This window comes from Ranitomeya variabilis, chromosome 4, assembly GCF_051348905.1.
Source record: "Ranitomeya variabilis isolate aRanVar5 chromosome 4, aRanVar5.hap1, whole genome shotgun sequence".
In the NCBI taxonomy this organism is placed as follows: Eukaryota; Metazoa; Chordata; class Amphibia; order Anura; family Dendrobatidae; genus Ranitomeya; species Ranitomeya variabilis.
This window is the reverse complement of record NC_135235.1, coordinates 733,982,891-734,054,979: the sequence shown is the minus strand read 5'-3', so window position 1 is coordinate 734,054,979 and position 72,089 is coordinate 733,982,891. Positions and strand designations below refer to the sequence as shown.

Sequence of the window (72,089 nt, the reverse complement as noted above, 5' to 3'; positions counted from 1 at the left end):
ACGCCCCTGGTGTATGAGCTGTAGAAAGAAAGAAAGGACGGCCCGCTCCAATATTTACTGAGAGTTTGTGCACTTTCAGGGGTCCTATGAGTCTCCTGGAGACAATTTACAGCTGTTCCAAAGCCCTTAAGTATCTTAAAAATGGCTGATCTTTTGGTGGGCTCACCCATCCTTCGCACATTCCACGAAATCAAATTAACCTGACCCACCATGAGTGCAATTAATTGTATGACATGACCAGATTTTCCCGTATTGTTTCCTACTGCATATAGTTTTGTCCTGAGGCCCGGAGACTACAACAAATAACACAACCCCTACCACCCCTCCCCAACCCCCAACATACAACCAGAGCATATAAAATACCTGAAGATAGGAAATGCAACAGGCGCCACATTCTGTATATTTCAGTGTAACAACACCCACAAAGTGGCGTGAGGCAGTTCCTCTCTTATAACCTTACATACCAGGAGGAACTAAAGCTCCTAAGACATGTATTCCTCACAAGTCGCGTCCCATAGAGCTGGCATGTCCTTTACCTACAATGTGTACAATAATGTCATTACATACCGTATTCCAATTTATAATGTTTACACGCATAAATATAATTGAAAATAAAAATAAATAAATATATCTATAGATATATATGTGGATATAGATAGCAGCACAGTATGTGAGCGCGTGCAACAGGCCACAAGAAAGACAACCATGATATGCCATAGACTGCCTTAGCCCCCACCCTGTACCCCAACCATGGTTCCTACAGTCCCCACCCATTATACCTGCAGTCCCTACTCCCTATTGTACACATGCTTTAGCAAAACTAATGTTTACTTTGTCCTGCCAATAAAGCTTCATTGAATTGAACATATACAGTATATATATATATATATATATATATATATATATATACCCGCCCACGATTCCAGGAGTAAGCAACACTGAACATGGGCTCCTGAACTTTCATCACTTTATACCTTGCAATGAGGAAACTTTAGGACACCACCTGGAAAAATTCATCCCTGTGGATTACAGAAGTGACCTGTACTGAGCTGGACTAAAGATTTTTATGAAAAAGGATGAAAAATAAGTCTTAAAGGACAAAACAAGAATCTACTAGAGGACAGACAGCAGGCAGCACCAGGTCTGACATCCAGAGGATAGCACCCACCGGTAGGACCATCCTCAGCCTCACCACACTCATAGCCTAGATAGAACTTAAAACTATCAGAAATAAGGATTAGAATTATAAAAATGAAAAATGTAAATTTGGAACAAAAGAAATAGAACAAAGTAAATGCCGATAGCCAGAGACACAAAGCAGCAGGAGGTCAGAGATCCTGGAGATCACATACCCCAAAGGGCAGAAGAGCACTCCTGCAAAGAAAGCCATAAAAACTGCCACAATTAAAGAAAACCCAGAGACCCTCTGTGCTGATTTTACACCTAGTGAGGAAGATAAAAGAAAAACCAATGTGTTATTCTTAATAGAACATCTCCTGGGCTGGCACACTGCCCTGTGCAAGCAATATAAATGTACAACCAAGTCTGATATCAATAATGGCTGGCAGATCAGAGTCAGAAACCATGAAGATGAGTGCAGCTCACTTACCATCACCCTGTACAACAATGGCACTGCCCTGGGACAAGGGACTGAGGACAATCTGCAGCAATTTCAAGACAGATTCCCTGATATTAAACTCCAGGCCTAAACTCACAAAGAACAACAAACCCCAGACACCTCTGGTGTCCGCACCCCTACAGCCACCTCTGATAGCCGCACCCCTTCACTCACCTCTGATGTCCTCACCCCTACTGTCACCTCTGATGTTCTCACCCCTACAGCCACCTCTGATATCCGCACCCCTACAGCCACCTCTGATATCCGCACCCCTACAGTCATCTCTGATGTTCTCACCCCTAGAGCCACCTCTGATGTCCACACCCCTACAGTCACCTCTGATGCCCGCACCCCTACAGCCACCTCTGATGTTTTCACCCCTACAGTCTCCTCTGGTATCCGCACCCCTACAGCCAGCGCTGATGTCTTCACCCCTACAGCCACCTCTGATGTTCTCACCCCTTCATTCACCTCTGATATCTGCACCCCTACAGCCACCTCTGATGTCCGCACCCCTACAGCCACCTCTGATGTCCGCACCCCTACAGCCACCTCTGATGTCCGCACCCCTACAGCCACCTCTGATGTCCGCACCCCTACAGCCACCTCTGATGTCCGCACCCCTACAGCCACCTCTGATGTCTTCACCCCTACAGCCACCTCTGATGTTCTCACCCCTACATTCACCTCTGATGTCCGCACCCCTACAGCCACCTCTGATGTCCGCACCCCTACAGAGACACCACTGCCCCAATGCTTCACACCACTCACCCCAGACCCTCAGAGACTGTCTATCTCAACTAGAAAGTGACTTTGTACAATTTAAGGAAGAACATCTGAGAAACATTGGTGAAAGAAATGCTAGTGACCCAGCAATTAATGAGATAAATAAACTGAAATGTGAATACAGGTCAGCTCTGCAGGAAATAAGAGCAGCAATGTGTCAACTGCAGCAAGAAAATGCCAGGCTAAGACAGGAGATAGAAAAGCTGAAACCACAGACCCCTGGACCTCTGAGCCAGGAGGGGGCCTCGGGAAGCGAGGAGAGCAGAGGACATGACCTCCACTGGCCATGAGGCTGAGAGGCCTAATAACCCCAATATGAAGGAACCTGAGTCTAATAAAAGGGAACCAGAAATAAGATTCATAGAAGACAGAAGAAAACCTGCCACCAGCATAATCTCCAACACAGACCCCCATCAACAGCCACATCCCCCACCAACAATGTCACAAAGCCCTGATACCGTCCTCATAATGGACTCAAATGGGAAATACCTGAATACATGGCGGATAGTCCCAGGAAAAAGTGTCAATAAAATCTGCTGTGCAACTATTGAACAGGTGACAGCAGTCATCAATAATCCATGGTTTATCAACCCAAACCCATATCATTATACACACAGCACCTGCAGATCTCAGGACAACTGTCCCAACTAGCAAGGACGGCACAACTAATATTCCCTGACAGCAAAATCATTCTGTCATCTCTGCTCCCAAGAAAAGATATATCCTACCACACCATCCAGAACATCAACACAGACCTAACCGTAAGAATGAAATCTGCCAGGAGTGATTCTGACACAACACACCTCCATAAATCACCATCACGTCTATGACAGCAAGCACCTGAACAAACTAGGGGTCAGCCTTCTGGCCGTAGAGCTGAAGGACATTGTACTAAGCAGGGACCCTAGGCCTGGATCCAACACCAACCAGAATCCCATGGAAAGACCCCCGACAATGAGAAGGCAAGAAACGTCAATTATATCAAAGGAAGATGGAAACAAACACCCTCACCCAAAATCAGACCACCAGAGGAGACCACCATGGAGGAGACCACCGACCTCACATAGAGACATACAAAACAGAGGCATCCAGAGCAGAGACATGGAGGAGATAAAGACCTAACACATTGTGCAGGAAAGTAATGTGACTGGACGGAACCAATATCATTTATAAACCAGTCAGAGATCCGGTGTGTCCTACACAGCCACACTCATTACAAGGTATACACAGACAAGTGATTAGAAAAATTACTTCACTTAAAATTAACTGCTGGAACATCCAAGACCTGAAAACTTCGACCTTTGGATGTAAAACAAATGACCCAGATTTTATACAAAGACTGAAAAACATAGACATTCAGATTCTCCTAGACACATTGACCAGGGCCAAAAAGGACGGGGGGAGCCACACATAGCAGGACAGGGATGAAGGGACAATGCATACTCGGCTTATACTCGAGTCAATAAGCTTACTCAGTTTTCCGTGGCAAAATTTGGTGCCTCGGCTTATACTTGATTCGGCTTATACTCAATTATATACGGTAACCAACTTCAAGATTCCCTCTGAGACACCTCCTTCTGGAAACTATGGAACCACATGGGCACAAAAAGCAAGAAAAACAATATTCATATCCAAAATGGCAATATCTGGCTTCAGTACTTGAGAGACCTCTACAAAGACATCTACTGTATATCCATATATACAGTGGCTGGTATAGTGTAGTGGTTAAGTGCACAGCCTATGACATGGGAGACTAAGGTTGAAATCCTGGCTCTGCCCTGTGGAAAAATAAATAAATTATACCAAGGCTCCTAACACTATAATACGCTATAATACCTACCCTAGGTTGCTGTTATACTGTAGTGGTTAAAGTGCACAACCATCAATATGGGAGACTGGGGTTCATATCCTGGCTCTCCCCGTTGGAAATAATATACCAGTAGTGGTCTTTGGGCAAGACTACTAACACTATAGTGCCTACCTCAATAAACATGAGTGTCACGAACAAAGAGAGTCATGCCAGCTCGGACGTCGCCCGGATTAACAAGGTCCGCATCAGATGTCAATCTGATGATAAATGGGCTACTGGAACAAACCATACATGGACAAGGCAAGAGAACCTGGATCTGATGAAATTGTATTATAACAGCAGACCAAATGAGAGAGGATACATGAAGCGTATGAGGAAACTGGATGGATACAAGACCTGCATGTCCACTGACTGAGAAACAACTAGTCACCCAATGTTTCAATATCATAAAGAGAAAGCTATTATCGCACTGCAGATCCTCCCCAAGTGAAGACCTGGAAGAACAACAAGTGCAACCCCTTGAAGATCCTGACCCAACCCTGCAACTAGAGAGCACTGCAGCTGATCTGAATCAGAAGATCTTAGATAAACTAAATACCATCAATACTAGAGATCGAATGTTAAGGCTCCGCAAAGAAACACCACCAGACAGTATGCTAGAAGATGCCAATAGAGCACTTTCATCACACACCACAACATAAACTAATAACCTGATCTACTGCCTCAGCAATCATGGAAACAAGTATGTGCCCCCCTTGGAAAAGAAGACTGTAACTAAAGATCAAGGTGACATGAAGGGAAGTCAGTCAACTAACAGAAATACAGAAGGGTGTAAAGATCAAGAATAAGACCAAGATGGACAAGTACAAAGGCCTGACCCCAACTGAAGAGACTCTCACTGCAAAACTAGGGAGATACATTAGAGAAGCTGAGGCCAAGAAGATAAATGCCCTGTTCTCCAAAGAGCCATCCAAGGTGCACTCCCAACTACAGAGGAACAGCACAAAGGCAGCAACTCCACCAATAGCAGAGACTAAGCAATACTGGAGGAACATATGGGAGAAGGAAAAAACACAACACCAGTGCAATGTGGCTGCAAGAGCAAGAAGCAGTCACCATTACAGAAGCAGACATCCATCAGCGTGTCAAGAACATGAAGAGCTGGACAGCACCTGGCCCAGAAATGATCCACAGCCACTGGCTAAAGAAATTAACAGCTGTACATGAATGCATGGCAAAGCAGATGAACCAACTGCTAGAAGCTGGCCACCACCCATCTTGGCTAACACAAGGTAGAACAGTGCTGATCTTGAAGGATCCTCACAAAGGAACAGTTCCATCCAACTACCACACAATAACCTGCCTTACAACAACATGGAAACTCCTGTCAGGCATCATAGCCACTAAGCTAGAGAACCATATGAACCAGTACATGAATGCAGCTCAGAAAAGCATTGGGACTGACACCAGAAGCTCTAAGCACCAGCTACTAGTACATAGAGCAGTCGCTTAATACTCAAGATCCAGACAGACCAATCTTATCACAGCCTGGATTGACTACAGGAAAGCCTATGACTCAATGCCGCACACATGGATCTGTGACTGCTTGGCTCTCTACAATGTCGACAGGAAATTAAGAACCTTCCTCAGAAACTCAATGGGGCTACGGAGAACAACATTGGAAGTCAACTCAAGACAACTAGCACAAGTGACCATCAAATGTATCATATGCCAAGGTGATGCACTGTCCCCATTGCTGTTCTGCATAGGCTTGAACCCCCTCAGATAATTATAGAGACTGGCTATGGATACAAGTTCAAGAGTGGAAGCACCATCAGCCAATTCCTCTACATGGTTGACATCAAGCTGTATGCAAAAAACGAACAAGACATCGATTCACTGATCCACCTGACAAGGATCTACAGGGAAGACATCGGGCTGTCCTTCGGACTGGAAAAGTGTGGCCGTTTGGTAAGAAAGAGAGGCAAGGTAGTCAAGACTGATGGAGTGGAATTACCAGCAGGGCCCATAGCAGAAGTACAGACATGCTACAAGTACCTCGGCATCCCACAGGGATACAGTAACCATGATGAGGAAGCAAGGAAAGCAGCAACATCCAAATACCATCAAAGGGTAAGACAGGTCCTGAAGAGCCAGCCCAATGGGAAGAATAAAATACTGGCCATCAATACATATGCCCTGCCAGTTATGAGATACCCTGCTGGCATACTGTTCTGGTCAAAGGAAGAGATGGAAGCTGCAGATGGGAAGACATGAAAGCTCCTCACAATGCATGGAGGTCTCCACCCTAAGTCTGGCACCCAAGATTGTATACCAACAGAAAGGAGGGTGGTCGAGGCCTGATAAGTATCCAAGCTACCATCACGGATGAAACAAGGAGTATCCAAGAATGCATCAGAAAAATGGCACAAAAAGATGAGATGCTAAGAGAAAGCCTAAGGCAGCAACATCAGATCTGGAAGGAAGAACAGGAACATGAAGCGCCATGGCAAGACAACCTCTGCATGGGATGTACCATCGACATATAATGGAAGCGGCTGACATGGAGAAATCCTAGCAATGGCTGGAGAAAGCTGGACTCTGAGACAGCACAGAGGCACTAATCATAGCAGCACAAGAGCAAGCACTAAGTACCAGATCCATAGAAGCAGGAATCTACCAGACAAGACCCGAGGTGCAGGCTATGCAAAGAAACCTCAGAAACCGTCCAACACATAGTGGCAGGAAGCAAAATGCAAGCAGGAACAGCGTATACAGAATGCCACAACCAAGTAGCTGGAATTGTATACAGTAACCTCTGCACAGCATATGGGCTAAGTCCCCTTTAGTCCAGGTGGGAGACCCCAGAAAAAGTGGTGGAGAATGAAAGTGCTAAGATCCTGTGGGACAAGATCCAAAGGGATAAGCAGGTGTTGGCTATCCAACCAGACATTGTAATAGTAGACAAGGATCAGAAGACAGCAATGATAACACTGGTCAACAGCATTTTTGGTGCCAAAGATATTTCATCGAATTTAGGGTATTTTTGGGGTGCTGATTCTGAATATGTCATCAGTTTTGCCAGATTGGCTCAAGTTTTTGAGATTTTTGGTATCTTATTTATAGCACTTGTTGGTAAATGCGACGCATCATCTCATTAATTTCTTTGGATTAGTACTTGAACTGAGCAGTTCTCAATATAGTTTTGTGTTAATTAGTGTTCTAAAAGCTTGTTCATAGCTTGATTTTTGCACTAACTTTATGTTGTTGTCTGTTTTCCAGTGAAAAGCATGAACTCATCAAGAAGAAGTTGTCTTAACGATCCAGACTCATTCTGTTACATTTGTGGTGAATACACACTGCCAAAACATAGAAGAAACATAACAGACTTCGTAAAAAAAGTGTATTTTGCCTATTTTGGGGTTATGCTTGGGGACCAAGACAAGTTTTGGGCACCACACATAGTGTGCAAAGCATGTATCGAATTATTACGAAAATGGAGCAAAGGACAAAGAAAAAGCTTCAAATTTGGTGTTCCAATGGTGTGGAGAGAGCCAAAAAATCATCATGATGACTGTTATTTATGGTAAACACAGGTACAGGCACATCTTCACAATGAGGGACAGGCCTTCTTGCAGATTCCATGTTACTCCCATTTTCGTTTCTTATGCTTATTGAATCCTTGCCCTTGCACTGCACAGAAATTACAGTCATCATGATGATTTTTTGGCTCTCTCCACACCATTGGAACACCAAATTTGAAGCTTTTTCTTTGTCCTTTGCTCCATTTTCGTAATAATTCGATACATGCTTTGCACACTATGTGTGGTGCCCAAAACTTGTCTTGGTCCCCAAGCATAACCCCAAAATAGGCAAAATACACTTTTTTTACGAAGTCTGTTATGTTTCTTCTATGTTTTGGCAGTGTGTATTCACCACAAATGTAACAGAATGAGTCTGGATCGTTAAGACAACTTCTTCTTGATGAGTTCATGCTTTTCACTGGAAAACAGACAACAACATAAAGTTAGTGCAAAAATCAAGCTATGAACAAACTTTTAGAACACTAATTAACACAAAACTATATTGAGAACTGCTCAGTTCAAGTACTAATCCAAAGAAATTAATGAGATGATGCGTCGCATTTACCAACAAGTGCTATAAATAAGATACCAAAAATCTCAAAAACTTGAGCCAATCTGGCAAAACTGATGACATATTCAGAATCAGCACCCCAAAAATACCCCAAATTCATTAAAATATTCTGGACACCAGAAAAAAATTTTTTTTTTGTTGACCTGTGTAATATATGTGGCAGTGTCAAGTTACAGCAACATCAGAAAGAAGGAATATGAGAAGCTGGAGAAATATCAGGGCCTCAAAGGAGAACTGGAGATGTGGAAGATGAAGACAACAGTGATTCCTGTGGTTGTAGGAGCACTTGGAGGAATGGCTACAACAGATACCAGGAGCAACATCTGAGCTCTCTGTCCAGAAAAGCGCAATATTGGGAACAACTAAGATCCTGCGCGGAACCCTCAAACTCCCAGGCCTCTGGTAGAGGACCCAAGAATGAGAAAAGACAACAAAGACCACCCCCAGTGGGGGTGAGAAGGAAGTTTAATTTTTTTTAATATATTTAGAGAGAGAGGGAAACATATATAGGAATACAGATGACCTACACTGGCCAGGAGGTTGAGAGGCCAAATAACCCCAATATGAAGGAACCTGAGTCTAACAAAAAGGGAGCCGGAAATAAGATCCATAGAAAAGAGAAGAGAATCTGCTACCATCATAATCTCCAGCACAGACCCCTATCAGCAGACACATCCCCCAGCAATAATGTCCCAAAGTCCTGATACCATCCTCCTATTGGACTCAGATGGGAAATACCTCAATACACGGCGGCTATTCCGAGGAAAAAGGGTCAATAAAATCCACTGTGCAACTATAGAACAGGTGACAGCAGTCATCAATACTCCATGGTTTACCAACCCAAGCCATATCATTATACACACAGGCACAAACAATCTGCCAGACCAGAACCAGCAGATCATAGGACAACTGTCCCAACTATCAAAGATGGCACAACTAAAATTCCCTGACAGCAAAATCATTCTGTTATCTCTGCTCCCAAGAAAGGATATATCCAGCCACACCATCCAGAACATCAACATGGACCTAACCGCAAGAATGAAATCTGTGCCAGGAGTGATTCTGACACAACACCCCTCCATAAATCACCATCACCCCTATGACAGCAAGCATCTGAACAAACTAGGGGTCAGCCTTCTGTCCAAAGAGCTGAAAGACATTGTACTAAACAGGGACTCTAGGCTTGGATCCAACACCAGCTATAATCCAATGGAAAGACCCACGCTAATGAGAAGGAAAGAAACGACAATTATATTAAAGAAAGCTGGAAAATACACCCTCACCCAAATTCGGACCACCATGGAGGAGACTACCGACCTCACACAGAGATATACAAAACAGAGGCATCCAGAGCAGAGATATGCAGAGCAGAGATATGGAGGAGATAAAGACTCTGCTCAACACATTGTGCAGGAAACTAATGTGACTGGATGGAACCAAAATAATTAATAAACCAGTCAGAGATCCAGTGTGTCCTACACAGCTATACTCGTTACAAGGTATACACACAGAAGTGATATAGAAAAATTACTTCACTTAAAATTAGCAGCTGGAACACCTGAACACCTCGACCTTTGGATGTAAAACAAATGACCCAGATTTTATACAAAGCCTGAAAAACATTGACATTTAGATTCTCCTAGAAAAATGGACCAGTGTAGAAAACGAATCCCTGGTAACCATTGGATACAGGGAAATCTGTGTCCCTGCCCTGAAAAATAAAAACATTAAACTGGGCTGCTGCTCAGGAGGAATATCGATCTGGCATAAAGAAGAGCTCCAACAGTACATCAAACCAATGAAGAAAGGAGACAGCCACATATGGTTTAGAATCAGCAGCTACATCCTCACCGCACAGTCTGATATATATGTCTGTGCCACCTATATACCACCACCAGTGTCGCCCTACTTCAATCCAGAGCGCTTTAAGATCTTACAAGTGGAAGCCACCCATTATCAGGCCCTGAGAAAAGTTCTCATCTTTGGAGACCTCAATGCAAGAACTGGGAGAGAAAAAGACTTTCTGACCATGGGTGGAAAGATCTATATATTTGGAGCAGAGACTGACGGCCATGACTCAGTACACATGGAGAGAAACCACAACGACAGTACAGTCAACAAAAGTGGCATAAAGATCCTGAACCTATGTAGAAGTTTAGGACTTCATATTCTCAATGGCCGTACAAAGTGAGACTCCCTAGGAAGATATACATTAAACTCCCATGAAGGAAGGAGTGTAGTTGACTGTGCCACTACAGGTATGGACATGGTAAATATCGGCGGCTTCATAGTCACCCCACAAATGCACCTGTCAGATCGCAGTCATCTCCTATACATGAAATCTACAAAGAAACCACCTGCACAAAAGCCTCAGCAGAGCGGCCTCTTCAACCTGCCTCCATCCTATAAATGGTCCAATACATCAGTAATAAAATATCAAGAGGCTCCCAGCAGACCCAGAATACAGGAGATGCTCCGCCACTTCTACAACTATGAGTACAAGCCTAACTCAAAAGGAATGAACCAAGCTACAAAAGACCTCAATGATATATTCTACACCAAGGCCGAATCGTCCGACGTTAAAAAACTCAACTATAAAAGGCCAAAAGAAAAACATACTAATGTTTGATTTAACAGAGAATGTAAAGCCATAAGGAAGACCCTAAGAACAGCCTCAAACAAGAAACAGAGACCCCAATCATTCGGGTCTGAGGGATGCCTACGACACCATTCAAAGGCAATGCAAAACCATTCTCAAGAGGAAGAAGCAGAGTTACATCTCCACCAAACTTAACCAACTCCAAGATTCCCTCCAAGACAACTTCTGGGAACTATGGAACCACATTGCCACAAAAACCAAGAACAACAACATATCCAAAATTTCAATATCTGGCTTCAGTACTTTAGAGACCTCTACAAAGACATTCCAAAGGAAGAACTAAATCAAGATCAAAAAAACATAATGGAGAAACTAAAAGATATGGAGGAAAAAGTCAAACCTTTCCAAAACCCACTGGATACACCAATCACACTACAGGAAGTTACAGAGAGAATCTCTTCCATAAAGTATAGAAAAGCCAGTGGCCCGGATGGAATCCCACCAGAAATGCTGAAATACAACCCACCGGAAATACAGACAGCAATGGTTAAACTGTTCAATATTGTGCTGAGTGCTGGCTACTTCCCTCCTACCTGGAATCAAGGCCTCATCTCACCCATTCACAAGAGTGGGGACAGATACGACCCTGCCAACTACAGAGGCATATGTGTCAGCAGCAACCTGGGAAAACTGTTCAACAGCATCCCGAGCAAAAGGATCCTCAGTTTCCTCACCGAGTGCAATGTCATTAGAAAAGTCAAGCTGGGTTCATGCCAAACCACCGCACTACAGACCACATCTACACCCTGCACAGCCTCATTTAGAGCCACGGCTACAACACAAAACATGGTAAGATGTACGCTTGTTTTGCGGCTTTTAGAAAGGCTTTTGACTCAGTGTAGCACCCGAGCCTGTTACTGAAACTACTGGAGAGCGGAATAGGAGGAAAGACCTATGATGTCATAAAAATCTCCTATGTTGTGGTTCTCAATGGCAAGAGAACATAGCCCAGCAAACATAAGAACTAGCTCTTGGAAGGATGGAAACTAAACTGACCATGAACTAAACCTGCCGCACAACTAACAGTAGCCGGGTAGCGTTGCCTGCGTTTTATCCCTAGACGCCCAGCGCCGGCCGGAGGACTAACTAATCCTGGCAGAGGAAAATATAGTCCTGGCTCACCTCTAGAGAAATTTCCCCGAAAGGCAGACAGAGGCCCCCACATATATTGGCGGTGATTTTAGATGAAAATGACAAACGTAGTATGAAAATAGGTTTAGCAAAATTGAGGTCCGCTTACTAGATAGCAGGAAGACAGAAAGGGCACTTTCATGGTCAGCTGAAAACCCTATCAAAACACCATCCTGAAATTACTTTAAGACTCTAGTATTAACTCATAACATCAGAGTGGCAATTTCAGATCACAAGAGCTTTCCAGACACAGAAACGAAACTACAGCTGTGAACTGGAACAAAATGCAAAAACAAACGAGGACTAAAGTCCAACTTAGCTGGCAGTTGTCTAGCAGCAGGAACATGCACAGAAAGGCTTCTGATTACAATGTTGACCGGCATGGAAGTGACAGAGGAGCAAGGCTAAATAGCGACTCCCACATCCTGATGGAAACAGGTGAACAGAGGGGATGATGCACACCAGTTCAATTCCACCAGTGGCCACCGGGGGAGCCCAAAATCCAATTTCACAACAGTACCCCCCCCTCAAGGAGGGGGCACCGAACCCTCACCAGAACCACCAGGGCGATCAGGATGAGCCCTATGAAAGGCACGGACCAGATCGGAGGCATGAACATCAGAGGCAGTCACCCAAGAATTATCCTCCTGACCGTATCCCTTCCATTTGACCAGATACTGGAGCCTCCGTCTGGAAACACGGGAGTCCAAGATTTTTTCCACAACGTACTCCAACTCGCCCTCAACCAACACCGGAGCAGGAGGCTCAACGGAAGGCACAACCGGTACCTCATACCTGCGCAATAATGACCGATGAAAAACATTATGAATAGAAAAAGATGCAGGGAGGTCCAAACGGAAGGACAATGGGTTAAGAATCTCCAATATCTTGTACGGGCCGATGAACCGAGGCTTAAACTTAGGAGAAGAAACCCTCATAGGGACAAAACGAGAAGACAACCACACCAAGTCCCCAACACAAAGCCGAGGACCAACCCGACGCCGGCGGTTGGCAAAAAGCTGAGTCTTCTCCTGGGACAACTTCAAATTGTCCACTACCTGCCCCCAAATCTGATGCAACCTCTCCACCACAGCATCCACTCCAGGACAATCCGAAGATTCCACCTGACCAGAAGAAAATCGAGGATGAAACCCCGAATTACAGAAAAAAGGAGACACCAAGGTGGCAGAGCTGGCCCGATTATTGAGGGCAAACTCCGCTAAAGGCAAAAAAGCAACCCAATCATCCTGATCTGCAGACACAAAACACCTCAAATATGTCTCCAAGGTCTGATTCGTCCGCTCGGTCTGGCCATTAGTCTGAGGATGGAAAGCAGACGAGAAAGACAAATCTATGCCCATCCTCGCACAGAATGCTCGCCAAAATCTAGACACGAATTGGGTTCCTCTGTCAGAAACGATATTCTCCGGAATACCATGCAAACGGACCACATTTTGAAAAAACAGAGGAACCAACTCGGAAGAAGAAGGCAACTTAGGCAGGGGAACCAAATGGACCATCTTAGAGAAACGGTCACACACCACCCAGATGACAGACATCTTCTGAGAAACAGGAAGATCTGAAATAAAATCCATCGAGATGTGCGTCCAGGGCCTCTTCGGGATAGGCAAGGGCAACAACAATCCACTAGCCCGAGAACAACAAGGCTTGGCCCGAGCACAAACGTCACAAGACTGCACGAAGCCTCGCACATCTCGAGACAGGGAAGGCCACCAGAAGGACCTTGCCACCAAATCCCTGGTACCAAAGATTCCAGGATGACCTGCCAACGCAGAAGAATGAACCTCAGAAATGACTTTACTGGTCCAATCATCAGGAACAAACAGTCTACCAGGTGGGCAACGATCAGGTCTATCCGCCTGAAACTCCTGCAAGGCCCGCCGCAGGTCTGGAGAAACGGCAGACAATATCACTCCATCCTTAAGGATACCTGTAGGTTCAGAATTACCAGGGGAGTCAGGCTCAAAACTCCTAGAAAGGGCATCCGCCTTAACATTCTTAGAACCCGGCAGGTAGGACACCACAAAATTAAACCGAGAGAAAAACAACGACCAGCGCGCCTGTCTAGGATTCAGGCGTCTGGCGGACTCAAGATAAATTAGATTTTTGTGGTCAGTCAATACCACCACCTGATGTCTAGCCCCCTCAAGCCAATGACGCCACTCCTCAAAAGCCCACTTCATGGCCAAAAGCTCCCGATTCCCAACATCATAATTCCGCTCGGCGGGCGAAAATTTACGCGAGAAAAAAGCACAAGGTCTCATCACGGAGCAATCGGAACTTCTCTGCGACAAAACCGCCCCAGCTCCGATTTCAGAAGCGTCGACCTCAACCTGAAAAGGAAGAGCAACATCAGGCTGACGCAACACAGGGGCGGAAGAAAAGCGGCGCTTAAGCTCCCGAAAGGCCTCCACAGCAGCAGGGGACCAATCAGCAACATCAGCACCCTTCTTAGTCAAATCAGTCAATGGTTTAACAACATCAGAAAAACCAGCAATAAATCGACGATAAAAGTTAGCAAAGCCCAAGAACTTCTGAAGACTCTTAAGAGAAGAGGGTTGCGTCCAATCACAAATAGCCTGAACCTTGACAGGATCCATCTCGATGGAAGAGGGGGAAAAAATATATCCCAAAAAGGAAATCTTTTGAACCCCAAAAACGCACTTAGAACCCTTCACACACAAGGAATTAGACCGCAAAACCTGAAAACCCTCCTGACCTGCTGGACATGAGAGTCCCAGTCATCCGAAAAAATCAAAATATCATCCAGATACACAATCATAAATTTATCCAAATAATCACGGAAAATGTCATGCATAAAGGACTGAAAGACTGAAGGGGCATTTGAAAGACCAAAAGGCATCACCAAATACTCAAAGTGGCCCTCGGGCGTATTAAATGCGGTTTTCCACTCATCCCCCTGCTTAATTCGCACCAAATTATACGCCCCACGGAGATCTATCTTAGAGAACCACTTGGCCCCCTTTATGCGAGCAAACAAATCAGTCAGCAGTGGCAACGGATATTGATATTTAACTGTGATTTTATTCAAAAGCCGATAATCAATACACGGCCTCAAAGAGCCATCTTTCTTAGCCACAAAGAAAAAACCGGCTCCTAAGGGAGATGACGAAGGACGAATATGTCCCTTTTCCAAGGACTCCTTTATATATTCTCGCATAGCAGCATGTTCAGGCACAGACAGATTAAATAAACGACCCTTAGGGTATTTACTACCCGGAATCAAATCTATGGCACAATCGCACTCCCGGTGCGGAGGTAATGAACCAAGCTTAGGTTCTTCAAAAACGTCACGATATTCAGTCAAGAATTCAGGAATCTCAGAGGGAATAGATGATGAAATGGAAACCACAGGTACGTCCCCATGCGTCCCCTTACATCCCCAGCTTAACACAGACATAGCTTTCCAGTCAAGGACTGGGTTATGAGATTGCAGCCATGGCAATCCAAGCACCAACACATCATGTAGGTTATACAGCACAAGAAAGCGAATAATCTCCTGGTGATCCGGATTAATCCGCATAGTTACTTGTGTCCAGTATTGTGGTTTATTGCTAGCCAATGGGGTGGAGTCAATCCCCTTCAGGGGTATAGGAGTTTCAAGAGGCTCCAAATCATACCCACAGCGTTTGGCAAAGGACCAATCCATAAGACTCAAAGCGGCGCCAGAGTCGACATAGGCATCCGCGGTACTAGATGATAAAGAACAAATCAGGGTCACAGATAGAATAAACTTAGACTGTAAAGTGCCAATTGAAACAGACTTATCAAGCTTCTTAGTACGCTTAGAGCATGCTGATATAACATGAGTTGAATCACCGCAATAGAAGCACAACCCATTTTTTCGTCTAAAATTCTGCCGTTCACTTCTGGACAGAATTCTATCACATTGCATATTCTCTGGCGTCTTCTCAGTAGACACCGCCAAATGGTGCACAGGTTTGCGCTCCCGCAGACGCCTATCGATCTGGATAGCCATTGTCATGGACTCATTCAGACCCGCAGACACAGGGAACCCCACCATAACATCCTTAATGGCATCAGAGAGACCCTCTCTGAAATTCGCCGCCAGGGCGCACTCATTCCACTGAGTAAGCACAGCCCATTTACGGAATTTCTGGCAGTATATTTCAGCTTCGTCTTGCCCCTGAGATAGGGACATCAAGGCCTTTTCCGCCTGAAGCTCTAACTGAGGTTCCTCATAAAGCAACCCCAAGGCCAGAAAAAACGCATCCACATTGAGCAACGCAGGATCCCCTGGAGCCAATGCAAAAGCCCAATCCTGAGGGTCGCCCCGGAGCAAGGAAATCACAATCCTGACCTGCTGAGCAGGATCTCCAGCAGAGCGAGATTTCAGGGACAAAAACAACTTGCAATTATTTTTGAAATTTTGAAAGCAAGATCTATTCCCCGAGAAAAATTCAGGCAAAGGAATTCTAGGTTCAGATATAGGAACATGAACAACAAAATCTTGTAAATTTTGAACTTTCGTGGTGAGATTATTCAAACCTGCAGCTAAACTCTGAATATCCATTTTAAACAGGTGAACACAGAGCCATTCCAGGATTAGAAGGAGAGAGAGAGAGAAAGGCTGCAATATAGGCAGACTTGCAAGAGATTCAATTACAAGCACACTCAGAACTGAAGGGAAAAAAAAAAATAAAAAATCTTCAGCAGACTTCTCTTTTCTCTCCTTTCTCTGTCAATTAATTTAACCCTTTTTGGCCGGTCAAACTGTTGTGGTTCTCAATGGCAAGAGAACATAGCCCAGCAAACATAAGAACTAGCTCTTGGAAGGATGGAAACTAAACTGACCATGAACTAAACCTGCCGCACAACTAACAGTAGCCGGGTAGCGTTGCCTGCGTTTTATCCCTAGACGCCCAGCGCCGGCCGGGGGACTAACTAATCCTGGCAGAGGAAAATATAGTCCTGGCTCACCTCTAGAGAAATTTCCCCGAAAGGCAGACAGAGGCCCCCACATATATTGGCGGTGATTTTAGATGAAAATGACAAACGTAGTATGAAAATAGGTTTAGCAAAATTGAGGTCCGCTTACTAGATAGCAGGAAGACAGAAAGGGCACTTTCATGGTCAGCTGAAAACCCTATCAAAACACCATCCTGAAATTACTTTAAGACTCTAGTATTAACTCATAACATCAGAGTGGCAATTTCAGATCACAAGAGCTTTCCAGACACAGAAACGAAACTACAGCTGTGAACTGGAACAAAATGCAAAAACAAACGAGGACTAAAGTCCAACTTAGCTGGGAGTTGTCTAGCAGCAGGAACATGCACAGAAAGGCTTCTGATTACAATGTTGACCGGCATGGAAGTGACAGAGGAGCAAGGCTAAATAGCGACTCCCACATCCTGATGGAAACAGGTGAACAGAGGGGATGATGCACACCAGTTCAATTCCACCAGTGGCCACCGGGGGAGCCCAAAATCCAATTTCACAACACTCCTACTCCGAGAACCGCTGCAGCGTGAATGTGAACGGTAGAAGAAGATTTCCAGCAGGGCCGCGGAATCAGACAGGGCTGCACTCTAAATCCAACGCTCTTCAATATGTACATCAATGAGCTGGCCACCGCTCTGGAATCTTCCACAGCACCAGGTCTCACACTCCATGACGTCAAGGTGAAATTTTTGCTGTATGCAGATGACCTACTGCTGCTGTCACCAACTGAGAAAGGTCTCCAAGAAAACCTGAAAATCTTTGGGAAATTCAGCTCCACATGGGCACTACCGATCAATGTAAAGAAAACCAACATCATGGTGGTCCAGAGGAGAAAGCCAAGATCGAGCCAGCACCTTCCAATTGTGCTAAACAACTGTGTTCTTACAGAAACGGACAACTACACCTAGCTGGGCCTGGAAATTAACCAGTCAGGGAGCTTCAAACAAGCCATAGAGACCCTAAAGGGCAAGGCCTGCAAAACTTATGCCATCCAAAGGAAATTCTACCATCTGAAGCCACCAGTGAGGGTCTGGCTAAAAATCTTCGATGCCATAATCACCCCAATCCTCCTGTACGGCAGTGAAGTCTGGGGCCCTCACACATACCCAGATTGGTCAAAGTGGGATTCCAGTCCAACAGAAATATTCCACCTGGAATCTGTAAACACCTCCAGGTCCATGGGAGCACCACCAACAGTGCCTGCCAGGCTGAGCTGGGCAGATTCCCACTGCACCTAGCAGTCCTGAAGAGGGCGCAGTCCTTCCAGGGTCTCCTACAGAGTAGCACCCCAATCTCCCATCACCATAAAGCCATGCTACATATAGGTGGTCCCCACAAACCAGGACCCTTGGAACAGCTCACCCAAACCCAACCTGACCGAGCAGTCAACCAAAGCAACCTGACAAAAGAAAGGATCAGGAAGATAGTAGATGAGGGGCAGGAGAGGTATGTCAGTGACTGGGAGAAGGAGATCAGCAGCTCTCAGAACCTGACCATGTACCAGAATCTACAGAGAGGCTACAGACTGGCTTCATATCTGGAGAAACGGACCCCAGAGACCACCAGATCTTGAGCCGGTATAGACTCAGTGCCCACAATCTGGCCATCGAGATCGGCCGGCACAGACAGAGCTTACAATCTCAGGGAAGACAGATTGTGCCTACACTGTGACCTGGAGGCCCTGGTAGATGAGACCCACTTCCTGCTACACTGCACCAAATACTCAACAGTGACACTCACCTCTTGAGGCTATCCGATATCTTCCCGGATTTCAGCTCTATGAAGGAGGAAGAGAAAACATATATCCTGCTGGGGGAAGAAGAAAGCGCGGTGGAGATAGCAGCACAGTATGTGAGCGTGTGCCATAGGCTGCGAGAAAGACAACCATGATATGCTGTGGACTTCCTTAGCCCCCACCCTGTGCCCAACCATCATTCCTACAGTTCTCACCCATTATCCCCACAGTCCCTACTACCTATTCCCTACTGTACACGTGCTTCTTTGAATTTAATATATATGTATATATATATATATATATATATATATATATATATATATAATGCCAATCACGAGGTTTAATAATGTTCAGTTGTCAGCCAGATACCCTCATCAATAAAACTGTACCTAAAAAGTCAAAGAAACACACACTCACCAGCCTATGTATGAGCATTTTCATAATTAACCTACATTTGCTGTAAACAAAACAGCAACTGTCACAAAGCTGCGTGAAACGCAATATCTGTTTATTTAAAAAAAAATAAATTAAAAATTGCATGGGCTCCTGGATAATTTTCATATCCAGCAGAGGGAAAGTCGATAGCTTTTTTCTTATTCTGGGAAAGACAATATATATGGCCCCTTCCCAGGCTATTAATATCAACTCACAGCTGTTTTCCTTAGCCTTTACTGGTTATTTTACAGGGAAACCCCAGAATTTTTTTTACATGGGGTACCCCTATAAAATTGAACCAGCAAAGGCTAGGCAGACAGCTGCGGGCTGATGTTAATAGCCTGGGAAGGGGCCATGGATATTGGTACCCTCCAGGCTAAAAACATCAGCTCTCAGCCTCCCCAGAAATGGTGCATCTTATTAGATGCTCAAATTCTGTCACTTAGCCTCGATTTTCCTACTTTCCCTGTAGCGGTGGCAAGTGGGTAATATTTGTGAGGTTGATGTCACCTTTGTATTGTCTGGTGACATCAAACCCACGGCTTAGTAATGGAGAGGCGTCTATAAGACACCTATTAATTACTAATCCTATAGTTATATGGTAAATAAAGACACAACCAGAATAAAGTCCTTTAAATGAAATAATTACACAGACTACTTTATTGAATCTTAATTTACCATACTTACTGCATGCCTAATCCCCGACTCCTTCGTCTTCTGCAACAAAAATAAAATAATAAACCAACATATAGTACTCTCTGTTTGAAGTAGTCTATTTACCGAGTGTCCCACGACGATCTCACGTATAGAGCAGTCACATCGGGAGTTGTGACTGCTCTTCCTGGCCTCTGGCGATACACTGACAGGAGCTAATCACTCCTGTGTGTATCACTGCGCCGCTGCAAGAGTTCACTGGAGTTCAGGAGCTCCAGAGCTCTCACTTTATGACACCGCTGTGTGTGAAAGTCCTCACACAGCGGTGGTGCAGTAAGTGAGAGTATCGGAGCTGGGAACTCTCATGGTGGCTCAGTGATACACTGACAGGAGTGGTTAGCTCCTCTCAGTGTATCACCGGCGGCCGGTTGACATCGACGTGGGACACTTGTTATTGGACTATGGCGGACAGGGAGTATATTGTTTATTATTTTTGATTTTTTGCAGGAGAAAGAGGGCATTGGGGATTAGGTGTTCGGTGAGTATGTGAATATGTATGTAATTATGTGTTGTTGTTTTCTTACAGTTGCACACAGGCGCCGGATGATGGGACTACTTTCCCCTCATTGGCTCATGCTGTATGTGTTATATGTGACAGCACACATAGCCGGATGGGAGTAGTAGTCCCACCAAAAGATGCCTAAGTGTAATCACTATGTCACTATCATTGCATGGGAACACACAGACAGACACACAATTTACCATCTCAATTAGACAGGCAACATCCCCATGCAACGATAGGACTCCATTTTTTATACGCTTCTTCCACGATGGTCACTATTCAATATTCTCCGCCCACACACACATTCTCTGCCAACACACTCTTCCTCCTTCTGACATCATTTCCCTTTGACAATTTCACAGCGTTTTTGCCAGCCAAATCTGCAGCAGATTCGCTGCAAATCCGCAAACCTTTTTACACCTGCGGTTTTGCAGCGGATTTCACTGAGTCAATGGAAGCCAATGGGCGCAGAAACGCTGCAGATCCGCAAAAAGAATTGACATGCGAAAAATAAAATGCTGCAAATCAGTGCAGAATTTTCCGCAGCATGTGCACACCAATTCTGGATTCCCATTGATTAACATTGCTTGAGGTATATTTTGCGGATTTGGTGCAGTTCCGAATGGAAAAAATGCTGCAGATCTGCAAAAAATCCGCAACGTGTGCACATACTGTAGCCTTAACGTAGACCCTTGGTTAGATACATTTAGAACTAAAGTTAGCACATGGTCCAAACTCACGCTATCAGTTATAGGTAGAGGAAATCTTGTCAAGATGATTCTGATGCCACAATTGTTATATTTGCTACATAACGCTCCTTGCTGGATTTCTCCCCCCTCCCATGTTTTGTAAAGTACAAACCAAGTTCAGTGAATTAATATTGCATAAAACAGAATGCTCGAATAAGATTACAAACTCTCCAACGTAATAAGGATGAGGGTGGATCGGCCCTTCCTAATCCATGGCTGTATATTGCATCCCAATTACAACAACTCCACGAATGGGGAAGTAGAGATGACATCAGCAGACTATGAAATGGGCCTCACCCTTGTGTCTTCTAGAGTCTAGAACTTCTCCCGGAGGGAATCCTCTTACCCCAACATTGGCGTTGGTGTATAAATTGTGGAACAGAGGACAGAAACTTATGGGCATTAAGGGATTCAACAAAGATTTTCTGATTGGGAGCAAAATGGGATCTGGTCGATAGATCAATTATTTACAAACTCTGTCCTTAAAAGTTTTCAACAGCTCCAAGGGGAATTCAGTTTATCGTGTAACACTTTTTACCAATACCTACAAATCCGACATGCTCTTTTAGCTCAATCGGGTTTAACAACCACTCCCATCATCCGACAACTATAGCCACTAATTACAGTGACAGCAGGAGCAGCGGATGGAAATACTCATCTGCTGCTCCTGAGCTGTAAATAAACGAAGTAATTAAAAAAAAAAAAAAACCTGGTTCCCACCTATTTTTGATAACCAGCCAGACAAAACTCACAGCTGGCGGTGGCAACCCTCAGCTGGCAGCTTTAGCAAGGCTAGTTATCAAGAATAGAGGGGTCCCCACGTTGTTTTCTTATTTAAATAATAAAAAAAAGCGTGGGTCCCCTCATTGTTGACAACCAACCTTGCTAAAGAAGACAGCTGGAGGCTGATTTTCTCAGGCTGGTAAGAGAGCATGGATATATGTCTCCCCCCAGCCTAAAAATAGCAGCCCGCAGCTGCCCAGAAAAGGCACATCTATTAGATGCGCCAATTCTGGCGCTTTGCCCGGATCTTCCCACTTGCCCTGTAGCGGTGGCAAGTGGGGTTCATATTTGTGGAGTTGATGTCATATTTGTATTTTCAGGTGACATCAAGCCCATGGCTTAGTAATGGAGAGGCGTCTATAAGACATCTCTCCATTACTAATCCTATAGTTGTATGGTATATAAAGACACAGCCATAATAAAGTCCTTTATTAGAAATAAAGCAAAACACAGTTTTCCATTTTTATTTAAACTTCTAATTCCACCAAAGCCCTCGATCTCCTGTAATAATGTGCGTTGTTCTGTCCCACACCGTAATCCATGTCTGGGGGATAAACGGTTTTCAACCTGACAGTGCCAAGATGTGTCCGTTCAGGCTGAGAACCACTGGTGAATGAGCTGCTGTGAGCGCGGCCTCAGTGACCGGTGGTGACGTCATTGAGGTTACGTCCGGTCACTGAGGCTCCGTTCCCAGCCGGGCTGAACTGCCATGAGAAAAACTCACGGTGCTAGCAGGGATGTCACAGAGGTCACGGACGTTCAGGACGGCTGGGAATTCAGCCTCAGTGACGTTACCGCTAGTCACAGGCTGCGCTGGCAGCAGCTCATTCACCAGTGGTTCTCAGCCTGAACAGACACAACTTGGCACCGTCCAGGTTGAAAACTGTTTATCCCCCAGACATGGATTCCGGCGTGGGACTGAATGACAGACAGGTATGGTATATTCATGATTTTTTTATTTTTGGTTTATACAGGAGATCGAGGGCTTCGGTGGAATTAGGTGAGGTCATAAGTATGGTTTAATTAAGAATAATAAAAGGAGTCTGTGTCATTCTTTCAATAAAAGGACTTTTTTCTGGGTGTCTGTTTTCTTACAATGTGACTAAAGGGTTAGTAATGGATTGGTTCTTATAGACGCCTCTCCATTACTAAGCCATGGGCTTGATGTCACCAGACAATACAAAGGTGACATCAACCCCCACAACTGTCACCCCACTTGTCACCGCTACAGGGCAAGTGGTAAGAAGTGGTCAAAGAGCCAGAATTCAGGAGACATCTCCCATCCCAGAGCCAGGTCAGGGCTCTAACTACAGGCAAGATCCATGTATAGCCGATTCAGAAGGGAATAAGGCTGATGTATCAAGTACTTCCTGCCTGTCTCAATTTGCTAGTAATACAGACCAGGAATTCTCTTCAGACTCAGTTCACAGCACCTGATGATGCTCATGATAAATAGAGCTCATATATGAAACAACTTCCCACCAAAGCAGATTTTAAATTGCTTATAGCTGAAGTGCGTGATGCATGCAGAGTGGAGATTGCGACTGTAAGGAGGGATATTCAACTTATTTCACACAGAGTTGAGACCCTAGAAGATGACCATGATCTAACCCGTACATATATTTCTCAGCTCCGTTCCACGGTTATGGCGCAGCATGAAGCAATTTTTGACTATCAAAGACACCTGAAGGATTTGGACAATAGGGGTCGCAGACATAATATTAGGGTTCGTGGCTTGCCAGAACCTCACAGTGAGGAAAATCTTCCCAAGATTTTACAGAATATTTTTAACAAAATAATGGACGCTCCTCCTGCACAACAGATCAAACTTGATAGGGCACATAGAGCACTACGTCCTAAAGGATCATCTCCACTGCCCCGTGATATCATATGCTGTGTCACAGATTATGGACTAAAGGAAGAAATGTTCCATGCCAGGAGAAAACGGAGCATTGAGTTTGAGGGAAATCAACTCCAGATTCTGCCAGACCTCTCCTGGGTCACTTTGCAAAGGAGGCATCTGCTACGTCTTCTTTTAACAACATTGAAAGATAACCAAATCATGTACAGATGGGGGTTCCCATTCAGCCTTACAGCCAGAAGAAATGGCCGCTCATCCACCCTTAGAGTTGCAGCTGACCTGCACCAGTTTTGCTCAGCCTTAGAAATTCCGGTCCCAAAACTACCAAACTGGGAACTGACCCCCCCTGCTCCACCGCCATGCCCAGCTTGGCAGCAAGTTTCAGCTAAAAAACGGCGTGCCTCCCCCCGGTCCTATCTCAGGAGAAAAACCACCACCCTTCTAGGCGCTGATGGAAAATGAAGAGGTGAGGAGGACCAGGATTTGGAGAGATATCACCAGCAGAGAGAAGGAGCAGAGAAAGCGTTAGCAGGTGGGAGCAGGAGAGGGCATGAGGTGGCTGTCTGTGCTTTGAGACAGAGGATTGTATGTTGAGGAACAGTTCAGAGGAGGAGGTGAGATGGATGGGGAGGATTGAAGAAGAGATGAACAGTTCCTTACTAGGTGTAGGGATTAGGGAAGTCAGCAGAAAGTGAAGGATTATAGGGGTGAGAGTGAAAACAAAAAGAAACATTGTTTACAGTGACTGTCCAGTTACCTTCAGTTCCCTTCTGGTTCAATTCTGGGTTTATTTCTACATTAGTCTTCACACTTCTATGACATACTTACAGGATACACACTGCAGACTAAAGTCTTTGCAGATTTGTGCTGTGCAATATATGTGCTACAAAGTGCATTCAGGTGTGAAGGAGAGACGAATGGTCTCTGTTCATCTTGGTCAGGGAATTAAGAGTGGGCCAGACGCATATAATCAAGCCAAAGTAAACAAGGTCATAAATAACACTGGGGTATGTGAAAGGAAAAATCTGCTTGCATGTCTTATTACCGCGTAGCATTTGACTATTTTTAGTGGGCATACTGGGCCATCTGATGAGTTAACCAGGACCCATGTGCCCCTACTGGTGGGATCGCACTTGGATTTTCGCACGTAAATGCGCAGAGCGTCGCTGCATATGACTAAGTCCTTGTTAATTAAACCGCCTTCCGTCGCTATTTTTGACCGCAGCAACAACTCGCTAGCAGCGCGCTGAAAAAAAGCAATAGCGAAAGTTGCTGCTGTGAGGGTCACCTCTTATTGTGACTTGCATATTGATGGGGATATTGAAATAATGTCATGCAATAATCTCAATGAGACATTCCTGACTCGGTTGAAGCCGTTTCCAGCCTTTAATGGCTTATTTGATACAAAAAGAACTTTGTAACGTCCACCCACCCCACTAGTGGCGGTTTCTGATAAATGCAGATGTACCCAACACCCCTCTTTCTTTGAGCCCAATCAGAAATTCCATTGTCACTTTTCATTTCGCTTGAACGCACTTATCGACGGGCCTACACTGGATTAGAGAGCACCACTCCTCCCAAGCCTTACCATAGACCTGTCAGGTAGCCAGTGTAACGGAGGCACGGATTAAGGGCATTGTGTCCCATATGGATGGAGGAAACTGGATACCCAATGGTTGTGCATTGGGAAGAAGGACTTTGAAAGCCTGCTAACTGGAAGATAAGAGTGAGTTAATGAGACTATCGTTTACATGTGCCACTAATGTGGCTCGACACCAGATGTTGTGTTTCAAGCATAGTAGTGCTAGCCGGCGTAAAAGAGCGGGTAAGGGCAAGGATGCAGATGACATATGGTTTAAGCTCCTTGCGGTTTTTTAGGTTTTTCATTTGAAATTGAATGTTAGCATTTTTTAAATGAGTACTCCATAGTTCCACTGACGATATTATTGCGAAAATTTATAACAGAACTGGATCGCACACCCAACTTGCTTTGGTCCATAGCTCCGGCCAGCTGCCTTTGTACCATTGGTTTATGTAGATTGCTACAAAACCCTCTTTGTTACTCCCTCCTACCACGAGCCCTAGGTCCTTGCTTGACGTTTCTTTAGCCATGATACAGGTATGGCCATTGTAGGATAGTAGGAATGGTTTCCAGACTATTAAGTCCGCTTTCAATGTGTGAGTAAGCCTAAATCTATGGCCATTCTGGGAAATGCCCTTGGTTGCTACCGATAATCGGCGAGAGAAGGCTCTGCTGACCGGCATCACGCGGCTGGCGAATGTCAGTAGACCCAGCAAGGACTGCATCTGTTGGAGGGTGACTATTTTAACTTTGCAGAAACCAGCTGGTAAGCGGAAAAATCATCAAATCGGTGTTTATTTTGATGCCAAGGAAAAGAAAAATATTACATGGGCCTACTGTTTTTTTGGGTGATAGTGGTACATCAAAATGCAGTGATATAAATTTAAATTTTTTGAGATGGAAGGAGCAGATTTTAGATTTTTTGGGCCGACAAACAAAAAATCATCAAGGTAGTGAATCAGAATTGCTGTCTGTTTCGTAACGGACTACCCAGTCTGGGAAAGTACTGAATAGCTCGAAATAGTGACACAAAATGGAACATCCCATCTGCAGGCACATATCAAAATAATAGTGCTGGTCCACCTTGTACCCTAACAGGTGGCAGCAATCAGGATGCAGGAGTAATAGGCGGACTGCCGACTCTGTCTGAATTTGCTAACAGTGCGCCAGGCCCGGCTGCGTGTACTAATTGTACGGCTTTGTTAAAAGATGCGTATATCATGGAAGCTTCCTCTAGGGGGATAGTGTTGTTAACCGATTCGCCTTTTGGGTGTGACAAATGATGGATCAGACTATATTTACCGGGTTCTTTTTCTATATATATAATTGTCTAAGGGGTACTTCCGTCTTTCTGTCGGCAACTTCCGTCACGGATATTCATTCGCTGAATGATCTCGCCAGCTGCCTGTCATGGCTGCCGCAACCAATCAGCGATGGAACAGTCTGATTAGTCCCTCCCTACTCGCCTGCAGTCAGTGCCCGGCGCCCGCTCCATACTCCCCGTAGTCACGGCTCACACTTAATGCCAGCGGTAACGGACCGCGTTATGCCGCGGGTAACTCACTCCGTTACCGCCGCTATTAACCCTGTGTGACCAAGTTTTTACTATTGAAGCTGCCTATGCAGCCTCAATAGTAAAAACATCTAATGTTAAAAATAATTTAAAAAAAATAACAAATCATTATATACTCACCTTCCGCCGCCTTTCCAACGCTCCGGTGACCGGTCCATGCAAGCGGCAGGTTCCGGTGCTAATGTTGGTGTGCGACAAGGACCTGCCATGACGTCACAGTCATGTGACCGCGATGTCATCGCAGTCCCTGCGCGCCTGTGCGAAAAGGACCTGCCGTGACGTCACGGTCATCACACCCTTGGACCGGAAGCTGCTGCCTGAACCGAACACAGGCGACAGAACTACAAAGGGGCCCCTCGGAAGGTGAGTATATGTTTATTTTTTATTTTTTAACCTGTGACATACGTGGCTGGGCAATATACTACGTGGCTCTGTGCTGTATACTACATCGCTGTGCAATATACTACGTGGCTCTGTGCTGTATACTACCTCACTGAGCAATATACTTCATGGGTCTGTGCAATATACTACGTCACTGGGCAATATACTACGTCACTGAGCAATATACTACGTAACTTGGCAATATACTACGTGGCTGGGCAATATACTACGTCACTGGGCAACATACTACGTCACTGGGCAATATACTACGTCACTGGGCAATATACTACGTCACTGGGCAATATACTACATGGCTCTGTGCTGTATACTACGTCGCTGTGCAATATACTACGTGGCTCTGTGCTGTATACTACGTCACTGGGCAATATACTACATGGCTCTGTGCTGTATACTACGTAACTGGGCAATATACTACGTAACTGGGCAATATACTACGTGGCTGTGCAATATACTACGTAACTGGGCAATATACTATGTGGCTGTGCAATATACTACGTCACTGGGCAACATACTACGTCACTGGGCAATATACTATAACTGGGCAATATACTACGTCACTGGGCAATATACTACGTCACTGGGCAATATACTACGTGGACATGCATATTCTAGAATACCCGATGCTTTAGAATCGGGCTGCCATCTAGTTAGGAATAATGCCTAACGGCGAGATTCTGATATTTTGAAAAGGCAGTAATTGAAAGGGGACCGCCATTCTACTTAGTTCAACCTCTTTCGATTTTTTGGTGTAAGATTTCGGGAAATTCGCGAGCGGATTTTAGGTTATCAGGCAGGGTTGGTGTTCTACTGAATTTGAAAGAGATTAAAAAAAGTCTTTAAAATGAGAGTATAATTGCCGTGCTGCTTCTTTATTGGGGTAGAGGTTTAGCCAGGGACTCACCGCAATTACGCTTACTGTGGTTATGCCTTGTAGGCTGTAACGCTTACGCCCAGACTGGTTGGCACGGGCTTTCGGGGGTGTGGCCCCACTGGACCACTGACCAGACTACCCTGGAAGGGGCGTAACTAAGTAGCTTCCTTGGTGTTCGCTGGAGCCTCTGATGGTGAGGTGAGACTTGTGTGGCAGGTAACTACCAGATACCACTCCAGGGTGGTGTCTGGCTGTGGCTGCAGGACACATGCAGGTAAGCAGGCACGGCTGTGATACTGACAGGCGGATGGGTACGGCAGAGATACTGGCGGACAGACGGGCATGACTGAGACACTGGCAGGCAGGCGGGCACAGCTGAGACACTGGCAGGCGGGCACTCTGGCAGACAGGCGGGCACGGCTGAGACGCAGGCAGGCGGGTACGGCTGGCATTCTGGCAGGACAGGCGTACAGGGCTGACACTCTGGCTGGACATGTAGGAATCGGTATGGGTATGAACCTGTTCAGACTGGAAGCAATATGGGAACAGTTAGGGACCTGTTCGGATTGGTGACTATAAGGAAACATGTATGGAGCAATATTCAGACAGGTAGAGAAAGACCACAAGAACGGATGTAAAGCAGAAGCACAGGAGGCGGGGCAAAGAACAGGAGGCGGAGCCAAGAACAGAACGCAGGAGGCAGAGCCAATAACAGGAGGCGGAGCCAAGATCAAATGCAGGAGGCGGAGTCAAGGAAAAACACAGGAGGCGGAGCCAAGAACAGAAATGCAGGAGGCAGAGCTAAGAACAGGAGGCGGAGTCAAGAACAGAAACGCAGGAGGTGGAGCTAAGAGCAAATAAGGAGAAGGCAAAGCTAAGAGCAGAGGAGGCAGAGCCAACAGCAGAACCGCAGGAGGCGGAGCCAACAGCAGAACCGGAGCCAGCAGCAGAGAAGCACAAAACCACAGGTTGCGGTGAGCAGAGCAGAGAGGCGCAGAGCCATGGACAGTGGCAAGCAGAGAGGCACAGAGCCGCGGACAATGGCGAGCAGAGTAGAGAGGTGCAGAGCCACGGATGTGGCAAGCAGAACGAGAGAAGCGCAGAGCCACAGATGTGGCGAACAGAGCAGAGAGGCGCAGAGCCACGGATTGTGGTGAACAGAGAGTGGGAACACGGAGATACACACAGCAGAATGGAAATGGCAGACAACAAGGAAACATAGGAACGGACATAAACCAGAGTTCAGACAGGAACAGACACAGATACACAAACTAGACACAGATGGGCTTACACATTGCAGCCCTCAGAGACAGGAACAGAACACGACCTGGCAGCTCAGTAGCAAATGCTAACCGAGGGAAATAGTTTGCTCAGGCGTCCTCCAATGGGTGAGGACGGCTTAAGTATCAGAGGCCTCTAGGCAATTGGCCAGGGACACCTTAGGGAGGTGCACACAGGCACAATAAGAATCTGGATTTGCCAGCGCCGCCCCCCTATGCACATAGACAGGAAGTGTACACAGAGCAAGCGGCCATGAAGCACATGGCATGGAGCCGGCAGCAGAGAGAACTCACAGCATGGCCCAGGGTGAGTGAGGTGATGTATCAGGCAAGTGGGGGATGGAAGGCCATGCAGTGATGCCCGCAGGGATGTTACATAGGCGCTTTGTTTGCCTGACGAGTACACCTTGCTGCTGGGTGTTTCTCCCCCCACAAGCTGAGCAGTTGTGCCTATATCTATGTAATAGAGTGCAGGGTAGACTATGTCACCACAGAACAGACAGACCAACTGTTGAGGGGGGTTTATTAACGGGCGATATTCTCCTCGCAGGGAGAAAACAGTAGAAGATAAACTGCAGAAATAATGGTGCAAAATATATGGGAAGCAGTATAACAGAAGTAAACGGAAGTTCTTGGGAAAAACACTTATCAGTCTGATGAGGACTTGCTTGTAGGGTCGTCTTCTTCAACATAGGCGCCGGGAAACAGCGGCACTTGTCATCCCTCTGTTATCCGTGAGCTGTGTAGTCTCTGGGAACCCACAACCTGGGGTTTAAGGGGTTACCGTGGTGAGTAGAAGGGAATGCGAGGCAAATGGGGTCCCCTGTGCTCTGAGTCTTCTGCCTTCACAGTGCAGCCTATCTCGGGAGAACAATGCTCAGTCTATTATTGGGTCTCCCAACAGGAATCAGGGGCTCTGCACTAATGCTGTGGGTGCTAGGGGCCACTTTCTGCACGGGCCACTGTCTTTTCACGGGTCAATGTCTTTGCACGAGGGTCAGGGCGCACCTCTCCAGTCACAGCAGAGTCCACTTTCACGTACTCACAAAATGCAGTCTTTCTTGACAATCTTCCTGTCTCAGTCCTCTGACCGGGAGTCTTCTCTCTCCTCCCCGAAGCACAGCTGCGTGCTGTTCTGTCCACTGTATCCGCTACTCTCTCTGCTGCACACTCTGCTCTCTCTGCTGTGCACGCTGCTCTCTCTGCTGTGCACGCTGCTCTAGCCCTGAAAAGCGTACCTCTTTTCTCTCTCAGCCTGGATTCCTTCCTGTCCCGGCCTCTAAGTCTGCCCCCAGGGAAACCTGGTTCCAGGCACGGAGCAGAGAAGGTAACCCCCTTACATCTACATGACGCATTGGAATGGCAATTTCCCTCGTTAAATAACCAGCAGGCCCCAGGTTTTCGTATGACCACTGAGTGTTGACCTGCGGCTGCGGAGTAGTTAGTGGTCATAGATGGGAAGGGGGGTTGCTTCTGTGACAGGATCAGTCATAACTAGTGATGAGCGAGTATACTCATTACTTGGGTTTCCCCGAGCATGCTCAGTTGGTCTCCAAGTATTTTTGCGTGCTCGGAGATTTAGTTTACAGCGCCGCAGGTGCATGATTTGCAACTGTTAGACAGGCTGAATACTTGTGGGAATTCTCTAACAAACAGGACCCCCACGTATTTAGGCCGACTAGCAGTTGCAAATCATGCAGCTGTGGCGATGAAAACTAAATCCCCGAGCACGCCAAAATACTCGGAGACCACCCGAGCATGCTCGGGGAAATCCAAGTAAAGAGTATACTCACTCATCACTAGTCATAACAACGCATGTCGCTTTTACCCCCAGCTTAGATTCAGCTGCAGGGCCAAGTGCCTGCGGAACTCCTCATCATACCGCCGCCAAGCGGAACCACCATGGAATTTATACAAATTTTATATCAGATCTTGATATATGTATAATTCGGAGCAGCGTTCCGGATGCTTTTGGCCTGTAATACAGCCTAGGTCTGCAAATGCCTGTAGCTAGTTATTCATAGTTTGTGCTATTATCGGTCTATTTCTGGGGAGGAAGGAGACGCCAGAGGCACTGACGCAGGCACGGACAGCTGTCCAAAGGGGTCACAGGGAGGTGAATGCCAAGGTCAGTAAAAAGGGCTTGAAGCCATTGCTCACCTTCCTGCGCTGCTCTCTGCCGCATGGCCCAACCAGGGAATCCGACAGCTGCAGGGGGACGTTTCAGGGTCCTCAGGAACACAAAAGCTTCCTGGGGTCAGCCGGGGGAAAGAGGAAGTCACTGACTTTAGTCACATGAATTTAAACCATGTAGGTGTGGCTGGAGGCCTCTTCCCCTTTTGGCTGGTTTCACACTTGCGTTTTTATCTGCATGCGTTTTTAAAAAAAACGCATGTGTGAAAAAACGTATGTAAACGCGGTAAAACGCTGCGTTTTTTAGACACATGCATTTTTGCATGTAGAAAAAAACGCGGCGTTTTGCCGCGTTTACATGCGTTTTTTCCTGCGTTTGCGTTTTTAAAACGCATGCTGAGAAGTGTGTGACAGCTGCCAATCATCAAAATCCACAAGAAAACCCACTATAAATAGAAATAGCTATGGTTAGGGGTAGGGTTAGGGCCTAACCCTAACCCTAAACGTGACAGAAATACGTGGCACTGAAATACGTGGCACTGAAATACGTGGCACTGAAATACGTGGCACTGAAATACGTGGCACTGACATACATGGCACTGACATACATGGCACTTAAATACGTGGCACTGAAATATCGTGGCACTTATATATGTGGCACTGAAATACGTGGCACATACGTGGCACTTAAATACGTGGCACTTACATACATGGCACTTAAATACGTGGCACTGAAATACGTGGCACTGAAATACGTGGCACATAAATACGTGGCACTTAAATACGTGGCACTTAAATACATGGCACGTGGCACTTAAATACGTGGCACTTAAATACGTGGCACTGAAATACGTGGCACTGAAATATCGTGGCACTATGACTGTCAGAAAATGTTCATTAAACGGTTAGAGGTGAGGTTACGGGTAGGGTTAGGGTTTGGATTAGGGTTAGGGTTTTTTCTATAAAAACGCATGCGTTTATAACGCAAACGCATGTGCTTAAAAATGCGTGCGTTTACATAGACAGCAATGCATTTTTTTGCCGCAAATAAACGCATGCGTTTTTTGCGGCAAAAAAACACCGCTAAAAATTACTACAGGTTGCTATTCTGCAAATGAACGCGCGCGTCCAAAAACGCATGCGTTGCCGAAAATGCGTCAAAACGCATGCGAAAAAACGCATGCGTTTTTAATGTTAAGTATAGGAAAAAAACGCATGTGTTTTTTAGCGCTAAAACGCAGCGTCCAAAAACGCAAGTGTGAAACCAGCCTAAATCCCATTGCTCCCATTGCTAACTACTGCTGTGGCATTTGCAAATTTCTATTGTGGGTCAATTTATGCCACTTTTCTTGGTGTCTGCCCCTAATTTTGAAAAAAAAATCTTTTGAGAATAAAAATAAGACTAAAAATAAAATAAAAAGCTATAGATGTGTTCTGAAGAACACATGTGCCTCATACTGACAATAAGCTTAAACTAGTTTGGCTGGAGCCAGTGGGTGGTGTATACTGCAGAGGAGGAGCTCATCTTTTTTGTGTCCACTTAGTGGCAGCCTCCTAGTGGCAGCAGCATACACCCATGGTCCTGTGTCCACCCATGTGTTCCATTTTCAATGTTTACAGAGGGTGACCCCGGCATATTTTTATGGACCTCTAGAGATCTACCAAGCGCTTCATAATGTAACTTCTTGGTAGAAGTCCATCTTCAATGACTTCTTAGAAACAAGAGAACTTGCTGTGAACTTACCTCGTTCTTGGATTTCCGAGGCTTGATATTAATGTGAGGTGCCTCGAGGAAACAATGCTTTTTATGAAAATGGCTTTGGGCACCATCAGCATCGGAGAAGAACTTTGGGCAAATGCTGCACTTAATAACAAAATTATTGTCGCTGGATTGTTTCTCTTCTTCACAAAAATGGCTCCTTATGCCTTCAAATGTCTGGTCAGTTGCCAAGCAGGATTTGCAGCGGTACGACAGTTTTCCTTTCTCGAAGAGCTTAGCCAAGCATTGGCGGGAGTCCCCTCTCCTATTTGCCTTATGGATATGTTCTGGAAGACAGCCAGGCGGTTCTCCCCCCTGCAGGGCTGGAAGATAGCACTTCAAGACTTTTTAAAAGGAGACTGGACCTGCTTTGGAACATAGCCATAATCTAAGCCATGGAAGGTCTCATAGTGGGTAAGAAAATCACTTTCTTCATCTAAGTAGAGATCTTTGCAGAGGCCACAGAAATACTTCATCTTGACATCTTCATCATGTTGGCCTTGACAGTGGTGGAGTAAAGTTTCTAGCTTATGAAACTTCTTTTTACAGGTGTCACAGATGTACTTGTGGAATTGATGTATGGAGAGAGATTTGCAATGTCGATGAACCGTCTCCTCAGCATCAAACATTTCTTCACATATTTGGCACTGCCGTGTGCCTTTAGAGGACTGCTGGGGTGGCACAGCTTTGAGTTCTTCCAGTGGCATAGGAGTCATCTGTAGCTCAGTAGATGTAGATGGCTGCCCCAAAGCATCATCTTCATAATAAAATGAATGACCTCCATGACAATCAGAAAGGTGCATCATGACATGTTCAATTCTCACTAGTTCTATGCGACATATTTGGCATCAGAAGCGGAAATTACTCAGATGTGCCCCACCATGGAATCTGCTCATATGAATGTGAATAATGCCCAAGTCTTCGGCCATCTTGCCACACACCATGCATCTGTGAAACATTCTGTTGGCCGTCATTCTATGCTTTTTAGCGGCTTGCTCAGATGGGAACTGCGCAACACATTGACAGAACCATGCCTTTACTAGTACATCCTGCTCGCTCTTCACCCGACTGCCGCAAATTGTGGCCATGTCGCTTTCTTTTTTTTATGCCACTTTTCTTGGTGTCTGCCCCTAATTTTAGCTATTTTTTTCACCCCTTAAAGTGTGTTTTATGCATTTGGTTTTGCCTCCTATTGAATCTAGAGGGGTTTGGATACTTTCAGTGAACCGTTCTGAGAATTCTTTGGTGAACGGTGGTCCATTCGGCGAACCCGAACCGAACTGAACCGAACCTTGAAGGGTTCACTCATCTCTAGTCTTAAGTCCTGCCTAACTGCTGGTTTGAGAACTTTGGGCAATTGTAAAATCAGAGCATGTCCCGCATAATGTTATTTCTAAGGGCATGCACAGACCAGTTGGACATCCCAATTAGTGCATCACATGAGGAGTACTGGGAGGGGGAAATTGGGCCCTGAGTCGTATTTTTTCCAGCTTTAGCCATATGGGCTCCACAGTCAGAGGTACTTTCCTTAATTAGTACTGTGCCTACAAGATATTCAGCTGTGTAGAATGTTTTCAGCTTGTTAATAATCTTTCTAACTGTAGAATGATGCGCTCCAAAATGACTTTACAACACTTCGGAAATTGATAGATAACAATTGTTCTCTAAAATCATTGCCTTTAGTTTTACTTTTTTTGCATGGTATAGCAAATGAATGAACACCCCAGACCATCAAACTGCCAAACTTCTTTTATCAAAGTGGTCACACTTGCTGATGAATAAATAATCAAGAGTATTTGATTAGCAGCAATTAACTGCTACTTTCCCTCTTAATTCCTATGAAAGCAGTTAGGGTGTATTTCATTTTTTTCCCATACTGCTTCTTCATTTCAATCCTGTTTTTGGTAAGTAACATGGTGTACAAGCATTAAACAGAAATAACATGCATGCAGATAGCAAAGTCAGCTGCATTTTTCAATCTGCTGCAGTGAGGATGAAGGAAAAATCAGCCAATGTTCAAAAGATACTTATAAATCTTGCAGGTCACAGGGGGCTTCCTATTACTTCCTCCACCATCAAAAAAATTAAATAATGTATAGTTAATTGGATCAATTTTAACAAGTTCATGACCTGCTACATTTGTAGCTGTAAACTGGAAATGTTCCTCGCGGACGGCGAAGCACCTTTGGTGAGGGGGAAAGATCAGGATATGAAGGTAAACATCCTGGATGTCGATTGATGCTAGGAACTGCCCCTTCTCCATCGACGTGATAACAGAACGTAGGGACTCCATCCTGAAGTGACAGACCTTGACAAACTTGCTTAGAAGCTTTAGGTCCAGAATGGGCCGCACCGTCCCATCTTTCTTCGGAACCACGAATAAGTTGATGTAGAACCTCTCGGTTTCTGGGATCGGAATGACTCCATTTTGGCATAGCGAATCGATGGCTCGGTAGAAAGACCATGCCTGCACCTCTGTTTTGGTGGGGCAAGAGGAGAAGGACCGTGCTAGAGGGCGGGAAGAAAATTCTATCTTATATTTGGAAGGCACCAGGTCTCTGACCCATTCGTCGTGAATGACAGAGAGCCATATATGACGAAATAGGAGTAGACGACTGCCTACTCTGCTGGTGTCGACCGGATCATGCCGCGAGTCATTGAGCCGAGAATCTATGGGACCTGACTCCCTTAGATCTGGATTGCTTGGGACGGTTCTTCCATGGCTGGCTGGACTTATACGAAACCTGGGGGCCCCGTCACCATGGTAGGAGCACCCCAATCTGGAAGAGGTGGTAGTATTGCACCAACCGGGATTGCTGCGAAAGGATCGGAAACGCGTCTGCTGTTGTTGACATAAAGGTCGCTTAGTCTTCTGCTGGGGGGAATTTACTTTTCCCTCCAGTGGCATCCGAGATAAGCTGATCCAGGAACGGCAGTTTCCCTCGTTGAATAGCCAGCAGGCCTCAGGTTTTCGTATGACCACTGAGTGTTAACCTGTGGCTGCGGAGTAGTTAGTGGTCGTAGATATGGGAAGGGGGGCTGCTTCTGTGACAGCATCAGTCATAACTAGTGACGAGCGAGTATACTCATTACTTGGGTTTCCCTGAAAATGCTCAGTTGGTCTCCAAGTATTTTTGTGTGCTCAGAGATTTAGTTTACAGCGCTGCAGCTGCATCATTTGCAACTGTTAGACAGGCTCAATACATGTGGGAATTCTCCAACAAACAGGACCTCCACGTATTTAGGCCGACTAGCAGTCGCAAATCATGCAGCTGCGGCGATGAAAACTAAATCCCCGAGCACGCCAAAATACTCGGAGACCACCCGAGCATGCTCGGGGAAATCCAAGTAAAGAGTATACTCGCTTATCACTAGTCGTAACCACGCATGTCACTTTTACCCCCAGCCTAGATTCGGCTGCAGGGCCAAGTGCCTGCGGAACTCCTTATCATACCGCTGCCAAGCGGAACGACCGTGGGGTTTATACAAATTTTATATCAGATCTTGATATATGTATAATTCGGAGCAGCGTTCCTGATGCTTTTGGCCTGTAATACAGCCTAGGTCTGCAAATGCCTGTAGCTAGTTATTCATAGTTTGTGCTATTATCGGTCTATTTCTGTCATATAACTGTTCGCTTGTCCTCCTTTCCTTATCTGCGGTCTGTTGGTCGGCTGATAACGACCATATGTCTACAGAATCCTTATTCCATATTTTTTGTCGAGTCTCTTAATCTATGTGTGCACCTAGCTGGCTAATTTCACTGAAAAGCATATCTTTGTGTAAGCTCGCTGACTGAAGTGTCGTATTGTTGTCAGTTGAATCGCATGGGCGCGTCAAGTGTTGAACCAGCGCCTTAATAGCTGAGGCTAGCTCATTGTCCCCTGAGTGATGCACCACGTTCTGCATGGTGTGGTTTTAGTTGACTTCAAAACACTCACCACTGTCTGACGCAGGAGGGGTGACGCCAGTTGGAGGAACTCGTTCTTCAGCTTTGGCTGTAGGCCCTGGGAGATGGGTCTCCCCAGCTGGCAGCCAATAATGGAGCATGTGACTGCTGGTGCCTGTTGTGTGCCCGAGCCTGAGTGGCTCCAGGTAATGGAGAAACTCCAGCTCCCACGATGGTCAAATGGTTGAATTAGCTGGAAGCCCTGGGAGATGGGGATTGGTCTTCCCTGCTGGCAGGTAATGATGGAGCACGTGAGCACTGGTGTCTGTCGTGTGCCGAGCCTGCCTAACGAGGCTCTTGGATACGTCAAACCATTCCGATATGGATGACTAATGCCATCTAGAGGACCGAAATCTGTGGCGGCTCCTATGTGATCTTTGTCTGCGGTGGTAATATGAAAGGCATCTGGTAAAGAGACAGCAGGAATAATGGTGGTGGGCATCATCCCAACCCTAACGCACCTCTTCAACCTCTCACTCACAACAGGTGTCTTCCCCTCATCCTTCAAACATGCCAAGATCACACCCATCCTCAAAAAGCCCTCCCTCGACCCATCCTCTGTGTCTAGCTATCGCCCGATATCTCTTCTTCCTTATGCCTCCAAATTGCTGGAGCAACACATCCATCTTGAACTGTCCTCTCACCTCTCCTCCTGCTCCCTCTTTGATCGATTACAATCTGGCTTCTGTTCCCATCACTCAACTGAAACTGCCCTAACTAAAGTCACCAATGACCTACTAACTGCCAGGAACAAGCGACACTACTCTGTCCTCCTTCTCCTGGACCTGTCTTCTGCCTTTGACACTGTGGACCACTCCCTTCTGCTACAAATCCTCTCATGTCTTGGCATCACAGACTTGGCCCTCTCCTGGATCTCATCATATCTGACAGATCGGACATTCAGTGTCTCCCTCCGCCACACCACCTCCTCACCTCGCCCCTTGTCAGTCGGTGTTCCTCAAGGCTCTGTTCTAGGACCCCTACTCTTCTCCATCTACACCTTCGGTCTGGGACAGCTCATAGAATCCCACGGTATGCAGTACCATCTCTATGCTGATGACACGCAGATCTACCTATCCGGACCTGACCTCACCTCCTTACTTACCAAAATCCCGCACTGTCTGTCTGCTATTTCAGCCTTCTTTTCTGCTCGCTTTCTGCAACTGAACATGGACAAAACAGAATTCATCATCTTTCCCCCATCTCACTCTACAACTCCACCAGACCTATCCATCAATGTCAATGGCTGCTCACTTTCCCCAGTCCCACACGCCCGGTGCCTCGGGGTGATCCTCGACTCTGCCCTCTCTTTCAAGCCACATATCCAAGCCCTTGCCTCCTCCTGCCGCCTCAAACTCAAAAACATTTCCCGGATCCGCGCATTCCTTGACCGTGACACCACAAAAACACTAGTGCATGCCTTTATCATCTCCCGCCTCGACTACTGCAAACTCCTACTCTCTGGACTCCCCTCTAGCACTATGGCACCACTCCAATCCATCCTACACTCTGCTGCCCGACTAATCTACCTGTCTCCCCGCTATTCCCCAGCCCCTCCCCTATGCCAAGCCCTTCACTGGCTTCCTATCGCCCAGAGACTCCAGTTCAAAACCCTCACAATGACCTACAAAGCCATCCACAACCTATCTCCTCCATACATCTGTGACATGATCTCCTGGTACCTACCAACACGCAACCTCCGATCCTCTCAAGACCTCCTTCTCTACTCCCCTCTCATCTCTTCTTCCCACAACCGCATCCAAGACTTCTCCCGTGCTTCCCCCATACTCTGGAACTCTCTACCCCAACACATCAGACTCTCGCCTACCATAGAAACTTTCAAAAAGAACCTGAAGACTCACCTCTTCCAACAAGCCTACAGCCTGCAGTGATCCTGAACCTACTGAACCGCCGCACAACTAGCTCTGCCCTCTCCTAGTGTATCATCACCCATCCCCTGCAGACTGTGAGCCCTCGCGGGCAGGGTCCTCCCTCCTTATGTACCAGTGTGCCTTGTTTTTGCTCATGTTTAATGTACTTGTCTATATTTGCCCCGTATTTCACATGTAAAGCGCCATGGAATAAATGGCGCTATAAAAATGAATAATAATAATAATCATCAGAGAAGGATGAGGAGGACCTGCGGCATCTATGCCTGTGTCCGCTGCAGCTATGGAATGTGCTGGGGGCGTTCTTATTTGTGGTAAGGGGTTCATTGACTGGGTTATGGGCCACAGTTAACGTGCTATACAACGTGGGAGGTGCTAATAAATTACCATATTGGGGTGCCATATTAAGGGACACACATGGAAGGGAGGTATTGTATATCCTTTATTGACTGCTGGTTGAGAAGTTATTGGGGGACTTATGGATGCATCAATGGTGATTGGTGCAACTACAGTGCTGCAGGCTTGGTGTAGCTGGAGGGCACTCTCGTCGGTCAGGTTGGACCAATCAGCGCCCTCTGCAGCTGTCTGGAGTGACCTCTGGCCTGTCTTCCCATTCACCAGTGCAGGCAATGCGGCTGCGCCTGAAGGAGGAACGGTGCTAGACGGGCATTAGCTGACCTGGGAGCTTTGAGGGGAATGGAAGTGACACGTGGTTATGGGCGGAGCCCAGCCATGACACACCGGAAGATGGGCTGAGACAGCAAGGACCCAGCGCATCCCATCCTGCGCCCAAGAAGTGCACAAACGCGGAGCTGCCTCGTCGTCGACCTGGGGCTGCTCCGGTGGCGGGGGAACCTAGTGGACTGCCTGCCTCCCTGCACTGGAGGACCAGCAGCCGGGTCGCTGGCCGAAGACCGGGCCACGGCGGGTGGCCCGGACAAGGAGCGTGGCCCCCCAATGCCGGATACCGATCGAGATGGGCAAGCACATGGGACCACTGCAGGTGAGGAGGTGCAGGGGCTGGGGGACTCGAGGGACCTGAGCGGAGGGGAGGCCACCCAGGGGGAGGGCATCGGGGCAGCACTGCGAAGCGAGAGTTCTGGAGGGGCAGGAGTGGACGGTACCCTGGGGAGGAAGGAGACACCAGAGGCACGGCCGAAGGCACGGACAGGTGTCCAAAGAGGGCACAGGGAGGTGAATGCAAAGGCCAGTAATAAGGGTTTGAAGCCAGTTCTCACCTTCCTGCGCTGCTCTCTGCCACAGGGCCCAACCAGGGAATCCGACAGCTGCAGGAGAACGTTCCAGGGTCCTCAGGAACACAAAAGCTTCCAGGGGTCAGCCAGGGGAAAGCAGAAGTCACTGACTCTGGTCACATGAATTTAATCCATGTAGGTGTGGCTGGAGGCCTCTTCCCCAATAATTCCATTGCTGACTGCTGCTGTGGCATTTGCAAATTTCTATTGTGGGTCAATTGATGCCACTTTTCTTGGTGTCTGCCCCTAATTTACAAAAAAAAACCTTTTGAGAATAAAAATAAGACTAAAAATAAAAAGCTATAGAGGTGTTTTGAAGAACACATGTGCCTCATACTGATAATAAGCTTAAACTGGTTCGGCTGGAGCCAGTGGGTAGTGTATACTGCAGAGGAGGAGCTCATCTTTTTTTTGTCCACTTAGTGTCAGCCTCCTAGTGGCAGCAGCATACACCCATGGTCCTGTGTCCCCCAATGAGGAGAAGGATAAATATATATATTTTTATGTAATAAAATTAGGAATAAAATCCATAAACTCTGTTCCATTTTCAATGTTTACAGAGGGTGACCCCGGCATACTTTTGTGGACCTCTAGAACTCTACCAAGCGCTTCTTAATGTAACTTCTTGGTAGGCACATTCTCCAGCTTCAATGACTTCTTAGAAACAGGAGCACTCGCTGTGAACTTACCTCGTTCTTGGATTCCCGAGGCTTGATACTAATGTGAAATGTCTCAAGGGAACAATGCTTTTTATGAAAATGGCTTTGGGCACCATCAGCATCGGAGAACAACTTTGGGCAAATGCTGCACTTTATTACAAAATTATTGTCGCTGGATTGTTTCTCTTCTTCACAAAAATGGCTCCTTATGCTTTCAAATGTCTGGTCAGTTGCCGAGCAGGATTTGCAGCGGTACCAGAGTTTTCCTTTCTTGAAGAAATAAGCCAAGCATTGGCAGGCGTCCCCTTTCCTATTTGCCTTATGGATATGTTCTGGAAGACAGCCACATGTCAGGCGGTTCTCCGCCCCTGCAGGGCTGGAAGATAGCACTTCAAGACTTTTTAAAGGAGACTGGACCTGCTTTGGAACATAGCCATAATCTAAGCCATGGAAGGTCTCATAGTGGGTAAGAAAATCACTTTCTTCATCGAAGTAGAGATCTTCGCAGAGGCCGCAGAAATACTTCATCTTGACATCTCCATCATGCTGGCCTCGACAGTGGTGTAGTAAAGTTTGTAGCTTAAGAAACTTCTTTTTACAGGTGTCACAGATGTACTTGTGGAATTGGTGTATGGAGAGAGATTTGCAATGTCGATGAACCGTTTTCTCAGCATCAAACATTTCTTCATTTGGCACTGCCGTGTGCCTTTAGAAGACTTCTGGGGTGGCACAGCTTTGAGTTCTTCTTCCAGTGGCATAGGAGTCATCTGTAGCTGAGTAGATGTAGATGGCCGCTCCAAAGCATCATCTTCATAATAAAATGAATGACCTCCATGACAATCAGAAAGGTGCATCATGACATGTTCAATTCTCACTAGTTGTATGCGACATATTTGGCATCAGAAGCGGAAATTACTCAGATGTGCCCCACCATGGAATCTGCTCATATGAATGTGAATAATGCCCAAAGTCTTCGGCCATCTTGCCACACACCATGCATCTGTGAAACATTCTGTTGGCCGTCATTCTATGCTTTTTAGCGGCTTGCTCAGATGGGAACTGCGCAACACATTGACAAAACCATGCCTTTACTAGTACATCCTGCTCGCTCTTCACCCGACTGCCGCAAATTGTGGCCATGTCGCTTTCTTTTTTTTATGCCACTTTTCTTGGTGTCTTCCCCTAATTTTAGCTATTTTTGTCACCCCTTAAAGTGTGTTCTATGCATTTGGTTTTGCCTCCCATTGAATCTAGAAGGGTTTGGATACTTTCAGTGAACCGTTCGGAGAATTCTTTGGTGAACGGTGGTCCATTCGGCGAACCCGAACCGAACTTTGAAGGGTTCACTCATCTCTAGTCTTAAGTCCTGCTTAACTGCTGGTTTGAGAACTTTGGGCAATTGTAAAATCAGAGCATGTCCCACATAATGTTATTTCTAAGGGCATGCACAGACCAGTTGGACATCCCAATTAGTGCATAACATGAGGAGTAGTGGGAGGGGGGAATTGGGTCCTGAGTCATATTTTTTCCAGCTTTAGCCATATGGGCTCCACAGTCAGAGGAACGTTCCTTAATTAGTACTGTGCCTACCAGATATTCAGCTGTGTAGAATGTTTTCAGCTTGTTAATAATCTTTCTCACTGTAGAATGATGCTCTCCAATATGACTTTACAACACTTCGGAAATTGATGGATAGCAACAATTGTTCTCTAAAATCATTGCCTTTAGCTTTACTCCTTTTGCATGGTATAGCAAATAAATAAATACTCCAGACCATCAAACTGCCAAACTTCTTTTATCAAAGTGGTCACACTTGCTGATGAATAAATAATCAAGAGTATTTGATTAGCAGCACTTGACTGCTACTTTCCCTCTTAATTCCTATGGAAGCAGTTAGGGTGTATTTCATTTTTTTTACATACTGCTTCTTCATTTCAGTCCTGTTTTTGGTAAGTAACCAGGCGTAGAAGCATTAAATGGAACTTACCTGCATGCAAATAGCAAAGTCAGCTGCATTTTTCAATCTGCTGCAGTGAGGATGAAGGAAAAAACAGCCAATGTTCAAAAGATACTTATAAATCTTGCAGGTCACAGGGGGCTTCCTATTACTTCCTCCACCATCAAAAAAATTAAATAATGTATAGTTAATTGGATCAATTTTAACAAGTTCATGACCTGCTACATTTGTAGCTGTAAACTGGAAATGCTCCTCGTGGACGGCAAAGCACAGGAACCTTTGGTGAGGGGGAAAGATCAGGATATGAAGGCAAGTGTTGTGAATTCCGTTCTTGGGCTCCCTCCGGTGGTTGTGAATGGTACTTTTGTGAATTCTGTCCTTGGGCTCCCTCTGGTGGTTTCAAGTGGAACTGCTGCTCCTTGGGTTTAGCATTAGCAGCTGCTTCCACTGATCGTCTCTCCTGGCTTTGCTATTTAACTTGGCTCTGGTCTTTAGTCAATGCCAGCTGTCAATGTTTCTGGGTTGGATTCAGATCTCTCCTTGGATTTCTCTGATGGCCTGTCCATTTCAGCAAAAGATAAGTTCTTGCTAGTTCTTTTTGTTGTCCATTTGCTGTGGATTTTATTGCTCAGCTCATGTTAGTTTTTTTCTTGTCCAGCTAGTCAGCATGATATATTCAGTCTAGCTGGAGGCTCTGGGGAAGCAGATTTGCCCTCCACACCGTGAGTCGGTGTGGAGATTATTTTTGTAAACTCTGCGTGGACTTTTAGTTTTTAATACTGACCGCACAGTATCCTTTCCTATTCTGTCTATCTAGATTAGTATTGGCCTCCTTTGCTAAAGTCTGTTTTCATTTCTGTGTATGTCATTTCCCTCTCCACTCACAGTCAATATTTGTGGGGGGGCTATCTTTCCTTTTGGGATTTTCTCTGAGGCAAGATAGCTTTCTGTTTCCATCTTTAGGTGTAGTTAGTTGTCAGGCTGTGACGAGGTGTCTAGGGAGTGACAGGAACATCCCACGGCTATTTCTAGTGTTGGTGTTAGGATTAGGAACTGCGGTCAGTACAGATACCACCTCCTCAGAGCTCGTCCCATGTTGCTCCTTAACCACCAGGTCATAACAGTGTTGCTCCTTAACCACCAGGTCATAACAGGTAAGCATCCCGGATGTCGATTGATGCTAGGAACTGCCCCTTCTCCATCGATGTGAGAACAAGAACGGAGGGGCTCCATCCTGAAGTGCCGTACCTTGACAAACTTGCTTAGAAGCTTTAGGTCCAGAATGGGCCGCACCATCCCATCTTTCTTCGGAACCATGAATAAGTTCATGTAGAACCTCTTGGTTTCTGGGACCGGAATGACGACTCCATTTTGGCGTAGCGAATTGATGGCTCGGTAGAAAGACCATGCCTGCACATCTGTTTTGGGGGGGCAAGAGGGGAAGGACCGTGCTGGAGGGCAGGAAGAAAATTCTATCTTATATTCGGAAGGCACCAGGTCCCGGACCCATTCGTCGTGAATGACGGAGAGCCATATATGACGAAATAGGAGTAGACGACTGCCTACTCTGCTGGTGTCGACCGGATCATACCACGAGTCATTGAGCCGAGAAATCTATTGGACCTGGCTCCCTTAGATCTGGATTGCTTAGGACGGTTCTTCCATGGCTGGTTGGACTAATACGAAACCTGGGGGCCCCGTCACCATGATAGGAGCGCCCTAATTTGGAAGAGATGGAAGTATTGGACCAACCGGGATTGCTGCGAAAGGATCGGAAACGCGTCTGCTGTTGTTGACAAAAAGGTCACCTAGTCCTCTGCTTGGGGGAAATTTACTTTTCCCTCCAGTGGCATCCGAGATAAGCTGATCCAGCTGATCCAGGAACAGCCGTTTCCCTCGTTAAATAGCCAGCAGGCCCCGGGTTTTCGTATGACCACTGAGTGTTGACCTGCGGCTGCGGAGTAGTTACTGGTCGTAGATATGGGAAGGGGGGCTGCTTCTGTGACAGCATCAGTCATAACTAGTGACGAGCGAGTATACTCATTACTTGGGTTTCCACGAGCATGCTCAGTTGGTCTCCAAGTATTTTTGCGTGCTTGGAGATTTAGTTTACGGCACCGCAGCTGCATGATTTGCGACTGTTAGACAGGCTGAATACATGTGGGAGTTCTCTAGCAAACAGGACCCCCACGTATTTAGGCCAACTAGCAGTCGCAAATCATGCAGCTGCAACAATGAAAACTAAAACCCCGAGTACGCCAAATACTCGAAGACCACTCGAGCATGCTCGGGGGAAATCTAAGTAAAGAGTATACTCGCTCATCACTAGTCGTATCCACACATGTCGCTTTTACCCCCAGCCTAGATTCGGCTGCAGGGCCAAGTGCCTGCGGAACTCATCATACCGCCGCCAAGTGGAACCACCATGGGATTTATACAAATTATATATCAGATCTTGATATACCGTATATACTCGAGTATAAGCCGAGTTTTTGAGCCCAAATTTTTGGGCTGAAAGTGCCCCTCTCCGCTTATACTCGAGTCATGTTTGGCGGCGGGGTCAGCGGATGAGGGGGAGAGAGGACTGTCGCATACTCACCTGCTCCTGGCGCTCCTAACGCTGTCCCAGCCTGTCCCATGGTCTCCCACGCTGTAGCTCTTCCTCTTTTCAGCGGTCACGTGGTACCGCTCATTAAGGGGTGGAGCCACATATTCATTACTGTAATGAGCGGTACTAGTGACCGCTCATTACAGGAAGAAGCTGCGGTACCGTGGGACAGGCAGGGACAGCGTCAGGAGAGCCAGGAGCGGTGAGAATTTCATATTCACCTGTCCACATTCCACCCGCCGGGCGCCGCTCCGTCTTCCATGTCCTCTTGCTGTGACTGTTCAGGTCAGAGGGCGCGATGACGTATTAGTGTGCGCGCCGCCCCCTGCCTGAACAGTCAGTGCGGAGAGACGGGACGCTTAGGAGCAGCGGACAGCGACGAGAGGGGAGTATGGTTTATTTTTATTGCAGCAGCAGCATTACATGTGGCACAATGCTATATGGAGCGTCTATGGGGCTATAAAGAACTGCATGGAGCATTATATGGGGCATCTATGGGGCCATAACTGCATGGAGCATTATATGGGGCATCTATGGGGCCATAACTGCATGGAGCATTATATGGAGCATCTATGGGGCCATAACTGCATGGAACATTGTATGAGGCATCTATGGGGCAATAAAGAACTGCATGGAGCATTATATGGGGCTCCTGATTCAATATGGATATTCAAAAACACTTAACCTACTGATGTCTCAATTAATTTTACTTTTACTGGTACCTTTTTTTTTTTTACATTTACCAGTAGCTGCTGCATTTTCCACCCTAGGCTTTTACTCGAGTCAGTAAGTTTTCCCAGTTTTATGTTGCAAAATTAGGGGGGTCGGCTTATACTCGGGTCGGCTTATACTCGAGTATATACAGTATGTATAATTCGGAGCAGCGTTCCGGATGCTTTTGGCCCATAATACAGCCTAGGTCAGCAAATGCCTGTAGCTAGTTATTTATAGTTTGTGCTATTATCTGTCTATTTCTGTCATATAACTGTTCACTTGTACTCCTTTCCTTATCTGCGGTCTGTTGGTCGGCTGATAACGACCATATGTCGACAATCGTTATTCCATATTTTATGTTGAGTCTCTTGATCTATGTGTGCTAATTCCACTGAAAACATATCTTTGTGTAAGCTCGCTGACTGAAGTGTCGCATTGTTGTCAGTTGAATCACATGGGTGCGTCAAGTGTTGAACTAGCGCCTTAATAGCTGAGGCTAGCTCATTCTCCCCTGAGTTATGCACCACGTTCTGCATGGCGTGGTTTACGTTAGCTTCGTTACCACTGTCTGACGCAGGAGGGGTGACTCCAGTTGTTGGAGGAACTCGTTCTTCCGCTTTGGCGATGATTTGTAGCTTGAATTGGCTGGAGGCCCTGGGAGATGGGTCTCCCCGGCTGTCAGCCAATAATGGAGCATGTGACTGCTGGTGCCTGTCATGTGCCCGAGCCTGAGTGGCTCCAGGTAAGGCCGGAGACACACTGGTGCGAGATACGGCCGAGTCTCGCTGGTTAAAAGCAAGCTGTGGCATCTGCATTCCGGAGCGGAGCGTGCAGCTGCATAGCAATACATGGAGCCGCACAGCTCCGCTCTGGAGTGCCGGCGCCACAGCTTGCTTTTAACCAGCGAGACTCGGCCGTATCTCTCACCAGTGTGTCTCCGGCCTAATGGAGGAACTCCAGCTCCCTCAATGGTCAGGTGATTGAATTGGCTGGAAGCCCTGGGAGATGGGGATGGGTCTTCCCAGCTGGCAGGTAATGATGGAGCACGTGAACACTGGTGTCTGTCGTGTGCCTGAGCCTGCCTAAGGAGGCTCTTGGATGCGTCGGACCATTCTGATATGGATGACTAATGCAATCTAGAGGACCGAAATCTGTGGCGGCTCCTATGTGATCTGTGTCTACAGTAGTAATGGGAAAGGCGTCTGATAAAGGGACAGCAGGAATAATGGCAGGCATCATCAGAGGAGGATGAGGAGGACCTGCGCCATCTATGCCAGCTATGGAGTGTGCTGGGGGTGTTCTTATTTGAGGTAAGACATACGTGGAAGGTGGTAATAAATTACCATATTGGGGTGCCATATTATGGGACGTGCATGGAAGGGAGGTATTGTATATCCTTTATTGACGGCTGTTTGAGAAGTTATTGGGGGAGTTATGGATGCATCAATAAGGATTGGTGCAACTACAGTGCTGCATGCTTGGTGTAGCTGGAGGACCGCTCTCATTGGTCAGGTTGGACCGATCAGTGCCCTCTGCAGCTGTCTGGAGTGACCTCTGGCCTGTCTCCCCATTCCCCAGTGCAGGCAATGCAGCTGCGCCTGCAGGAGGAACTGTGCTAGACGGGCATGAGCTGACCCGGGAGCTTGGAGGGGAATGGAAGTGACACATGGTTATGGGCGGAGCCCAACCATGACATGCCGTAAGATGGGCGGAGACAGCAAGGGCCCAGCGCATCCCAGCCTGCAGCCAGGAAGTGCACAAATGTGGAGCTGCCTCGTCGCCGACCTGGGGCTGCTCCGGTGGGTGGTGGAACCTAGAGGACCGCCTGCCTCCCGCACTGGAGGACCAGCTGCCGGGTCGCTGGCCAATGACCGGAGCACGGCGGGTGGCCCGGACGAGGAGCGTGGCCCCTCAATGCCGAATACCGATCGAGATGGGCAAGCATATGGGACCACCACAGTTGAGGAGGTGCAGGGGCGGGGGGACTCAAGGGACCTGAGCGGAGGGGAGGCCACCCCAGGGGGAGGGCATCGGGGCAGCACTGCGAAGCGAGAGTTCTGGAGGGGCAGGAGTGGACGGTACCCTGGGGAGGAAGGAGACACCAGAGGCACGGCCGAAGGCACGGACAGGTGTCCAAAGAGGGCACAGGGAGGTGAATGCCAAGGCCAGTAATAAGGGCTTGAAGCCAGTGCTCACCTTCCTGCGCTGCTCTCTGCCGCATGGACCAACCAGGGAATCCGACAGCTGCAGGAGGACGTTCCAGGGACCTCAGGAACACAAAAGCTTCTAGGGGTCAGCCTGGGGAAGGAGGAAGTCACTGACACTGGTCACATGAATTTAATCCATGTAGGTGTGGCTGGAGGCCTCTTCCCCTTTAATCCCATTGCTCCCATTGCTGACTGGTGCTGTGGCATTTACAAATTTCTATTGTGGGTCGATTGATGCCACTTTTCTTGGTGTCTGCCCCTAATTTTGAAAAAAAAAATCTTTTGAGAATAAAAATAAGACTAAAAATAAAATAAAAAGCTATAGATGTGTTCTGAAGAACACATGTGCCTCATACTGACAATAAGCTTAAACTAGTTCGTGCGTGGTGTATACTGCAGAGGAGAATCCTGTACAACAACAGTCGCACTCAATAAAGGAGTTTTTAGAATTTTCGTTAGTCAAAAAAACGTGATTTCTTTATTGTTAACAAACACCAAAAATGAGGGTATCAATGCAGTGTTTCAAGGTAGGTAACGTTTCGACCCACAGGGTCTTTCTCAAACCTTACTTTCAGTGGTGGATACCAAGAGGAGGGCACAAATCCCTGTAGAGATGCAGGAGTCCCGTTAGGGGCTGTAGAATGAGATTATCTGGTGTCTGCGGTGGTGGTGTGAGAAAGACCCTGTGGGTCGAAACGTTACCTACCTTGAAACACTGCGGTGATACCCTCATTTTTGGTGTTTGTTAACAATAAAGAAATCACGTTTTTTTGACTAACGAAAATTCTAAAAACTCCTTTATTGAGTGCGACTGTTGTTGTACAGGATTATAGTCTGGAGTATCCCTCCATGTTCAGTCCGCACCAGCACTAGCGAGAGTGCACGTCTTGTTCTTCACTACTGCAGAGGAGAAGCTCATCTTTTTTGTGTCCACTTAGTGTCAGCCTCCTAGTGGCAACAGCATACACCCATGGTCCTCCCCCAATGAGGCGAAGGAGAAATATATATATTTTTATGTGATTAAATTAGGGATAAAATCCATAAACTCTGTTCCATTTTCAATGTTTACAGAGGGTGACCCGGCATATTTTTATGGACCTCTAGAGATCTACCAAGCGCTTCATAATGTAACTTCTTGGTAGGCACATTCTCCATCTTCAATGACTTCTTAGAAACAGGAGAACTCGCTGTGAACTTACCTCGTTCTTGGATTCCTGAGGCTTGATACTAATGTGAGGTGTCTCAAGGAAACAATGCTTTTTATGAAAATGGCTTTGGGCACCATCAGCATCGGAGAAGAACTTTGGGGAAATGCTGCACTTTATAACAAAATTATTGTCGCTGGATTGTTTCTCTTCTTCACAAAAATGGCTACTTCTGCCTTCAAATGTCTGGTCAGTTGCCGAGCAGAATTTGCAGCGGTACCAGAGTTTTCCTTTCTTGAAGAGCTTAGCCAAGCATTGGCGGGAGTCCCCTCTCCTATTTGCCTTATGGATATGTTCTGGAAGACAGCCACATGTCGGGCGGTTCTCCGCCTCTGCAGGGCTGGAAGATGGCACTTCAAGACTTTTTAAAGGAGACTGGACCTGCTTTGTAACATGCCCATAATCTAAGCCATGGAAGGTCTCATAGTGGGTAAGAAAATCACTTTCTTCATCTAAGTAGAGATATTCGCAGAGGCCACAGATATAGTTCATCTTGACATCTCCATCATGTTGGCCTTGACAGTGGTAGAGTAAAGTTTCTAGCTTAAGAAACTTCTTTTTACAGGTGTCACAGATGTACTTGTGGAATTGGTGTATGGAGAGAGATTTGCAATGGCGATTAACCGTCTCCTCAGCATCAAACATTTCTTCACATATTTGGCACTGCCACGTGCCTTTAGCAAACTGCTGGGGTGGCGCAGCTTTGAGTTCTTCCAGTGGCTCAGGAGTCATCTATACCTCAGTAGATGTAGATGGCTGCTCCAAAACATCATCTTCATAATAAAATGAATGACCTCCATGACAATCGGAAAGGTGCATCATGACATGTTCAATTCTCACCAGTTCTATGCGGCATATTTGGCATCAGAAGCGGAAATTACTCCGATTTGCCCCACCATGGAATCTGCTCATATGAAGGTGAATAATGCCCAAGTCTTCGTCCATCTTGCCACACACCATGCATCTGTGAAACATTCTGTTGGCCGTCATTCTATGCTTTTTATTGGCTTGCTCAGATGGTAACTGCGCCTTTACTAGTACATCCTGCTCGCTCTTCACCCGGCTGCTGCCATTTGTGACCATGTCACTTTCTTTTTTGTACTTTTCCGAAAGGTAAAGGTACCGTTACACTTAGCGACTTACCAACGATCACGACCAGCGATTGTGATCGTTGGTAAGTCATTGTGTGGTCGCTGGGGAGCTGTCACACAGACAGCTCTCTCCAGCGACCAACGATCAGGGGAAAGACTTCGGTATCGTTGAAACTGTTTTCAACGATGCCGAAGTCCCCTGCAGCACCCGGGTAACCAGGGTAAACATGGGGTTACTAAGTGCAGGGCTGCCCTTAGTAACCCGATATTTACCCTGGTTACCATTGTAAAAGTAAAAAAAAAAAAAACACTACATACTCACCTTCTGATGTCTGTCACGTCCCCCGGCATCTACGCGCTGCTGCAGAGAGCTTTCCCTGCACTGAATGTGTCAGCGGCGCCGGCAGTAACAGCGGTGACGTCACCGCTGTGCTCTGCTTTACGGCTGGCGCTGACAGTCAGTGCAAGGAAAGGTCTCGGCAGCAGCGCGTGGACGCCGGGGGACGTAACAGACATCAGAAGGTGAGTATGTAGTGTTTTTTTTTTACTTTTACAATGGTAACCACGGTAAATATCGGGTTACTAAGCGCGGCCCTGCACTTAGTAACCCGATGTTTACCCTGGTTACAAGTGAACACATCGCTGGATCAGTGTCACACACACCGATCCAGCGATGGACAGCGGGTGATCAGCGACGAAATAAAGGTCTGGACTTCTAGCTCAGACCAGCGACATCACAGCGGGATCCAGATTGCTGCTGCTTGTCAAACACAACGAGATCGCTATCTAGGACGCTGCAAAGTCACTGCAACGTCACGGATCGTTGTCGTTCTCGTTGTAAAGTTGCTCAGTGTGACGGTACCTTCAGGCCATGTGCACACCGTCAGTATTTTTCGCGGTTTTTTTGCGTTTTTTCGCTATAAAAACGCGAAAAAAATGCTAACATATGCCTCCTATTATTTTCAGTGCATTCCGCATTTCTTGTGCAAATGTTGCATTTTTTTCTGCTAAAAAATCGCATCGCAGAAAAAAAAGCAACATGTTCATTAAAAATGCGGAATTGCGGGGATTCCGCACACCTAGGAGTCCATTGATCTGCTTACTTCCCGCACGGGGCTGTGCACACGTTGCGGGAAGTAAGCAGATTATGTGCGGTTGGTACCCAGGGTGGAGGAGAGGAGACTCTCCTCCACAGACTGGGCACCATATAATTGGTCAAAAAAAAAAAGAATTAAAATAAAAAATAGTCCTATACTCACCCTTGATGTCTTCCCGCCTCTCCGCTGCACGCTGCCGCTTCGGTTCCTATAGCTGGTGTGCGGTGAAGGACCTGTGATGACGTCACTGTCTTGTGATTGGTCGTGAGCGGTCATGTGACCGCTCACATGACCGCGACATCATGGAAGGTCCTGCGCGCACACACCAGCTATAGGAAGAGGAACGGACGTCGCTGAGGAGATGTCTGGGTGAGTATAAGCATTTTTTTTTTTTTTTTTAATTATTTTTAAACATTCTATCTTTTACTATAGATGCGGCATAGGCAGCATCTATAGTAAAAAGTTGGTCACACTTGTCAAACACTATGTTTGACAAGTGTGACCAACCTGTCAGTCAGTTTTCCAAGCGATGCTACAGATCGCTTGGAAAACTTTAGCATTCTGCAAGCTAATTACGCTTGCAGAATGCTAAAAAAAAACGCGAGAAAAACGGGAAAAAAACGCAAAAAAAAAAAATGCGGATTTCTTGCAGAAAATTTCCGGTTTTCTTCAGGAAATTTCTGCAACAAATCCGGACGTGTGCACATACCCTTAGTGTCAATCTCTGGTAAATCCTCTTAAGTATTGAAGGGTTTAAGGGTACCGTCACACAGTGCAATTTTAATCGCTACGATGGCACGATTCGTGACGTTCTAGCGATATCATTACGATCTCGCAGTGTCTGACACGCTACTGCGATCAGGGACCCTGCTGAGAATCGTACGTCGTAGCAGATCGTTTGAAACTTTCTTTCGTCGCTGGATCTCCCACTGTCATCGCTGGATCGTTGTGTGTGACAGCGATCCAGCGATGCGTTCGCTGGTAACCAGGGTAAACATCGGGTTACTAAGCGCAGGGCCGCGCTTAGTAACCCGATGTTTACCGTGGTTACCAGCGTAAAAGTAAAAACAAACAAACCGTACATACTCACCATCTGATGTCCGTCAGGTCCCTTGCCGTCCGCTTCCCACTCTGACTGTCTGCCGGCCGGAAAGTGAGAGCAGATCACAGCGGTGACGTCACTGCTGTGCTGTGCTCTCACTGTACGGCAGCGCTCAGTCAGAGCAGGAAGCAGACGGCAAGGGACCTGACGGACATCAGATGGTGAGTATGTACGGTTTGTTTTTTTTTACTTTTACGCTGGTAACCACGGTAAACATCGGGTTACTAAGCGCGGCCCTGCGCTTAGTAACCCGATGTTTACCCTGGTTACCCGGGGACTTCGGCATCGCTCCAGCGCCGTGATTGCAAAGTGTGACCGCAGTCTACGACGCTGGAGCGATAATCATACGACGCTGCAACGTCACAAATCGTGCCGTCGTAGCGATCAAAATTGCACTGTGTGACGGTACCCTAAGTCTAGTGTTTGCTGCGGGCAGACAGATCTCAGCAGGGGTTTTAGTTCCTTGATTGATGTAACAGAAGGCCAGTATAGATTCTTCTATGGAAGTAATACGTTTTATATTAGGAGTATTTTTCGCCACGTGCTTTACAATGTGTCAGTATTTAGGGCTTGTCTACAGTATGGACAATAGGCCTTCAGGCGGAATATTGCGGCCACATCCGCTATGCTTTTATCAGAAAGGGAGACGGCACCGGATTTTCTGCATCAGGTTCTAGAGTCAACAGAATGAATATAAATAATAAAACGCACGACGACAGATTGCCAATACACTTTTACAGGATGAGTATACAGAATATTTCGGCATATTGAAAGGAAATGTCCAGCTTGGATAGAGTGGTCCCCTAAGTGTGTAAAGAACTGGACATAAAATAAACTCATCTGCTGTGGGCCCAGTGTTGGAATTAGAGGGGTGTCATCACAAGAACAGCGCGCGCTCAGTGCTTGTGAATCGCTAATCTCAAAGCATAAGCCGCTGAGCTCAGAAACTGCTGAGGACAGAGACACTGATTCCAGCATTGTTACTGGCCTGCTTAGTGGAGGTTTTATCAAATCACTGTTTAATCAGCAGATTATCACTGGAGGGCTGCTTGGCCTGCTGCCCCACCAAAGTGATTGGCAGCCTTCTGCCTATGCACAGTGAACATGGAAAGCTGTCAGGTCATACAGAACTCAGCATTCAGAAAACTGGGAGATCTGCAGCAGATAAATCATTTTTTACTTGACTGCAGTGTTGATTAAGTGATCCATCACTGGATGCAGGGTCACTGTTCCAACAGATGGGGTAGCAGTAATCTGGTGATAATTCCCTGAGGTGCTTTCACACTGCAGAATTACTGGGAATAAGCTTTCCAAGAAACACTTTTTTACAGATAATTAAGCAGTGTAAAAAGGCTGCCGATCACCCAGCAAATGAACAAAACGCTCAGTTGCTAGGTACAATGATCTTTTGGTTTTCTTAAAAGATCATCGTTCTTGGCAGCAAAATTGCTCTGTGTAAACAGGACCTGTGCCAAGAACAATGACCGGCTACGTGCCCTGAACGATCTAATCCTGACCAGTCTGTGCACATATTAAATGCAGTCTGCCTGCGTAAAAACACTAAATGGCCGCCGATTCACTCAGCAAACAAGTAGCTGATCGTCGGTCATTCAGTGCCGGTAGTCGAGTGCTATGAACACATCTGTAGTCAGTTGTAAAGCTGGGAAGAGAATTTTGTTCTCTCCGACACCTCAGTCAGCGGACATTACCAGTTTTCTGTTCCCGCTGGAGGGGCAATGCATCAAAGACACAGAGCTAAGATAACTAGGAATGGCAACGCTCAGAACATGAGACAGAAGGCTGAGTAATCAAAATGCCTTTATAAACAGGCTGATAAAGAGCCAAATGATTGCGTAGCAACACCATTATTGGAGAGATAGCAACAATATGCAAACTGTGGGACCAAAATCAATTTTGTCTCATCCCAATCATAAAAGTTTAAATTCAAAGCTTTTATCATCATTATACATAAGGCTGAAGAGGGAAGCAGGCAGATCAAGGCAGAGAAGCAGTCAGACCAAGGAAGGGAAGTAGGCTGATCACGGCAGGGAAGCTGGCTGATCAAGGCAGAGAAGCAGGCTGATCAAGGCAGAGAAGCAGGCTGATCAAGGCAGAGAAGCAGGCTGATCAAGGCAGAGAAGCAGGCTGATCAAGGCAGAGAAGCAGGCTGATCAAGGCAGAGAAGCAGGCTGATCAAGGCAGGGAAGCAGGCAGATCAAAGCAGGGAAGCAGGCAGACAGGCAGGTCAAGGAAGGGAAGCAGGCTGATCGAAGCAGGCAGATCAAGGCAGGGAAGCTGGCTGATCAAGGCAGAGAAGCAGGCTGATCAAGGCAGAGAAGCAGGCTGATCAAGGCAGAGAAGCAGGCTGATCAAGGCAGAGAAGCAGGCTGATCAAGGCAGAGAAGCAGGCTGATCAAGGCAGAGAAGCAGGCTGATCAAGGCAGGGAAGCAGGCAGATCAAAGCAGGGAAGCAGGCAGACAGGCAGGTCAAGGAAGGGAAGCAGGCTGATCGAAGCAGGCAGATCAAGACAGGGAAGCAGGCAGATCAAGGCAGGGAAGCAGGCAGATCCAGGAAGGGAAGCAGGAAGATCAAGGCAGGAAAGCAGGCTGATCAAGGCAGAGAAGCAGGCAGATCAAGGCAGGGAAGCAGGCAGATCAAGACAGGGAAGCAGGCAGATCAAGGCAGGGAAGCAGGCAGATCCAGGAAGGGAAGCAGGAAGATCAAGGCAGGAAAGCAGGCTGATCAAGGCAGAGAAGCAGGCAGATCAAGGCAGAGAAGCCGGCAGATCAAGGAAGGGAAGCAGGCAGATCAAGGCAGGGAAGCAGACAGATCCAGGAAGGGAAGCAGGCAGATCAAGGAAGGGAAGCAGGCAGATCAAGGAAGGGAAGCAGGCAGATCAAGGATGGGAAGCAGGCTGATCAAGGATGGGAAGCAGGCTGATCAAGGCAGGGAAGCAGGCAGATCAAGGCAGGGAAGCAGGCAGATCAAGGCAGGGAAGCAGGCAGATCAAGGCAGGGAAGCAGGCAGATCAAGAACACTTCAGCTGACACAACTTCTGCCTCCAGTACAGCCCTTAGATGCTATTGGTTTTTGCATTACAAAATGTGCCTAAAAGTTTTAAGACAAATTACATACTAATGTTCGATAGGAATGAGACACGCATCTAAAATGAGCTGTGAGTTCGGTGTAAGAGCGCAGCTCCAGACGACAAGATGCACAAACAGTCTGAAAGTGAATGTCTTTACATAGGCCAACCAGGACATTTGTCGCACATGCTGGCATAGGTATAGGATGTACCGGACCCTGCTGGTCTGAAACAAACACAGGAAACAATGTAAATGTAGAAAAATATTGGCTTATAGCGCTATAGACCCCAGACATTACAAAACATGCCATAGATTGGGAATCAAGAGGGTTTTTTTAACAAAGATATTGCATTGTTCAAGACAGTTTGGCGCATTTTTTGGAGAACAAAATAAAAATACATAAAGTGACAACCATCATGTTGCTCTTTTTTGTGTGTCGTAGGCCTCTGTCTAGACATCTGGCTTTTTTTGCACTGGCACCATATTGTTCTAGCTATAACTGGTAAAAAAAGTAGCATGATAACTGGTGCAGTTTTGATATCAGTTAAAGGGTTTTTCCCAAGAACAAAGTACACTTTAATCCATAGATCTTGGATTAATAATAATTTCCACAATTGGATGTGTTAAAAATAAAATGTTCATGTGCTGAGATAATCTTATAAATGTACCCCTGCTGTGTACTTAGTAATGGCCGTGTCTTGCCATGCAGGAACATAGTCTGATGATACAACAGCTCCTGGGCAGGGGAGGAAGCAAAAGAGAATATACAGACAGGACAGCACAGGATTACAGCTGATTCTTCTTTCTGTGAGGTAAAACATTTACTGTTTGGTTTTACCTCACAGAAAGCAGAAGCTGTGAAATAATCAATCGTCTACGTTCTCTATGCACTCACCGCTGATCTCCTAAAAGGAATTGCACAGCGCACCAACTTTTGAGAAACTGCAACTCCCAGCATGCTGTGACAGCTGCAGGCTATCAGGGCACACTAGGAGTTGTAGATTAATAACAGCTAGTTACTGAGCCATTGTAATATAGCTATATATCTCATCAAGGTAAGCGGTTAATGTGTAGATCTCAAAAACATCAGATCATGAAACAGATTAATTGGAATCTAAAAATCTACCATCTAAAGGGGCCTGTCAGTTCTACTATAAAGTCTGTTTTTCGCCGAAGTACTTGGGACCATAATTCAATCTGTAAATTACCATTCCCCCTATTAAAGGGGCACATCACTACTCAGTCTGATATTATCTAGTTAGTGCTGACCATATCAGAGTGTTTAAGAACACCCCTCAACTGGTAGCATCGTGGTCGGGAGGAACAACACAATGTACTGTTAAAGGGGTTGTGCCACCGTAAAGAATACATTTAAGTAAGCAGAAAACATCAAAGTAAATGTTATTTTTTGATCAGAGCATCATTTTTAATAATTGTAAATGACAAAATCAAGCTTTCCTCTTCTGAGGAATACTCCCTGACGTTAAAGGGAATCTGTCACCCCAGAATTCACCTATAAGCTAAAGCCACCGGCATCAGGGGCTTATCTTCAGCATTCTGTAATGCTGTAGATAAGCCCCCGGATGTAACCTGCAAGATAAGAAAAACGAGTTAGATTATACTCACCCAGGGGCGGTCCCGGTCCATTACGGGTCCGATGGGTGTCGCGGTCCGGGTCCACCACCTCCCATCTTCATACGATGACTTCCTCTTCTTTTCTTCTTGCTGCCGCTCCTGCGCAGGCATACTTTATCTGTCCTGTTGAGGGCAGAGCAAAGTACTGTAGTGCGCAGGTACCGGGAAAGGTCAGAGAGGCCTGGTGTCTGCGCACTGCAGTACTTTACACTGCCCTCAACAGGACAGATAAAGTACGCCTGCGCAGGAGCCGCGGCAAGAAGAAGAGGACGTCATCGTATGAAGATGGGAGGTGGTGGACCCAGATCGCAACACCCATCAGACCCGTAATGGACTGGACCACCACTGGGTGAGTATAATCTAACTCGTTTTTCTTATCTTGCAGGATACATCCGGGGGCTTATCTACAGCATTACAGAATGCTGTACATAAGCCCCTGATGCCGGTGGCCTTAGGTTATAGGCGAATTTTGGGGTGACAGATTCCCTTTAATCCATCCGTCCTCCCAGTGGCTTATCAGGTGGCCGAGCATGCGATGTTCTGTCATCAGAGTTTCCCAAATTCTCCACCCCAGTGTGCACAACGTGAGATGCAGACAGCACTGCCAGCATGTGCAGAATGCTGAGAAGCACAGAAGTGTGTGTAGGGATCTTTGCCTGTGCGCTCACACAGCTCTGCCAGCGTGCGCAGGATGCAGAATGCAGAGAAGCACAGAAGTGTGTGTAGGGATCTTTCCTTGTACACTCAGCTCTGCCAGTGTGCGCAGAATGCGGAGAAGCGCAGAAGTGTGTGCAGGCCGATCGCATATGACATACTATCCCGTCGGTGGTCATATGGGCCCACCCCACCTCGACGGGATAGTAAAAGTTCTTATCCTTTTAATGTGTTGCAGTTATCATATTATACTGCACTGTGTACTAACATTTGCTCATTTTGCTTTTGTACCCAGTAATTCTTCTCTTTTCTCTGCTCTATGTAGAAATAGGAAGTCTCTGCCCTGCATGAGTCATCACTGTAAAATCCATGAGAGGGGAGAGGAGGGAGCGGCTGGATGACTCATTGACTCATGCAGGGAGAAGCTTTGAACCCCCAAGTGTTTCACACAGGCAGAGCCGTGAAAATAAAAAAATGATTTTTTAGCCCCCAGCTTTGTATTTTCCCAAGGGTAACAGGAGAAATTGGACCCCAAAAGTTGTTGTACAATTTGTCCTGAGTACGCTGATGCCCCACATGTTGGGGTAAACCACTGTTTGGGTGCACGGCAGAGCTCGGAAGGGAAGGAGCACTGTTTTACTTTTCAACTCAGAATTGGCTGGAATTGAGATCAGACACCATGTCGCGTTTGGAGAGCCCCTGATGTGCCTGAACAGTGGAAACCCCTGCTAAGTTTGTCCATGTTCTAATAAAGGATCAGAATTATCAGACTGGTGAGTGGGTTCCATTTTTTCTTTTGCTGCCTTGGATATTTCATGTTTGAACTTTCACTGGATACTGCACCAGACCGTCTGTCATACAGGGTCCATTACATCACTGCAGCACTCTTTGGCAATTGGACATGGTGGTCTAGGTAACGCAGCTGGGCGGAGGTGCCACTCCTGTACATTGAACTGAGTTGACGTTTTTATTGGTACCATTTTCGGGCACATGACATATTTTGATCACCTTTTATTTTGATTTTTGTGAGGCAGAATGACCAAAAACCTGCTATTCATGAATTTCTTTTGGGGGGCATTTATACCGTTCCGCGTTTGGTAAAATTGATAAAGCAGTTTTATTCTTCGGGTCAGTACGATTACAGCGATACCTCATTTATATCATTTTTTATGTTTGGCGCTTTTATACGATAAAATCTATTTTACATAAAAAATAATTATTTTTGCATCGCTTTATTCTGAGGACTATAACTTTTTTATTTTTTCGCTGATGATGCTGTATGGCAGCTCCTTTTTTGCGGGACAAGATGACGTTTTCAGCGGTACCATGGTTATTTACATCCGTCTTTTTGATCGAGTGTTTTTCCACTTTTTGTTCGGCGGTATGATAATAAAGTGTTGCGTTTTGCCTCGTTTTTTTATTTGTTTTTTTTTTTACGCCGTTCACTGAAGGAGTTAACTAGTGGGACAGTTTTATAGTTCGGGTCTTTACGGAAGCGGCGATACTAAATATGTGTACTTTTATTGTTTTCTTTTTATTATTTAGATAAAGAAATGTATTTATGGGAACAATATTTTTTTTTCCTTTATTTAGGATTTTTTTTTATTTTTATTTTTTACACATCTAAATATTTTTTTTTTACATTGTCCCAGGGGGGAACTCACTGTACAGTGACAGATGGCTGATCTGACACTTTGCAGAGCACTGTGTCAGATCAGCGATCTGACGTGCACTGCCCCAGGCTTCCCGGCGCCTGCTCTGAGCAGGCACTTGTAAGCCACCTCCCTGCAGCACCCGGAAGTAGCCCTGCGGCCATTTTGGATCCGGGCCTGGAGGGAGGAGACGCTCGGTACAAGGTGAGCACATCGCCTTGTACCGAGTGTCTCAGAGAAGCATGCAGGGAGCCCCCTTCCTGCGCGATGCTTCCCTATGCCGCCGGAACACTGCGATCATGTTTGTGCCAGGAGCAGTCTGTGACAGCTCGTGGCACATAGTGCCAGATGTCAGCTGCGATCGCATATGACGTACTAACCCGTCACTGGGGGTTAAGTCCCTTGTCACCTCGATGGGTTAGTACGTCATATGGGATTAAGGGGTTAATGTAATGCTTCTTCCCCGGTGCCCGTCCTTGTGGTACTATTGCGGGACACACATGCCACATGTGTGTCGCAACTATTACACACACGGACACTGACATACCGGAAATATCAGGACGTGAGAAAGAGGCATTATAGCAGGTTTTTATGCTTGGCTGCTGTCACACACTAAAAGATGCTTTTTATTGCAAAAAATATTTTTTCCATCACCACATTTTGAGACCTATAATTTTTCCATATTTTGGTCCACAGAGTCATGTGAGGTCTTATTTTTTTCGGGACGCTTTTATTCCGATTTTTGGGAGGCAGAATGACCAAAAACCAGGAACTCATGAATTTCTTTTGGGGGAGGAGTTTATACCGTTCCGCGTTTGGTAAAATGGATAAAGCAGTTTTATTCTTCGGGTCAGTACGATTACAGCGATACCTCATTTATATCTTTTTTTTTTTAATGTTTATGCGCTTTTTACACAATAAAAACTATTTTATATAAAAAATAATTATTTTTGCATCGCTTTATTCTGAGGGCTATAACTTTTTTATTTTTTTGCTGATGACGCTGTGTGGCAGCTTGTTTTTTGCGGGATAAGATGACGTTTTCAGTGATACCACATTTATTTATATCCGTCTTTTTGATCGCGCGTTATTCCACTTTTTGTTCGGCGGTATGATGATAAAGCGTTGTTTTTTCCCTAGTTTTTTTCTTTTTTACTGGGGTTCACTAAAGGGATTAACTAGTGGGACCGTTTTATAGGTCGAGTCGTTACGGACGCGGGGATACCAAATGTGTAATTTTATTGTGTAGATTTTTTTTTAATTCAAATGTTTATTTAGTGATAGAATAAATATTGATTTTTTTTTATTTGTTAAAAATATTTTTACAGGTATTTAATTTTTTTTTTTTTTTTACTTTACCACTATGGGACACTCCTTTTTTGCAGTCTGATCGCTTCTGTAGCATGCAGATGAAGCAGCATCTGCATGCTATAGAACTGTCAGCGCTGCAATCAGTGCACACTGACCTGAGAGACTTTCTGACATGCACCGCACATGACAGGAAGTTTCTCAGCTCTGGTAACACAATGTCATCATGACGACATCGGGTTACCATGGCAGCGATCGGGACCCCGCATCACACCTTGGGGTCTCCGATCCAAAGGCAGAGGGGCTGTTAGCCCTCTGCCTGCTCCCGGAAATGCTGTGATCATGTTCTAATAAAAGCCAAATACCAGGAAGTATCAAAAACAAAGCAGCTTTATTGAAAACGTGACAACTACAAACAAAAAGTGCTGTGTCAAAAACGAGATAAAAATGCATGTAAAATAATTAACTAAAAAATTTAAAAAACGCCAGTAAGCTAATTTAAATAATATGTTAAAAAATTATGCAGTAATTCCGCAATATCAAAAGCTCATAGTGGGAACAGAGCCTTAACAGTAGAGTTGAGCAAATTTTTCAAAATTCGGTTCCGATTACGATCGGCGGCGAATATTGTTCTAGCAATATTCGCCGAACTTCATTGGAGTCTTAAATTTGGCACGAATATGGCAAATTCAGATTCGGCGACCAATTCTGAACATATTCGCTCAACTCTACTTAAGAGGACCACTGTTGTAGACTAATTTCATTGCGATTTTGATCAAACATGGTCACTTTTTACTCTTATTTTATCCTTGCTACTCCTATGGGAATTTTGTTGAATTTTTTTTAATCCACCATACGTTTCCAGAGATTTGGGCATCTTTATTTGGTGTGCTCGGTATGCTAAAAAAGACTAAAAAATATAGCATGTCGGTGCACACTAAATGAGAAGGTTGATATAAGGTAATTAAAACCGTATGGCGGGTGTAAAAGAAAAAAAATACTGAAAGCTACAAACTGCAAAAATCATTTAATTGCATTGGTTTTCTTTTAGGTTTCAACAATTAGTACTGTTAAGATTTTATTCATGTGGTCACACATAATACAAGTCATAGTGTTCCAATGTTGTGAATTCCTATTGGCTGCAGTGAATGATGAGCTCATAACCTGGTGTCTGCAGTGTGACTGATGACATCACAGAACTTAGAATATTACCTTCCCGAGTGTTCCATCACAGACATTAGCCTGGTGAAGAAAACCTGTGAAGACATCTTCAGAAATTTCTGCATATTAGAAAAAGGACAAAACTAGTATATGTTTTTGTGATGGAGAAGCCTTCCACACCGAGAGTTCACGTCTTACATCCGAGAATGCCGAACTGCGAAAACTGATGGTGCTAGTGCAGGAAAACATGGTGATGCGCTTTACCTGTCCGGCACCCTCAGGCTTCAAGCCTCGGTTATCACTTTTACCTGTTTATCTTATCCCAGGTGATTTGTATTTTCTAGGCCCCAAAGGAGAAGCACGAGTGGTCAAATCACGCCTACATCTAGGTGAAAATTACTAAACCTATAATTTCAATATATGTCGATATAGGGATTTGATATAAACCTAATTTTTACTATTAAACTTTTACAGACCCTGAGAAAGTTACGACATGTCAGCGCATTGTTGGCGAGATCGCCTTTCATCTGGAACGCTGGATAATCTGTGCCATTTTCCAGAAACAGCGACTACTGTACGGATACAGTGTAGGTGAAATATAAAAGATTAAACGGGTGAGAAAGCTAAAATTATTCTAAGAAAATATATATTAAAAATCCACGTCCACAAGGGAGCACATTTTACAAGTTATAGAATTATTCTACAAAAAGAGATAATTTTGCAATGAAATCCCATGATTCGGTTGTATTGGTCCAAAGTCACAGTCTGTATTATAATTAAGACATGTATTAATAATGTTGCAGCTCAAAGAGCTGAAATCTCCTATCATTCCTTTCTTAGGGCAGTCTCACACGTCCAGATAATTCCGGTACCGGAAAAAAAATCGGTACCGGAATTATCTGTGTCCGTGCGTTTCTGTGGCACATCAGTGTGGCACACGTGCGGCACACGTGTGCCGCCCGTGTGCCCACTGGGTACCACACGCACCGTGCAGGAGACAGCGCTAAAGTTTAGCGCTGTCCCCTGCATCGTGCTGAAGCCGCGATTCATATCTTCTGTGCAGCAGCGTTTGCTGTAAAGAAGATATGAATAATCCATTTTTTTTAGTGGTATTTCGTGTTTAAAATAAAGCTCCATGTCCCCACCCCCTGTGCGCCCCCCCGCTGTTCTGAAAATACTCACCCGGCTCCCTCGTTGGCTGTCGCTGCTTCCTGTCCTGGCCGCAGCTTCTCCTGTATGCGGTCACGTGGGGCTGCTTATTTACAGTAATGAATATGCGGCTCCACCCCTATGGGAGGTGGAGCCACATATTCATGACTGTAATCGGCGGCCCCACGTGACCGCATACAGTAGAAGGTGCGGCCAGGACAGGAAGCAGCGACAGCCAACAAGGGAGCCGGGTGAGTATTTTCAGAACAGCGGGGGGGTCGTACAGGGGGTGGGGACATGGAGCTTTATTTTAAACACAAAATACCACTAAAAAAATGGATTATTCATATCTTCTCTACAGCAAACGCTGCTGCACAGAAGATATGAATGGCGGCTTCAGCACCATGTGGGGGGGGACAGCGCTTACTGGAGCGCTGTCTCCTGCATGGCACACGGAGAACGTCCGTGTGCGGTACGTGTTTTACACGGACCCATTGACTTTAATGGGTCCGTGTAATACGTGCGTTCCCACGAACACTGACATGTCTCCGCGTTTGGCACACTGAGACACGGTCCGCAAAAAATCAATGACATCTGCACAGATGCATTGATTTTAATGTGTCTACGTGTGTCAGTGGCTCCGGTACGTGAGGAAACTCACCTCACGTACCGGAGCCACTGACGTGTGAAACCGGCCTGATTCAGTATCTGTACAGACCTTGCGATGGATTGCATTTTTGGAAGTGTAGTCTTTCCTCCAAACACTGTTCCATAAATTCATGAAGTAGTACAAGATATCCCTTTTAGAGATGATCGAACACCTGGATGTTCACAGTTATACTCACCTAACGCCTAATTTCACCGAAGCCCTCGATCTCCTGTAATAAACCAAAAATTTAAAAAGCCCACAATATCCCTCACCTCTCTGTCGTTCTGTTCCACGCTGTAATCCATATCTGGGGGAAAAACAATTTTCAGCCTGGACGGTCGCATTTTTGCACCACTGGTGACTGAACTGCTGGGAGCGCAGCGTCAGTGACTGGCGGTGACATCATCGACGTTACCTCCAGTCACTGAGGCTGCGTTCCCTGCCGGGCTGAACTGCCATGACCTCGGTGAGATCCCTGCTAGCACCGCATCTAGACAGAAATGTGTCCATGACGGTGCTAAAATGCGACTGTCCAGGCTGAAGACCACTGGTGACTGAACTAGCACCGTATCTAGACAGAAATGGGTTTATGAACATTCTGGCCGAATGTTTCCAAAGACTAGTAGAATTGTAATTACCCTACTGTATTAAATGTCCATTTCATGACTACAGGTCACCACAAATCCATTTACCGGAAGCATAGACAAGAACGTAAGATCCAAGCTGCTCCAATGCTCCAACCAGACCATGAATGAGCTGAAGAAGATGGGCTATAACCCAGCAGTGCACCCTCACTTTGCAGAGTACTTAATCAACACCCATGGGATCACAAGGGATATAAACTCAAGAACTGAACATTGTTCCTGCATGAATGACCCACAACACCTAAACAAGATGATAAATAAGTACATGCCAAGTGATAAAGTGAAGGACATCATAATAATCCTGAACTGTCTGGAATATTTCAAGAAACCGGATGGAAAACCTCTGTGTGTCGTTAAACCGTGGCTCAGCTATTCATCGCTAGATCCAAATAATAAATGCTGCCATCTGAGAAAAAAAGTGTCTGATTTAATCTTATAAAATGATCAAATATAGATCCTGTTTAATAAAGAAAATGATAGAAAATGACGCTTATGGTTTCTACCCTACTAGGACATGGTAATCTTACTCGGATTGCTGCCATATTGCTCTTAAATGGAAGCAGTCAGCCAATACATGCTGCCAAACCGTGGTTAGCATGTATTAGCCGCTGGCTGTATTATCACTTGCGAGTATATGCAGAGACTTGTCAATGTCAGCGAGCAGGAAGAAGCCACTGGGGACTTGACTGCATGACTTACAAACAGTGCGGCTCAGTCTCCGGTGGCAGCATTTCAGAGACAAACATACTTGGATGGGATAATACAGGCAGTGGCTGATACATTCTGCTGAAACCATAGGCAGCATGTATCAGCTGACAGGTTCCTTTTAATCTAGTATTTGAAATATAAAAGTTTTTATTCCCGATATCGCCCTTAGTTAGGGCTGGTGATCCAACCTAGCTCCATTTACTTGAATGTGAGTAAGCAGCAATACTAGACAATGCCCATAGATAAGAACAGAAATTCTGCTAGAAGGTTCAGGGGATTTTCAGACCCTTTGAGTTGACCTCCTGTTGAGATGTAAAAAAAAAGCATCTTTTACTGTATGGGAAGCAGAATTTGCAGATGCACCATTTGTCCCAATGCACAAAAATAATATTAAAAGGAAGGTCCCGCAATTTTTTTTTGTATTAAAAATCATTGTTTATATAAACAATTATTTTTATACAAAATTTTTTAACTTTAATACTTTTTTATTATTAATCATTTTTGCAGCCACTGGGGGCTGCCATTTTGCTTTGCAGGAGTGTAAGAGACACACTCTGCAAATATGGCTGCCCTGGGCATAGGAGACAGAGGTCGCCTGCCGACCCTACACCTTGTATTGAGATGCTCACTGCTTTGATCGCACGCCCCCCGGGGCTGTCCACATCACAGCACAGGGAGGAGATCGGCGCCATTTTTCTGGAGCCCACAGTGTATGCTGTGAGCTCTTTCCCCCTATAATCGCACGTGCCTCGCAGTTATAGGAGGAGACCGAGGACAGGAGGCGGGGAGGAAAAAGGAACAGCGCGGGCAGCGGAGCGGTGAGGTAATTATCGGTGAGGGGCCAGTGTAGGCGGATGGGCTTGCCTTGCACTGGCGTGTACTCCGGAGGACAGAGAATGAACTTCAATCCAATATTGCGGCCAGCATGCAGCCAGCGAGTAAGGAAAGGGTGAATCAAACACCCGAAACCCCTGCCCATATGACCCAAAACTGGTCCCGCCAAATTCAGGTGACAGGTTCCCTTTAAGTTTGGTCAGGGCAGTCTCAGTGGAATGGTGGGGACGGAAGCCAGATTGTAGGTGGTTGAAGAGAGAGCTAGATGCAAGGTGAGAGGAAAGTTCAGCGTGGACGTGCTTGCTCAATTAGTTTGGAAGCAAATTGGAGCAAAGATATGGGGCGATACCTGGGCATAGCACGTATCGGGGGAAGGCTTTTTGAGGACAGGTGTGATTGTGGCATCTTTGAAAGCAGAGCGGAAGGTACCAGAAGTTAGTGATAGATTGAAGAGATGGGTTAGGGATGGGATTAGTGTAGTGGTGAGGTTGGGGAGGAGGTGGGATGGGATGGGTCAAGTGCACAAGTGGTGTGTGATTTGGAGAGAAGATGAGCAAGCTGTCCTTCAGTGATTTTGGAGAGGGAAGTTATGGGGTTAGGGCATTGGTCTGGCATGCAAAGGGGTTGTGGTCGGACAGCAAAGACTTGTCTTGATTGGTCTATCTTGTTTTTGAAGTGCGTGGCATAGTCCTCAGCAGATTAGGGAAGTCAGATGGGGCAGTGGTGGGCAGAGGAGGGAGTTAAAGGTGTTGAACAACTGGGGTTGTGGGATAGGGAAGATACAAGGGATGTAAAGTAGGCCTGTTTAGCAGAAGTGAAAGCTGATTTGAATGTGAGTGTTGCTTGTTTGAGTGCAGTGAAATCATCTTGCGAATGCATTTTCTTCCAATGCCGTTCTGCAATTCTGGATACTTGCCGAAGCTTTTTAGTGAGGTTATTGTGCCAGGGTTGTCTATTGATTCGTCGCACTCTGCTGTGCATGACAGAGGCGACCGAGTCGATGGCTGATGCCAGAGTGGCATTGTAGAAACTATTGGCAGTGTTTGTGTCGTGGAGTGAAGCTATTGAGGACAGTGGCTGAATAGAGTCAGAGTGTGCGAGGGTCTAGATGTGCGAGGTTTCTTGTGGGGGTGTGCATGTTGCTGGACATGGGTGACAGGTGCGGAGGACAGTGATGAGAAAGTGAGATGATGGTCAGATAGAGGGAGAGGGGAGGTTGTGAAGATAAATAGGGAGCAGAAATGGGTGAAGACCAGGTTTAATGTGTGTCCATCTGTGTGGGTGGCTGAGGAGGACCACTGAGTAAGTCCAAAAGATGAAGTAAGGGACAGGAGTTTGGAGGCTCCTGACTGGTGGGTGTCAATGGGGATGTTGAAGTCACCCATGCTGATGGTGGGAATGTCAGCAGAGAGAAATTGAAGAAGCCAGGTGGAGAATTGGTCAATAAAGGTAGTGGTCGTGCCTGGAGGTCGGTATATGATGGCTATTTGGAGGCTGGAGGGAGAGTAGATGCGGACAGAGTGGACTTCAAAAGAGGGGAGGATAAGCTAGGGTAGAGGTGGGATTGGGTTAAACGTACAGTTGGAAGTGATATAGAAAATATGGTAAATAAAGTATAACCCTGGGTGATGGTGGGGGCTACATGAGTTACATTGAAATGCATTTGTTGTAAATGGTATAAAACATTGCCTTGGTTTTTGATATATCAGATAAAAGTGACTTGCTCACATAAATATGTGTGCGGTGTCCTTTGTCTCCAAGCGCGCTTGTAAAATGACGGGCATAACCTCCTGATTTGGCCTCACTGGTGATCTGGCGTACTGACATTGGGTCAGAAGCAAACAGCTACAACAGTTTTGGCGCCCAACCTGGGGCCGTGGTAACCAGCCTATTCGGAATCCGTATGTGGGAGCTTCCTGGGAGATTGGACATGCAAAACACCAGCTGCAGCAAGGTGAGAAATTTTATTCTTACACTGTTTTGCACTAGCAATCTCTCTTCTGGATCTCTCCATATCTCTGGGTAAAGGCTGCCAACACGGTTCAAAGAATCCATATCACCAGTGAGTTTTGTGTTTTGTCTGTTTATGTCCGTATGAGAGTTGAATAATAAGAGTATTAAGATGATAATTGTTATCTGTATTTTCTGTCAATATACTAATTGGTTGTGTATTTGTGTAAGTGTGAAGTACAGAGCTGGGATAGACTCTGTGCAGTGTTGTTGTTTTGGTCATTTTGGATTGGCAGTACATTATATGAAGCTGTATTTTGTATAGGGCCGTGGTTTTTGTTGTTTAGCCTTAAGTGCTTTCAGAGTGTCAGTAGACACTGCTGCAGTTTTTTTTTTATATAGAGTTGTGTTAATTCCAAAATAGGCAGGCTGTGTGAACCTTGTATGTATATCTATGAGAACCTCTGAATGAGATGAGAGGTGAGTAAATGAGTATAAGGGATAAATAAATAAATCCATCACTGATTGATGAGGGGTTCCCTTAGGTGTGGTCCTCTGTATGTGTCAGAAGACATTTTTCAACTCAATTTGAGCTGAATTAGGGGGAGTGATTGAGACAAGGGATTTTCTTCTTGTAAAAAAAAATCAACTGAAAAGTGAAAGGAAAAAGAAAAAACAATTCCTGAATGAGCACGAATGAATGAATGATCACATAAGTATCATTACTTATCTAACTGTTGTTGAGGGTCCAGGATGAATGAGTTGTGGATATTTTTATGCACATTTAATTTACATCTGAGATTCAGTGAAACCCGTGTTGTATATGGTTTGATATTGGATAGGTTTCTATATGTGTTTTGGCCGGACGCGGTCAGAATCAGCTTATTCAAGTTGGGCAGTGATCTGCCTGTATAGAGAAACTGTTTTTAATTCAGAGAGGATGAATGTTTTGTAGAGATTAAGTCTGAAAACTGCTGCATTCTGTTTCTGTGTGTAAGACACTAAGCTCTTTAGATTCTAAGATCTCTACTGAATACCTGATGGGAGGGGTGAGTCAAACCCCTGCGCAACTTGCTTGTGATTTCTCCTCTGTCCTTATCTGTGCTGAGTGCCAGAGGAGGGGGGGGGCATGGAGCTGCGCTCAAATATTCTGTCCTTGGTATAGTACGCGCTGAGAGATTTGTGTTTAAAGCAATAGTACTGTATGCATTGAAGTAGAAAGAAATATTGTAAGTTAAAGTTGGACGTTGAAAGTAAAAGAACTGCCTATTTTAGAGGAAATTTGTGTGATTGAAAGATTGGTAAAAGATTCTCCTGCTTCAAGTGAGTGATTGATATAGCAAATTGAGGATCAACGGAGGAGGTAGCCAACTGCACTGCTGATGTAGTAGGTGAGAGGCCTAAAACATCTGGGCCTCCCTGCTACAGTCAGCTTGTTTTTGTTATGGGTCAGAGGTGGTTTAGCCTTCCCGTCCATGGAGCTGAGCTAGCCAGCTGATCTACCGGGTGGTAGGTGGAGTAACCTGCCCGCTAAATCCTTTAGGTCTACCGGGTGGTAGGTGGTTTTAACCTGCCCGCTAAACCTTGACACTCGCTCTGACTTGTCACGTGTGGCCACCCATAGATGGTAAGGCACACTAAAAAGGGCATTTGCAGAATAAAGGTGAGTTGTCTGAGCGAATAAGTTGAAGCCATGGGCAACTTGTTCTGTGTGTGCAGTCAGTGCCCCAGTGGATCCAGAACCGCTATACAGATTGAAAAAGGAGGCAGTGAAAGATGTGGGACCAATATTGAAAAATGCAAAAATGCCAGTGTGTGGATGTTTGGATGTTCAAAAAGGCACAGACAAAGGAGGAAAATAGCAAGTGAATAAATGGTGTCTGAGAGAGTGCAGCAGGACGGAAGTAAGGTGTATTATGAATGTTTTGATGCTCAAAAGTCCGACTATGACTAACACATTACTGCTACCGTTATACCTTTGTATAACCAGAGACCCAGACAAGACAGATGGACTTGTAAACACTGTGGTCAGACAAACCCAGACCGGAGAAATACTTGTATGATCTATGCTGCAACCCGACATAAGTGAATTGCACTGAATCCTGTCCAGACAAGATCACATTAGTGACATAAGAAGCTGACACAGGATAGTGGTTAGTGGGTAGTGGGGACATTGACTTTTTTGGGAGTAAGCTGACAGTAATCCTTTTGGGAAGCCGCTGTAGACCAGCATGTCATGTCACCCCCAACCGGTCACCTAGTCACCCCCACCACCATAGAACCAACCACATCAGGTAGGGTAAGACAGATATAGGAGTATTATCCCTGGAGGCTCTTTGACTAGCTAGCTACGCTAAAACAATTGGCTGACCCTGAGAACCAACCTTTCCCATTTTACAGACAAAGACAATATGATGGACGTATAAGTACACCTGGGCAGACCTAGAGAGTTAGTGAGCACAAAAGCAGCTGACGTACTAGGACGCAAATTAAGACTTTTACAGATGTGACAAAAGGAGAGAGTGTAGAGATGTACTTTGGACGGTTACAGCTGAAATGGGCAGACATAGGGTACTGTCCCATAAACCCACTCGATGTTAAAATATTGGTAAATACATTCATTGATGGTATGACAAAGGCTTACGAGACACAGTACAGACAGCCAGACCTGAATGGAGAAATGTAGATCCAAAAGACCTGAAGGTTCCTAAAGGAGTTGAACAAACTGGGACAATAAGATGACGTGTCATGCATGCTGGAGTACAAGGAAAACAGTAGAGACGTAGTAAGGGACCTAAAGAACTTAGAAACAGTGAAGTGCTGGAATTGTGGAGAAAATGGGCGCTCAGACCAATCTTCCACCTCCTTCACCTTCAGACTAGGAAACTGACAACCCAGTGACAAATGTGTGCCCTGTTCTTGTCCCCTCCGGACCTGGTCCTGCCTTGATGACCACCATACCAATGCCGGGAGGGAAAGAGACAGAATTCTTAATTGACACTGGGGCAGCCGGAACTGTGGTACACAAAGACTTGATAACGCCAGACATGATTACTGACGAGACTGTGGAATGCGTGAGTGTAGAGGGACAAGCGACTGAAGCCCCTATGACTAAACAAATAAGACAAGAATCACGAGACCGCCAAGACGTGCTTACAAACTTATTCTTAGTGACAATGCCCCTATGATTTAGCTGGGAGCAGAGTTCAGTGCTGTCTAGGCCATCATACAGTACTCTCCTGAGGGTATTACAGTCACAAGTCCCCTTTCATATAAACACTTGGGGCAGAGGGACGCCAGGCTCTTCCACGTGCACATTATACCACAGGTAAATCATGCCCTATTATAGTTACACTTAATTCCATTCATTTGCCAGTTTAGT

General features: G+C 45.9%; 1 protein-coding gene and 1 pseudogene across 1 annotated transcript; one reads left to right on the top strand and one right to left on the bottom strand.

Annotated features, from left to right (window-relative positions):
• Positions 1-29,903: 29,903 nt before the first annotated feature.
• On the top strand, positions 29,904-65,654 carry LOC143768258 (speriolin-like protein). Its single transcript, XM_077256952.1, has 3 exons — positions 29,904-29,960; positions 63,248-63,360; positions 65,244-65,654. Exons 1-3 carry the CDS (start codon positions 29,921-29,923, stop codon positions 65,652-65,654), a joined length of 564 nt encoding a protein of 187 aa, XP_077113067.1. The 5' UTR covers positions 29,904-29,920.
• Positions 49,765-51,069, bottom strand: LOC143767096 (E3 SUMO-protein ligase ZNF451 pseudogene; annotated as a pseudogene).
• Positions 65,655-72,089: the final 6,435 nt, after the last annotated feature.

Coding starts and splice junctions, on each gene's coding strand:
- LOC143768258 (XM_077256952.1), top strand. CDS start 29,921: ATGGAGCCGGCAGCAGAGAGAACTCACAGCATGGCCCAGG. Junction 29,961..63,247: donor AACTCACAGCATGGCCCAGG/GTGAGTGAGGTG, acceptor AAACTTTTACAG/ACCCTGAGAAAGTTACGACA. Junction 63,361..65,243: donor GACTACTGTACGGATACAGT/GTAGGTGAAATA, acceptor TCATGACTACAG/GTCACCACAAATCCATTTAC.